This window comes from Geotrypetes seraphini, chromosome 11, assembly GCF_902459505.1.
Source record: "Geotrypetes seraphini chromosome 11, aGeoSer1.1, whole genome shotgun sequence".
Lineage (NCBI taxonomy): Eukaryota > Metazoa > Chordata > Amphibia > Gymnophiona > Dermophiidae > Geotrypetes > Geotrypetes seraphini.
This window is the reverse complement of record NC_047094.1, coordinates 79,844,414-79,916,502: the sequence shown is the minus strand read 5'-3', so window position 1 is coordinate 79,916,502 and position 72,089 is coordinate 79,844,414. Positions and strand designations below refer to the sequence as shown.

General features: G+C 43.4%; 2 protein-coding genes across 5 annotated transcripts in view; one reads left to right on the top strand and one right to left on the bottom strand.

Moving 5' to 3' along the window:
* The first annotated feature begins 13,308 nt into the window (after positions 1–13,308).
* LOC117368853 (free fatty acid receptor 3-like) lies at positions 13,309–41,645 on the top strand. Its single transcript, XM_033962596.1, has 2 exons — positions 13,309–13,370; positions 40,661–41,645. The coding sequence occupies exons 1-2, from the start codon at positions 13,360–13,362 to the stop codon at positions 41,643–41,645; spliced, it is 996 nt and encodes a 331-aa protein (XP_033818487.1). The 5' UTR covers positions 13,309–13,359.
* A 25,819-nt stretch (positions 41,646–67,464) lies between these two features.
* The window catches only part of LOC117345742 (tyrosine-protein phosphatase non-receptor type substrate 1-like), a 118,332-nt gene continuing 113,707 nt past the window's right edge, over positions 67,465–72,089 (bottom strand). For all 4 annotated transcript variants that reach the window (XM_033914832.1, XM_033914830.1, XM_033914833.1 and 1 more), the window contains 2 exons: positions 71,014–71,059; positions 67,465–68,544 (listed from right to left, as the gene is read on the bottom strand). In XM_033914832.1, coding sequence (XP_033770723.1) covers positions 68,457–68,544; positions 71,014–71,059 — 134 coding nt within the window. In that variant the 3' untranslated portion in view covers positions 67,465–68,456. The remainder of the gene's footprint in view (positions 68,545–71,013; positions 71,060–72,089) is intronic.

Genomic DNA, 72,089 nt, shown 5'->3' with positions numbered 1-72,089 from the left:
AATTTTTAAAATAAATATATAAATACAATGATATAGGATAGATATGTGGTTGTTGCAAACAGCCCATCCCTAGTGAATGATGTAAGGAAAAGGATATTTAAGAAAGCTATGCCACTGAATGTATGGGGGTGAGTGATGCAGGTGAAGAGAGATTTTAAGGGATTCAAGCTCCTGAAGCTGTGTTCTGCATCCTTAACCCTATATGTCATGCGTGTCTGTCCAAGTTAGATTGTAAGCTCTTCTGAGCAGGGACCATCTATTAAATGTCAAAATGTACAGCACTACATATGCCTTTCAGCGCTATATAAGTGATAAATAGTAGTAGTAATAAAGGAGACTGCTATGGGGAAAACAGATTTAAGAGGGCAACGCCATCGAAGCCTATAGAAGTACAGTAAAACCTTGGTTTGCGAGCATAATTTGTTCCAGAAGCATGCTTGTAATCCAAAGCACTCATATATCAAAGTGAATTTCCCCATAGGAAATAATGGAAACTCAGACGATTCGTTCCCAAAAACTTTAATACAAAATACTATACGTACTTCTATTGCAAGACCTCACTCATTTAGAACTCCTGAAGCATCAGAAAGAAAGAAGAACCATCGGCTCAGTTGTGATGATGTGACGCGTGTATACTGTATGTACTCGTATTGCAAGGCCTTGCTTGTTTAGAACGGTCACTACACTCCTGCAGTGTCAGAGAGAGAAGGACCATCGGCTCAGTTGTGATATATGTATACTGTATGTACTTGTATTGCAACACATTGCTTGTATATCAAGTTAAAATTTAACAAAATATTTTGATTGTCTTGCAAAGCACTTGCAAACCAAGTTACTTGCAATCCAAGGTTTTACTGTATAGTAAATGCACTGAGGACAAGAATTTAAGAGAGTGAAGTTTATGGGGGAGGGGGAACATAATATGAGCATAAGAAATAGACTGCAGAGGTCATATTAGTAAGTTACCAAGTAAAGAATTATTAAGAAAAGGCAATAGAGGTTGATTATGATTTATTTGCCCACCACTTAGATTGTATTTAAGGTGTAAGTAGTATAGAAAATGTTTTAATAAACATATTGCCAGAACCCCCAACTCTCAAGAGCTTACAAAAGTAAGAATGCAGAATATGAAATATGAGAGTAGGAACACTAATTAAGCAGATGGCTCCCGAAAGTGGTGGGATGGGATTGGGTAATGCTATGGGCTTCAGAAGGGATGCAGAGGGTGTGCTGATGAAAGATCTGATGTACTTATTTTTGAGAGTAATTCCACAAGTGATTTGAGTGTTGATATTGTACATCCTTTTCTGCAATATACACCGAGGGAAGCCAATAAGAGAAACAGGGGCAGGATCAGACCTTATGCTTAAAGTCTTATACAATATGCGTCAAGTCCAGCACATATGCACACGATTAGTACAAGAGTTTTCAGGGAGCATGTGCCACCTTTACAAACCACAGTTAATCAAATAGTTCCTTATCCAGCTACAAGGTATATAAAGAATATTGTATAATAATGAGGGCCTTTTGGTACAATGTGTCTAGTTGATTGCAGAAGGATGAAATTTATATTCTTCAACTCCACCTCCTTCTCCAGTTACTTCAGTGCCCCCTTCAGTTTTTCCTTCTGCAAGCGAGTTAAGGTAGTTAAGGTGTAATTCTGATCTGCTCTGAAAACTTCTTTTTTTGGGGGGGGGGAGGGGTGTCTGACTTTGAGGCTTTTCAGTGCTGGAGAGGTCCCCAGTGACCCTATGGCAGCTCTGCCTGGGAGTAGATGCAGACTCTGGGAAAGAGGTCTGCAGCTGGAAAGGCAACCTTCTCGGTTCCTATCTGACCAGCCTGCAACAGCAGCATTTCTCCTCCTTCTCTCTCTTTCCCTCTCTCTCCCCAGTTGGGCACAGCAGCAGCATTTCTCTTCCCTGGTCTGCCTTCTCCCTCTTTCCCTCTCTCTCCCCAAATGGATGCAACAGCAGCATTTCTCTTCTCCCCCCCCCCTTCCTGGTTTTCCTTCTCCCTCTTTCCCTCTCTCTCCCCAAAAGGGTACTACAGCAGCATTCCCCCGCAGTCTCACACAGACTGACAGCATTTCTCCCCTCCCCTCTCCCCCTGCAGCATACCCCCCGCGATCTCACACAGCTGTCGGCAGCGCAGCATTCACAACTTGCTGCTCCTGCTTGCTTCGGCCCTTCCTCAGTGCCAGGTCCCACCTACTTTCTGTTTCTGTGAAGGCAGGACCCGGCAGCGAGGAAGGCCCAAAGTAAGCAGGAGCAGCGAGTTGAAGCCTCCCTCCCTGCCCTATCTCCTGCTGATGCCGCTGTAGCCAGCAAGCGACTACGCCCATGCTCCGGGGCTCTAACGCTATGCTTACCGGCTTCATTTCTCCTCCCTCCCCCCTCATGATGTAACTTCCGGTTTCGTCGGAGAAGAGTCGGGAAGCCGGCAAGCGCAGCGTTAGAGCTTGCTGGCGTTGGCAGGACATAGGGCAGCTACCCTGCTTGCTCCCCCCTAATGCCGGGCAATTTTTATGGAGGCCATGGCCCCGGTGCCCCCCCCCCCATTCCAACGCCTATGCTATAAGTTACACATGTAAATGTGGGGCCTCCCCCTGGGCACACCCCCTTACATGTGTGCATTAAGCAAGTTGAGCACTAATGTTAAATATCTCTCAATGCCAAACTAGTACCTATGGTGGTGAGCATTTTGCTGACCACCACTGGTATTATTCCTGAATATTCAATGCCAGGCCTTGTCTGGGCTTCAACACTGAATATCCAGTTTATATGGAGCAAGCTAGCAAATACAGTATAGCCTGTTAAGTTGATATTCAGAACTTAAGCGGATTGTGTTTTATGCGGTCCAATGTATGCACTAAGAGGAAAATTCTATACATGGTGCCTAAATTACCTAAGTTCATTGGGAAATGCCATTTGAAACGGCGAGCAACATCAAATTTAAAGCGCCTACTGACACCTAAATAAAAGGCACCAGAATTGCACCTACAACCACTGTAGGCATGGCTAACGCCGAAAGTGATGTTAAGCGCTGTAAAGCGCTAATGTAGGCACGATTCATGGCAAAGATAGGAACAGAAATGTAGGCCTTGAAAACCTCGGTCTACATTTCCGGTGCCTATCTTGTCCAGAGGCACGATTCTCTAAACGGCAACGTTGCGGGATTGACATGCAGTCAATGGCAGCTTTTTAGGCTGACACCATATTTGCACCATTTAGAGAACCCAGGCCTAACTGCTATACATCAATACACAGAAGAGACAGTCCTTGTTCAAAAGAGCTTACAATCTAGTCAAAAGAGACAACTGGACAAGAAAGTGCATCAGTATACTAAAAAGCTGACACTATTAACCCGTTTTTATAAATGTTTAGTGTTATATAATCTTTCCAGGAGGTTTTCCTATAAATCTCTGCTAGCTATGACTTCCTGCCTCTGCTAACACCCTTCTCCACAGCTTTTTTAAACAGCCATGTTAAGTGAAATCAGCCAGAAAAATAAGACAAGCGAGTCCCTGACACCAGCTCAAAACACACTTGTCTTTAGGCACCAATATGTAATTAGCCTATAAGATGTTAATGATGCAGCAGTTTGCTTTTTCCTAGATTTCTCAGCTGCTAAGAGGTAAACCAGATCCCACAATGCACTGCTTTGTATCACTTGGTTGACACTTCTAGCAATAATATTGAACTATATAGAAGGCAGCATTAAGGGAAAGGGATTAGGACTTGTATACTGCCTTTATATAGTTTTACAACCACACTCAAAATGGTTTACATACAGGTGCTTCAAGCATTTTCTCTATCTGTCCTGGTGGGCTCACAGTCTATCTAATATATCTGGAGCAGTGGAGGATTAAGGCCCAAATTCTGCAACCAGCACCTAAGTTAGGCACCTATTTCGCAGGCGTCCAACTAGATAGGCGTCTATCCAAATTGAATAACAAGCTCAATTAAGCTTTTTAATCAGCACTGATTGAAAACTAGGCGCCTATCAAGAAAGCGCGATTCTGTAAGACGGCGCCTCTAAAAATTTAGGCGGCCTTCAAAAAAATGGCATGGCTACGTGTTAGGCACTGTCTTACAGAATCACTGTTCGTAAGCGTGCTTAAGCGCTCTCATGGGCGCCTAACTTTTAGTTGTGTCTAGAGCTGGCCTATTTAATGGGCGCCTCCAAAATAGGTGCCGCTCAGCGTGATTCACTAAACAGCACCCATTTTTACTTCAATCGTGCTGAACAGCGCCTACATCGGCGCCTAACTTTTGGGCGCTTCTTATAGAATTTGCCCTTAAGTGACTTGCTCAGGGTCACAAGGAGCAGCATGGGGTTTAAACTCACAACCTCAGGGTGCTGAGGCTGTAACCACCAGTACAAGCACGATTATTCGCCCATTGCTTCTGATAAAAGTGGTATAAATATTAACGTAAATATCCTGCTAACTCTTGATTAATGAACACAAAGAAACAAGATAAATGGAGTTTCATTGTGACCTTCATTTACTCCTATTATAACTTCCACAATTGTAGCCATTCAGCTCTTGGGGTGAAAGCATAAATAATGGCTAAATAAGTAAATAAATAATGTTTAATAAGCTGAGCCAGGCTATCTCTTTCTCTTTTATTATTGTGCATGTTCCCACAATAGGAACAGAACCAGTACAAGGAGATTCAAGCTAATAATGAAAACTTAGGAACTGAAGTCCAAAGTCCCCCCTCCTATGTTAAGTTAGTTTTCTATTGTGTAGACCAGTGATTCCCAAACCCTATCCTGGGGGACCCCCCAGCCAGTCGGGTTTTCAAGATATCCCTAATGAATAAGCATGAGAGTGATTTGCATACCTGTCACTTCCTTTATATGCAAATCTCTCTCATGCATATTCATTAGGGATATCTTAAAAACCCGACTGGTTGGGGGTCCCCCGGGACAGGGTTTGGGAACCACTGGTGTAGACCTTTTATATGATGGATCCAGGATTCGATTGATATGTTCTCTTAGGTTTCTGCAGATGATATCAGGCTACATCAAGTAATGTTTCAACCGTTAAGCTGTGGCTTTCTTCAGGAGTCCTGAAGAAAGCCACAACATGATGACTGAAATGGTTCAACTTACTATCTCTGAAGAAAGCCACAACACAATGGCTGAAATGTTGGTTCCACTTAGGAACACCAAAGAAAGCCACAGCACGATAGCTGAAATGTTGGTTCCACTTACTAACCCTGAAAAAAGCCACAGCATGATAGCTGAAATGTTGGGTCCACTTACTAACCCTGAAAAAAGCCACAGCACGATGGCTGAAATGTTGGTTCCACTTAGTAACACCAAAGAAAGCCACAGCACGATAACTGAAATGTTGGTTCAACTTACTAACCCTGAAAAAAGCCACAACACAATAGCTGAAATGTTGGTTCCACTTACTAACCCTGAAAAAAGCCACAGCACGATGGCTGAAATGTTGGTTCCACTTAGTAACACCAAAGAAAGCCACAACACAATGGCTGAAATGTTGGTTGCACTTACTAACCTTGAAAAAAGCCACAGCATGATGGCTGAAACATTTCTTCCATATACTCAGATGCAGCTCAACCCTTGACAGCCCATAAGAATTGATTAGTGACCTCTCTACTGTATTCCAATATCTGTTCTTCTGTTTGCCACCAACAAGTGAACTCACCTATACTCCATAAACTGCTAATCCCAGAAGCTACCCAGTAATCTATTGCTTCACTTCATCAACTCAATCCAACAGATTTAAACTTAGTCAGAAAAATCAATCCCACTTTATCATAGTCTAGTCAACAACTGCTGGACTTCACAGCTACCATTTTCATCAACCTCTTCGGGAACTAATACTGCCTGAATAGGTGTTTATAATCACTCTCCTAATGAGTTTCCGTTAGATATCTTTAGCTGTGTTTACTCCCACTCCATCAGTATAATAGATCTGACACTGTCCAGCTTCTACAAAGGATGGCCTATTTATCTCTGTAATTTCCAACTACGGTAAATATATTTCAGAGATTAGACTCCATTTATCATCATCTTTGATAAACCAGCTTTCAAAGGAATACATTGGGCTACTGTATCCTACTGTTACTTTGATATTGTTAAAGGATCCATTAATATTTAAGTTTATTTAAGGTTACCACACCACCTTTCATAGTGAACATATCAAAGCAGTTTAATATCTAAACATAGCAAGAAACAGAACTGTAAAAATATGATAAAACAAGACAAAAAGAAAGAGATGTGGAGGGGCATTTTCGATATGACATCTAAATCTGAGTTTAGACATTTTGCAAAAGACGCACAAAAATCCAGTAGCAACCATGCCCATTTTCAAAACTACAAAACATCTATCTTGGGGTTGTTATGGGGTTTTTTTTCAAAAAATGTGCTCTTTGCATCTATCCTCTGTGTGTCTTTCTTGTGTGTGTCTATCTGTCTGAACCACTTTCGAAAACACATTCAAAACAAAAACACAGAGAACAAGTTATTGGGATTTAGAAGGGACCAGCATTTGTACTAGACTGGCCACATAGACATCCCAGCAGAACAGTGGGGTACCTAGGGGCACTGTAGTGAACTTCACATACACATCTCACCATAACCCCATTATGGTATATGGTGAGCCCTCCATAACCTATTGGACCCAACTGTACACCACACCAATAGCCCTTATACCTGCAGGTGTCACCTATATGTACTGTAGGTACAGTGGGATTTGAGTGGGTTTTGGAAGACTCACATGTTCCACCATAAGTGTAGTGGTTAGAGTGGGATATGGGCCTGAGTCTCCAGAGACCCACTTACTGCTCTACAAGAATTAGCTAAAACATCTGAAGCTATCATACAGGCAGGTATGTACTGTTTCATTTACATCTTTGGAAGGTAGGAAGGGGTCAGTGACCGCTGAGGGAGTGTGTATGTGCCCTACCAGCACCTGAGTTAAGTTGAAAATGCCATTTAAAAAAGAAAAATAAATCCATTTAAAAGCAAAAACATAAGTGCCTAAAAAACGGCACCTGAATCACACCTATGGAGGTGCTTTACGACGTTTTTTGAAGTTTTTTGAAACGGGATATCACGTCAGAGAGGCGTAGCTGCAGAGCAAGTTAAGTATATGCTCTATAAATGCAATGAATAACTTCAGAAAAATTGAAAATATTTAAGAAAAAGTTTTAAGGACAAATTAAATAATTAAGAAGAAACCAACAAAAATATATAGATACTAAAACAAAAAAAAAACACACAAAAAAGGTTTCCATAGTAGAAATACCATTGGGACTAATGAGGAGTCCAGCCAGCCAGAGTCTTATGACCCAGCTGGATTAGACCAATGGTCCATCAAGCCAAGTAGCCCGTTCTCACGGTAGCCAATCCAGGTCACTAGTACCTGGCCAAAACCCAAGGAGTAGCAATATTCCATACTGCCGAAGCTCCCGTGATGTTTACAGAGTTATTTTGAGATCTATCTACATCTCTACATGCACTTTGGTGGTGGTTTATGATTGCTAAGCAACTATTGAGGATAAGATTAGTGGCAACATACTGGACTTTTTTTTAACACCAGAAGTGGCATTAGGCATCATAAAGCGTCTCCATAGATGCGATTCATGTAGAATGTAGGCCTTGAAAACCCTGGCCTATATTTCCAGCGCCTTCCTTTTCCAACGCTGTGATTCTATAAACAACGTCGCTGTGTGATTGACTTTAAATTGGCATCCATTTTTAAGTTTACAAATATATCTTACAAATAAGTAGCTGGGAGTTTGGGAAATCTGGGCTGTTATTTGACTGTTGTATTTAATGTACAGATTTGTCCCAATTCTTTTATTATAATCCACCTTGAGCCTATAGGTAAAGCGGAATATAAATGCTTGTGTTAGATTAGATTAATTCAAAACTGGCTATATGGTGACATTCTGGCCAAGGTAACTTGCACATAAATAGGACTGCATAAAAGTCAGTCCTATCTTTAGGTTAAGTGCTGAATATCGTACTTAACTGGCCATGGTTTAGTTGACTTTGTAAAACCCAGAGCCTTAACATGGCCCAACATTAAAGGGTCCTTTTACAAAGGCGCGGTAGCGGTTTAAAGCGCAGAATACCGTGCGTTAAAACGCCTGCTGCGCTAGTACCTAACGCCTTCATTGACGAGGCGTTGGGATTTTAGGCTGCCACGGGGGTTAGCGCGTGATGAAATGTCCGATGCGCTAACCCCCGTAGCGCGCCTTGATAACAGGAGCCCTAAATTTCCAGGCATTGCCAGCAGTGGTCAGCAAAACACTGAGCACTATTACATGAATATAGACCCCTTTGTGTGATGATTCAAATTCAACATGAAGGGAAGATGGCGACACATTCCACAAGGCTGGTGAAATACAAAAAAAGGCAGGATGCCAAGCATATGATACCATAATTTGTATTCAGATAGTGCTAAATTCTTCCAGCACTACCGGTTCTAAAGCATTAAAAGATTATAATAAAACATACATTAATGCTTTGCTACCTGCAGTCCATTTTTTCTCTTTTGCTCAATTTTCTCTGCTAACAGTTCCATCATGATTACAAATAACAGTGGGGACAAGGAATGCAGCAAACAGAGCAGAATCATCAAAAAGAAATCTTTTCAAACGTACAGCAGCCTTTCGGCAAGCCTATCTACACAGAATTCAGCTTACAAAGCCAGGGAGTATATTCACCTCCAAAGGCAACAAAGAAGGGTAGTACACTTCTCCCTCCGTATTCGCTCGATAGGGGAATAACAGATCCGCGAATAACTTTTTCATATGTTATTCACTGTTTTCTATTAAAAACAATTGTGAATATGGTGAAACCGTGAATAACATGGTGGGAGAACCTGGCCTGTTCCTGGAGAGGCAACACATGGTGAAGAAAGTGCCGTGAATCAGTGATTTTCTCTGTAAACACTTGGAATCAGCGATTTCTCTATGCAAGCTGACGTAATTGGGGGGGGGGGGGGAGCCAGCAAGCTAAAAACTGCAAATAATCGAAATCGCGCTTGCTGAAACCGCCAATACGGAGGGAGAAGTACAGATAACAAACTGTCCCATCCAATCTACCCAGTTATCTTCCTGTCTACCAACCAACTTCCTTAATTCTGAGTGTCATTTTGCTACTGTAGCTGAAAAAAAGTGTTATCTTATTTCATTAAGGGCTCCTTATACTAAGCTGTGATAGCGGTTTTAGCACGCACTTAGCGAATGCAGAATTGCCGTGCGCGCCAGACGCTAACGCCAGCATTGAGCTGACATTAGTTCTAGTCACGTAGTGCGGGCTTAGCATGCGCTAAAATTTTGCATGCGCTAAAAACGCTATCGCAGCCTAGAAAAAGGAGCCCTAAGTGCCAATTTGCAGAAATGAAATTATCCCTCTCTTTTACTAAGGTGCGCTAACCGATAAGCGTGCGCTAATTGAATTAGCACGCGCTAAAAGCTAACACATGCATGTTACTCTATGGATACGTTAGTGTTTAGCTTTTAGCTTTTAGCGTTAGTGTTTAGCTTTTGGCGCGTGCTAATCGATTAGGGCACCTTAGTAAAAGAGGGCCTATATGTTTTATTGATTGAACCATATCCATGTCATTCTCTTAACATAAGAACATAAGAATTGCCACTGCTGGGTCAGACTAGTGGCCTGCCCAGCAGTCCGCTCACGCAGCGGCCCTCTGGTCAAAGACCAGTGCCCTAACAGAGACTAGCTGAGAACTTTTCAGCACCCCCACATATGGCTGAAGAACAATGACTACACTTAAACAAGCTTTCATCCTTTATTATCCATGCTATGCTCATTTCATAATTTCACAATAACTTTTCACCAATGTCCCCCTTATTTCAATAACTTCAAACAACAATCTGATTTGGTCTGTCCCACCTCAACACAATAAACCCCGTCATCCAGGAAAGATCGGAACCAGTCTAAGATTGTCTCAGCCAAACCTAGAGCACATAGTCTCTCCAACAAAATTTGGTGATTAACCTTATCAAAAGCGCCAGAAACATCCAAGAAAACCATAAAATAAGAAGTCCCATGATCTAACTCTTTGCGCACAATGTCAGTAACCGACACCAGCAGGAGTTCAGTCAAATACTTTGATCTCTCATAGCCCAATGCAATTTCAGATCCTTGTCCTGTTTTTGGGATAATACAAGACTGGAAAAGGTTCAAAGAAGAGTGACCAAGATGATAAAGGGGATGGAACTCCTCTCGTATAAGGAAAGACTAAAACGGTTAGGGCTCTTCAGCTTGGAAAAGAGACAGCTGAGGGGAGATATGACTGAAGTCTACAAAATCCTGAGTGGAGTAGAACGGGTACAAGTGGATTGATTTTTCACTCTACAAAGACTAGGGGACACTCGATGAAGTTAAAGGGAAATACTTTTAAAACCAATAGAAGGAAAAAAAATTTCACTCAGAGAATAGGTAAGCTCTAGAACGTGTTGCCAGAGGATATGGTAAGAGCAGATAGCGTAGCTGATTTTAAGGAAGGTTTGGGCAAGTTCCTGGAGGAAAAGTCCATAGTCTGTTATTGAGAAAGACATAGGAGAAGCCACTGCTTGCCTGTATCAGTACCATGAATATTGCTACTCCTTGGGTTTTGGCCAGGTACTATTGATCTGGATTGGCCACCGTGAGAACGGGCTACTGGGCTTTATGGTCCATTGATCCAGTAAGGCTATTCTTATGTTATACGGTAATCATCTGAATTTGTCCTCCAACCACCTACAGGTGCATTTAAAGTTCAGGTGAATGTGCAAAAATTATTTAACCTCTGCAAGTCAACAAAAACAAAAAACTAAATATAAAACTGTTCTGAAAAAAATTTTGATAGTTCAATAACTGTTCAAAAACTCTAAAAGGTTTTATCAATATTTTTCTCATTCGAAAACAGGGGCACTTCTTTCAAATATCCCATCGGGTTCCAGCGCTGGTGCTGCTTATAAAACTCCCGACGTGAGTGAAGTTCGATCTATATGATCTTCATCGGGGAAGCTTTCACCAAATATACCCATCTACAAAACAAACAATCAATTAGATATTCACTATAACTACTGTAAAAATAAAACTCATACGGTAAAAAACACATGTAATAAAAAGACTAACAAACAAACAAGCAACACTTGAGTAACACACTTAGCCCACCCCCTTTTGCAAAACCGTAGTGCGTTTTTTAGCACCAGCCACGGCAGTAACAGCTCCGAAACTCATAGAGTTCCTCTAAACAGCAGAGCTGTTAGTGCTGTGGCTGGCGCTAAAAAACCACACTATGTTTTTGTAAAAGAGGGAGGGGGTTACATATATATTTATTTATTTAATTTTCTATACCATTCTCACATGTATGGTATACATGAATTTATTCAGGAACTCAAGCGTTTTTCCCTAAGAGATTGTTTGCAGCTACTATATCAAGTGGACAAAGATTGAAATGAATGCATTTACAAGACTCAAAGAGCATTTCAGCCAACTGTTTGAGGGCTGCATTAGAGGACTTCAGGGGTCACATGCGGTCCTGGGGCCATGCATTGGAGGCCACTGGCCTAAGACCTAGATGAGTGTAACTGCTTTGTTTATTCATTGACCTGAAGAAAGGATAACTCTCAAAAGCTTGTCAAAGACACATTCAATTAGTCCAATGAACTACAGCCTGGCTCTCTATCCTTAGGTCCATTTTTCATGGAAAGCATTATTAAATTTATTTCACTGAATTTATATTCTGTTTTTCAAGGAACAAATTCAGGTCCAATAAGGATTACAATAGATAGCCACAAACAATCCAAATACATCACTTTGCCCCACAATTGAACTGGATCGAGGACATACGCTACATGTAATTTACTTAGATTTCAGCAAGGCCTTTGACACGGTTCCTCATAGGAGGCTCTTGAACAAACTTGAAGTTATGACCCAAAGTGGAGAACTGGATTAGAAACTGGTTGACAGACAGACGCCAGAGGGTGGTGGTTAATGGAATTTGCTCAAACGTAGAACAAAATCTTTTCCAGAGAAAGGAAAATGGTAAAACCAGAGGACATAATTTGAGGTTGAGGGGTGGTAGATTCAGGGGCAATGTTAGGAAATTCTACTTTACGGAGAGGGTAGTGGATGCCTGGAATGCGCTCCCGAGAGAGGTGGTGGAGAGTAAAACTGTGATTGAGTTCAAAGAAGCGTGGGATGAACACAGAAGATTTAGAATCAGAAAATAATATTAAATATTGAACTAGGCCAGTTACTGGACAGACTTGCACGGTCTGTGTCTGTGTATGGCCATTTGGTGGAGGATGGGCAGGGGAGGGCTTCAATGGCTGGGAGGGTGTAGATGGGCTGGAGTAAGTCTTAACAGAGATTTCGGCAGTTGGAACCCAAGCACAGTACCAGGTGAAGCTTTGGATTCTTGCCCAGAAATAGCTAAGAAAAAAAAAAAAAAAAATTTAAATTGAATCAGGTTGGGCAGACTGGATGGACCATTCGGGTCTTTATCTGCCGTCATCTACTATGTTACTATGTTAAAAAAAAAAAAAAAAAACCACAACCAGTTTTTAGATTGAATCAGGTTGAGCAGACTAGATGGAACATTTGGGTTTTGATCTGCCGTCATCTACTATGTTTACTACAATTAAATGCTATATAAAATACAATCAGCAAATACACTTAACCCAGGGACTATTTCTAATAGTATCCTTGACAGCAGGTGCTATTTCTAGCAGTATCTTTTTCTGGCTCGGATCTTTAAGTGTTCTACAAACATCCTGGTTTTCATTGTTTTGGGCAAATTAAATACTCTTAACTCCAAACTGAGCTTAAAGGAAGTGGGGTCCAAAGAGACAGCTTTACCTGTGAAAGATCTATTGACAATAATTAGCAGCTTCACTTCCTACAGTGATAGCAAGGTTAACAAATAGTCCAGACTGGAATTAAAGGAGTGCAGGAAATGTACCTTCGAATGAGCTGTTTAATGCACTCTCAAGCTTCTAATAAATTTTTTAAAAATATCAAAATGCACCTGACAGCTGATAAGCTACAAGTGAAAAGGCTTAAGCAGCAGGGGAAATGTCCTATTGTTTATGGCTTAGGTTGATTTTAGCTGACATGTTCTGGACAAAACTAGAAGGAGGCAATTCTACAACTGGGAACCTCCATTTGGCTGCTCTGACAATAACTTTTTTATAACTGTATCTAGGTGCTCAGAAGCTCAGAATTGTATTATAACCTGGTATCAGCACCACTCAGGATCTAAAACTAAGCTCCAACTTTCAAATAAGTCCTCATGCTTCACCAAAATACTCCAAAACTCTGATAAGGGCCACTTGTTTCACAAGTAACTACTTCAGGATGTGGAACTGGTAAGTTAAGTTTGGTGCAAGTGTGCATGAACACTATGCTCTGGGAGCTTTGAGGCTTGTATAGCTGATAATTACTTTTGTTATAGAGTAGTTCTCTTGCAGTCCTTTCTAATTAAAATGAGGTGCCAAATCATAGCAATTCCACCATAGTATACAGTATATTTAAGATGATTTATTCTTAGTAGGGAGGTGCATTTGGTTTGTGGTTCCAGTTCAGAAACTTTTATGTGCATAAGGAACAAGCATTTAATTAACTGTGGGACTCATTTTCAAAAAAGAAAACCATCTAAAAAGTGGCATAAAGAGGAAGAAGGGCATTTTTCTCACCAAAACCTTCCAACTCTCTAGTTTCAAAACCAATTTCCTAGATGGATTTCAATGCTGTGGATCTGTAGTTTATCTAAGGGCTCCTTTTACAAAGCTGCGCTAGCGGTTTTATCACTCACACCGGATTAGCACACGCTAGCTGGAAATCTACCGCATGCTCATAAGGAGGCGGTAGCGGCTAGCGGGTGCGGCAATTTAGCGCATGCTTTTCTGCACGTTAAGGCCCTAAAGCGGCTTTGTAAAAGAAGCCCTAAATTTCAAGGGGGCATATTAGAGGTGTGGTATGAGTGGGACTAGGGAGGGTTTATGACTTGGATGTTTCTCTACAATAATCAAACATTTAAGAATATGTCCAGGGCACAATTTGAACATATAGGGTCAGATCTATTTTAATTTATTTATTTGGTTAGTTTTATATCCCGTTTTCCCCAATGAGCTCAGAACGGGTATCAAGGTTAACATACATAATGCATAGACAAACAAATTATGAATTGACATGTGTACAGTATTGGAGTCAAGATTAGCATATAATTTGGTCATTTTAAGTTAACATATAGTTATTTCCGTCTTCAGTTAACAAAGTGGATCTAGTTCAGCATACATTAGAATACATATGGTTGGAAGGGAGTGACTAGATTTATGAGAAGAGGTATATTTTTACTGCTTTCCTGACATTTAGAAGCCCTTTGAGAGATCTGATCTGAAGAGGCAGTTGATTCCAATAGCTTGCTAGGAAGTGGGAGTAGCATCTGGTGGTCTGGAATTGGAGGGCGTGACTAGGAGGTATTTGCAGACGTGTTTCCTCCTGGGAGCAGAGTGGTCTTCTTGTGACGTATGGAGGAAGTTTGGTTGATATGTAGCTGGGTGCCATATTGTGTAGAGACTTGTATGTTATTGCTGGTCCCTTGAAGATACAACGTTTGGTAATGAGTAGCCAGTGGGTTGATGATAGTGCTTCTGAGACAGAGTTGCGGGCATGGAGGTTTTTTTAGGAGTCTTATTGCCACATTTTGTATGCATTGTAGGTGCTGGATTTTTGCTGTCAATCCGTTGAATAGTGCATTACAGTAGTTCATGCGGGACAGGACGAAGGCATAGAGAAGTTGGGTGAAGTCAGTTTTGGAGAAGTAGCTTCTTATTTTCTGGAGCTGTCAAAGATAGTAGAATGAGGAGGAAACTACCTGAGAGATGTGACAAGAGAGTGAAAGGTTTGCGTCGAGAAGTGAAATAGCGCACTTTTATAAACTGAAGTAGTGTATGATGAGTTGCTAGTCAGTTTTCATTAATGTTGCTAAAGATGGAACATTGTATTGTCACAGGCATAGTTTCTTGATGAGTTTGATTATTTTAATGTGTAATAGGATGTTTTTATTTTATTTAGTAAACTGTTATATATATGTTGTTTTTATTATGGATGTTTTCTTGTAATCTGCATAGAATTGTGGGACATGCAAACTACAAATTTTAAAAATATATAAATAAATAAAATAAATTCCCAGGCTGCGTACTTGGTCTTTTGCAGTTAGGGTAGTACTTTCCCAGATAAGAAAGGGATGGGTGTAGGTGCTGTGCTCTTTGCGGATCCAAAGGAGTTCTGTTTTTGAGGTGTTTAGTTGCAGTTTATTTACAGACATCCAGATTTTGATTTCCTTTAGACAGCTGAGGAGTTTTGCAATCTGGGAGTCACGTCCCTTCCCTAAAGGAAGGTATAGCTGGATGTCATCGGTGAAGGAATGGATCCGAATTTGGTGTTTGTGCGGATGGCCACCAGGATGGTCTCGGGGCTAAAGGGTCTCTCGTACGAAGAGAGACTGAACAAATTGCAGCTCTATACTCTCGAGGAGCGTAGGGAGAGGGAAGACATGATTGAGACATTTAAGTACATCACGGGACGGGTCGAGGTGGAAGATGATATCTTTCTTCTCAAAGGACCCTCGAACACAAGAGGACATCCGCTCAAACTCAGGGGAGGGAAGTTTCGTGGAGACGTCAGGAAGTACTTCTTCACGGAACGAGTGATAGAGCATTGGAACAAGCTTCCAGTACAGGTGATCGAGGCCCGCAGTATCCCAGACTTCAAGAACAAATGGGATACCTATGTGGGATCACTGCGGGAGTCATACCAATAAATAGAGTCGCTAGGATATAGACTTAATAGAGCAGGTCAGTAGAGTTAAGGGGGCCAGTAGACTTAAAAGGGGGTCAATGGTATGGGCAGACTTGATGGGCTGTAGCCCTTATCTGCCGTCATCTTTCTATGTTTCTATGTTTCTATCTAGGACGGATTTAAAGTAGAGGTTGAATAAAAGAGGGGAAAGTAGGGCTCCCTGTAGCACCCCAAATTGGATTCAGTACTATGATGGATTATAGAGAAAAATGATACATTACTAACAATAGCTCTGCAAGTTCATTTTTCAATTCTATTAACACTCTGATGTATACCTACCGGTCCAGGCGATTTGCTACTATTCAGTTTATCAAATTGATCCATTACTTTATACAGTGTTACAGAGATTTGTTTGAGTTTCTCTGATTCATCAGAATTGAATACCATTTCTGGCACTGGTAACTCCCCCACACCTTCCTCAGTGAAGAGTGAGGCAAAGAATTAATTTAATCTCTCCACTAGGCCTTGTCTTCCCTGAGAGCCCGTTTTAACCCTCCGTTGTCTAACGGTCCAACCGATTTTCTTCTTAGCTTCTTGCTTTTAATATACCTATAACAGTTTTTACTGTGTATTTTTGCTTCCGGCGCATTCTTCTTTTTAAGGTATCTCTTCATCTCTCTTATTAGTGCCTTGCATTTGACTTGACATTCTTTGTGCTGTTTACAATTATTTTCAGTCAGATCCTTCTTCCACTTTTGGAAGGATTCTCTTTTAGCTCTAATAGCTTCCTTCATCTCACTCGTTAACCATGCCAGCTGCCATTTGTTCTTCCTTCCTCCTTTTTTAGAACTTGGATTATATCTGGTCTGGCTATCAGGATGGTATTTTTTAACAATATTCACGCCTGATGTATATGTTTGACTTTTGCAACTGCATCTCTAAGTTTCTTTTTTACTATTCTCCTCATGTTATCATAATCACCTTTTTTAAAGTTAAGTGCTATTGTATGGATTTCCTGTGCAAACTTATTCCAGGGATTATATCAAATCTGATCATGTTGTGATTACTGTAATCAAGCGACCTCGGCACCATTACTTCTTTTACCATTTCATGCGCTCTACTAAGAACTAGATCTAGAATTGCTTCACCTCTTGTTGGTTCCTGAACTGACTACTCCATAAAGCAGTTCTTGATTTCATCAAGGAATTTTATTTCCCTAGCATGTTACATTCCCTAGCATGTTACATTCACCCAGTCAATGTCAGGGTAGTTGAAATCACCTATTATTATTTGTTAGCCTCCCTAATTTCTGATAACATTTCAACATCTGTTCGTTCATCTTGGTCAGGTAGACAGTAATACACTCCTATCACTATCCGTTTCCCCTGTACACATGGAATTTCTACCCAAAGGGATTCCAAGGTGTGTTTCTGCTCCTGTAGAATTTTCATTCCATTCGATTCAAGGCACTCCTTAACATATAACGTTATGCCTTCACCAATTCGATCCACCCTATCACTACGATATAGCTTGTAACCTAGTATTACAGTGTCCCATTGGTTATCTTCCTTCCACCAGGTCTCAGAGATGCCTATTATATCTATCTTTTCATTTAGTGCAATATATTCCAACTCACCCATCTTGTTTCTTAGGCTTCTGGCATTTGCACACAGACATTTCAAACAACGTTTGTCATATCTATTTACAATTTGCTTAGCAGTTGGCATAGATAATTTGCAATCTTTAAAATCAGCCTGCTCTGTATTTAAGGAAACCTGGTCTACTCTGGCTTGTATTGCAAACTCACTATTGGGATGCTCTGTCTTCCCTTTTATGATGATATCTTTTAAAGATATCTTGTTCCGAACCATGCTTTTTTGAGTGCCTTTCGGCCTTCTCCCAGTTTCTAGTTTAAAAGCTGCTCTATCTACTTTTTAAATGTTGAGGCCAGCAGCTTGGTTCTACCCTGGTTAAGGTGGAGCACATCCTTGCGGAATAGGATCCCCCTTCCCCATTATGTCGCCCAGTTCCTAACAAATATAAAAATCTCCTCCCTGTATTATTGCCTCATCCACACATTGAGGCTCCAGAGTTCTGCCTGTCTTTTGGATCCTGAGCGTGGAACAAGGAGCACTTCTGAAAATGCTACCTTGGAGATTCTGGATTTTAACTTCTTTCCTAAGTCTAAATTAGGCTTCCAGAACCTCCCTACCACATTTCCCTATGTCATTGGTACCTAAATGTACAAGACAGCAGATTCTTCCCCAGCACTGTCTAAAATCTTATCTAGGTGAAGCTTGAGGTCCGCCACCTTCATACCAAGCAAGCAAGTGACCATGTGATATTCACGTCCACCAGCCACCCAGGTATCTATGTGCCTAACGATTGAATCTCCCACTATAATGGCTATCCTAACCCTATCTTCCTGGGCAGAAGCCCCAGGAGACACATCCTCAGTGCAAGAGGATATTGCATCCCCTGGTTGGTAGGTCTTGACTACAGAATTGCCTCCTACTTCACCAGGGTGATGTTCTCCTTTAAGAAGACCTCCCTCTTCCAAGGCAGCACAGAGGATGCCAGACTAGAGGTGGGACTTTTCTACAATGTCCTTGTAGGTATCGCTCCTCAAAGTCTGTTATTCTAGCCTCAAGAGATCAGACCTGTTCCCAGAGTGTTAGGAGCTCTTTGCACCAAGTACATGCATAAGACCTCTCATCAACTGGGAGATAATCAAACATGTGACACTCAATGCAAAGACTGGATATTCCCTATCTTGTTGCTGGACTGCTGCCTACATCTTAATGTAATGCATCCTTCGGGTAGCTCTAGGTCCGGGGCCCAACCTGACTGGAAAAGAGCTACCTATCTACTGGAAAAGAGCTTACCAGGGTAAGTACATAATTTCTTTTTATACCTGAAGTAATGAAGGCTAAAGAGAATTGCGTGTGGTCATGAGTATCGGGAAATTTAACCCCCTGTAGAATGAAATAGACTAGAGAGATCAAGATCCAAGATGGCGGATGGAACTGTTAGTTGAGTGCTTCATCTCAGCACGTCTCATCAAAAGTTTATCTTCGATTACTTACGAGATATTTTCCTGTGAGCCATGCCGAAAAGGAGAGGCCAAAGCGCCGCTGGAGCCTCGTGACACTCAGGACAGCCCTGTCTTGGCACTATTGATGAGCTCCTGCAATGAATGCAGGAAATATCAACGGCATTGTTGCACCTGCTGGAGACGCTCCAGGGAGAGACGGAAGTGATCTCCTTGGGTTTGGAGACCACCTTAAGCCCCGACGCAAGGGCACCCCCCTCCTCCCCAGACTGCCAGCTCCCTGCGTGTAGAGGAGCAACCAGAGAGTGGAATGCATTTCTCCCCAGAGGCCGGTGAGACCAGTGATTGGAACTTGGAGTTGGACTCCCTGGATTTACAGGAGAGCCCCGTGGAGCCTGGGTTTCATCTGCTTCGAGGGTGGATAGCAAACAGAAGAGCCCTGACCAGAAGGAGAAGCCGGTTGGTGAGAATATGAATGTTGAGACTCAAAAGATTTCCTTCACATTGGAGAAACCCCCAGAGGTAACATTGGATTCCATTTGGGATCTCGTGGCAGACCTGGCTAAATCGATTAAGCCCCAGCTGCTCCAGCTTGAGCAAAAAGTCAATATCCAAGAAACTGAAATTAAAGATCTTAAAACTGAGTTACAGGACTTTAAAAATTCTACCGTAGTATCTAAACAAATTACGGAAACTCTAGTAAGACATAATATAAATTTGAGAAGAAAAATTGAATAATCTTAGATTGATTATCTTTTCCAGAGTAGCGACAATACCTCCTAGAGATATGTTAAAACACTACATGATGGAAGTTTTGGAAATATCAGAGGATCTGTTGCCACCTTTTTCTCAGGTGTATTATTTACCTATAAGAAGAGAAAGACAATTAAAATTACAAGATGATCAACAATCACCTAATATTACATCGCTTGTGGAACTTTCGGATAGGGAAGTGACAACAGCGGCAACACTTCTCCTTACAGTAGCTTTAGCTCCAGATAAAAATTGATTACTTAGACTGTTCTTTAAAAACAAGCAAAAGGAATTTCTTGGATTTAAAATACAAATGTTTCCAGATCCGACATGAGACACACAAAAACATAGACGTGAATTTCTGATTATGAAACCGTATGTTATTGCTCTTGGGGCGACTTTTTTCCTCCGTCACCCATGCAAATGTGTGATACAATATCAAATGCAAAAATATGGGTTTTTTGACCCTAGCCAACTGGCAACCTTCTTGTCTGAGGCTCGACTGAAAGCAGGGACAACATGAGTGCTTATCGAAGTTTGACATACTTCCTTAACTAATGGATTTTTCTTATTTCTTATGTTTCTTATTTGTGTTATTAATTGCTCGCTGATCCTAAGCCTTGGATTCTGTTTTGAGGGCTTGACTTAAAGTTAAGCTACTAAATTTCTATTATACTGCTTAAATTTTTATTAATGGTAAAGTATTTTTCTTTTTCTGTTTAATTTTATCTTTCTGTACAAGTGGATACTTGATATGTTAATGAAAACTTGATAAATAAATAAATGCATTTTTTTAAAAATGTAATCCCTGTAAGTCAGGGATAGACTTCATGCTCCAGGGAGCTGGGAATATCTGGTGCATAAATCTCCCTTGACTATGATTTGTGGAGTTATAATGGTTGATAGCAGTCCCCGGGCTTAGGGCTGCCAAAGGTAGTTGGTACGTGAAATCTGATCTGCATTGTTAATGCAGGATAAACAGTCAGGAGGCAGTTGGAAACCTACCCTTGTGGGTTTCATCAACTTCTGAAAAATGTGCAGTGAATAAGATCCAGGCAGTGCTTGGATCTCTCTGAATGGTGGATTCTAAATAAATAAATGAGTGACATCATCAGAGGGGCTCTTTAGCTCCTTCTGTGGGTAGAAGAATTGTCTTTGGGCAGATCTCTTCCATCAGATCACGATCCAGCCAGAATAGAAAATCTTTTTCATGGGAGATTTTTCATTTTAAAATAAGTCAGGATAAACAATGTACATAGTGCCTGTTTTTGGTTGGAACTGTATTGTTTAAGCATACCTCTTGTTCCCATTGGAAGAAGAAGTAAAAGTTAGAATTTGTTTACATAACTACTGGAGTAGTCTGCTTCATTTCAAAGAGAGGGAGACTGTGTGGAGAGTGTTTGCGACAGCCTGCCAGCTTGGTGCTGGTCCCAGCTCATGGCCCTACTAAAAGCAGATATAATTTGTGTGGCCCTTTCCCAACAGCCGGGTTAAAAAAGGGATTACATAAATGACAGGCGCCCAAACAAGAGGGCAAGCAAGAATTTGAGACCACGTCTTTTGAGACTCTAACAAGTGACTTTCCAAAAATTTCACTTAGACGTACAAATATTTCTGACATCTGGTTTCTGGCAGGTGCTGTAACTCTCTGAAGGAAGTGGTCATGGGGACGCATGCACGAACCATGGAGTCCACCAGTGAAGAGCAGTGTGTATTGCAACTTGTGAGTTTGGTGTGTGGTCCAGCGGAATATCTCCTGGTAAAAATTCAGTGCATGAGTAGTTCCATGCCTGGACCCTGGAAGGATTTTTTGTTTTTTTATTTAATTCTTTATTTATCATTTATATATATATATATATATATATATATAACATAAAGTTTTATATATACAAAGAAAAAGAGACTGCCACATTTTATAAATAAGAAACCATAAAACTAGGACATCTAGTCCAATAAGAAAATTAAATTGCTCTGGCTCTAGTATAGCTCACATTTCAGAGGGGAGACAATTCACATTGTCAGAGAGAATGATAACTAAAGGAAAAATAACAGTAATTAATTTGTGGAGTTACATCTTCCAATTTACTTCTCACTAAAGGCACTAGACAGTGTTACTCCATTTGCTTCAAGAAAAAATAGTAACTGAGAGGGCTCAAAAAAAATGGATATCTTATTGGAATTTAGCCCCCAAAGAAAATACAAACTGTTTCAGTTCTAGAATCTTTTCCTCCTGGCCTGCGTTGATTTTGAGAAATCTGGAAATATACTGATCTTACTATCCAGAAAGGTCACCTCCTTAAGCCTAAAGAAAAGCCTTAGAAGTACTTCTTTGTCTTGCTGAGAGACAAATGTCACCAAAAGTGTCGAACAACAGATGACTTCGTCCTCTGAGGTTTCTAGAATTTCTCTCAAATTTAAAGAACTTGGTAATTTAGAAAGAACCTCTGGTGAAGAAGCCTTCTGCTTAGATATTTGCAAAAAGTATATTCTGTGAAGAGGAGGAAGTCCAGTCTCCAGATACTTAAATTTTTCTTTCAAAAATGCATAAAATAAATCTTTAGGAGACATTATTAACACTTTAGGAAAATTGAGGATCCTTAAATTCAACATTTTAGTATAATTTTCAAAATTTTCAACTTTCCTGGACAGCAATAGTCTATCCTACAGCAAAATAGTTTGAGAATACTCAAGAGGGTTCAGAGGAGAGCGACACATCTGATAAAAGGGATGGAAAACCTTTCATATGCTGAGAGATTGGAGAAACTGTGTCTCTTTTCCCTGGAGAAGAGCAGACTTAGAGGGGATATGATAGAGACCTACAAGATCATGAAGGGCATAGAGAGAGTAGAGAGGGCAGATTCTTCAAACTTTCAAAAAATAAAAGAACAAGAGGACATTCGGAAAAGTTGAAAGGGGACAGATTCAAAACAAATGCTAGGAAGTTCTTCTTTACCCAACGTGTGGTGTACACCTGGAATGCGCTTCCAGAGAGCGTAATAGGGCAGTGTACGGTACTGGGGTTCAAGAAAGGATTGGACAATTTCCTGCTGGAAAAGGGGATAGAGGGGTATAGATAGAGGATTACTGCACAGGTCCTGGACCTGTTGGGCCGCCGCGTGAGCGAACTGCTGGGCACGATGGACTTCAGGTCTGACCCAGCGGAGGCATTGCTTATGTTCTTATGTTCTTAGAAGATTGTAAGCCTCAGATTCGGCGAAGCTGGCTCACCCCGAGGTGAAGATGCAAAGAAGCCTGTGATCACCTCCTGCCTCAGCGAGGTAGGTTCTGGCTGTCGGGCTGAGACAGCCACTTGTCCTCTTCTTTTTGGCATATCCAAATTCAGTTACGCCCAAAATCAGGCAGGAAAATAGTAACGGCAGGAGAGAGAGCACTCATCGTCGACACTACACCGCTGCCATCTTGTCTTGATGTCTAGGTTTTGAGCTAGAGGGACTCCATTTGTCTAAGAGAACCCAGAGCACCAATCAGAGGTACTAGACAGAGATATAGGGGGTCATGCAATACACGGGGACCTGAGCTAAAAATAGCCACAAGAGAGGACTATAAACACTGCATCCTGGAGGACCCAAGTGCTTTCGAAGCCAAGTCCGAGCAGTCTGCAAGGCAGAAGCAGAGGGAGCAACTACTCAGTCACTGTTATCAGAAACTGTGATTCTAGCAAATGAGCAGCCCAAAATCAATCCTAAGACAGTTTGTAGGAAAGAGTTGATTTCCTCATCCCTGTTGGGGGATCCACTTGCTGTGAAGAGGACTTTTCCATCACAATATTTAGTGCTAGGTGTAGAAGAAAAAATGACCGACCAAGGAGCATACCATTTCAGAGGAAAAATTGTTCTTGATTTGGAGGGCAAGAGGCTCATTGGCAGAGCCGGTGTTAGGAGAGGGCAAACAGGGCAGCTGCTCTGGGCATCACAGCTCAAGGGGACGCTGTATTCCAGGCGCCTGTTCTCCTTGTTGGCCTCTTGCTCCCCCACCCTTCCCCTCACCTTCACAGTCCCCTCTGACACAACTTCCTGTTTCTGCCAGGACAGGTCGCATCAGAGGAAAAGCTTCAGGCCTGGCAGCCGCCAGCAACTTATTAAAATGTCTGCCACGCCAGGACTCCACTGAAATAGAAAACTGTGATTTGGAAAGGAGACCGTGAAGGTGAGGGGAAGGGGAGGTGAGATGGGCCAACAAAGGGGAGAGGTTGAGTGGTGCTTGAGCTTTATTAAGTGCCATCAGGAGTATGTGGGAAAGCAGCAGCAGCAGTAGTGGGGAGGTGAAGGGGCAGGCTACTGAATGGAATTGGGGTGGAGGGTACTCTATGGAATTGGGGGGACAGAATACCCTATGGAATTGGGGTGATGAAGAGAGAGAGAGGGGGCAAGATACTCGATGGAACTGATGTGGAAGGAGAGAGGGGCAGATGGTGGAAGTGGAGTAAAGGGAGAGAGAGAGAAGACGGCAGACATTGGATGTCAGTGGGGAGGAGAGAGAGGGAGGAGCAATGCTGAATGACAGTGGAGAAAGAGGGCACATACTAGATGGAAGGAGAGGAGAAAAAGGAGAAGATAAAGAAAAAGGGCACATGCTGGATGGGGGAGGAGGATAGAGTTAGTGAGATACTGGAGGGGGTGAAGGAAAGGGGTGGCAAACTGCAGGTAGACACAGTGAAAAGAGGGAAATTGAGGACTGGATAGTAAGAACAAATTTAATTTAGATGGTGATAGAAAATAAATTGAGAAGGAAGACCAGGGAAGAAAAAAAAGGGAAGAAAGAAGAGAGAGAGATATCAGATCTGCGAGGGAGAAAAGGGGGAAGGAGACAGAGATACAAGATCTCAGGGGAAGAAATGAGAAGAAATGTTAAAAACTATGGGGGGGGAAGGGAAAGAGATAGAGACATCAGAGCATGGGAGGTGCAGAGGAAAGAAGATGGATGTCAAACCAGTGGGAAGATGGAGGGAAGAAGATGGATGCCAGACCAGTGGGGAGAGGGAGGGAAGGGAACAGAGATGCCAGACCAATGGGGAGTGGGGGAGACAGTTTCTGGAAGAGGCATAGAAAGAGGGCAGATGCCCTATGGAAGAGGCAGAGAGAGGGCAGAAGTGGATGGAAGGAAGAGAATATGAGGAAAGCAGAAACCAAACAACAAAGGTAGAAAAAACTTTTTTTTTTGGTTTTCTTTAGGATAAAGTACTACCGTATTATAGCTGTGTTTATAAACATTTATAAATAGAAAATGGAAATAAGGTGATGCTTTTATTAGACTAATTTTAATGCATTTTTGACTAACTTTCAGAGACCAAATCCCCTTTGTTCAGGTCAGGACTACAGAGTTGCGTGGGGACAGAAATCCCACCCATTCCCATCCATCCCCACCAGTATATATACTCGAATATAGGATGAGATTTTTGGGCCAAAAAAATGGCCCAAAAGGGGGTCTCGTCCTATATTCAGGTCATCACCCAACCCACTCCCAGACTTGATGCAGGCCTCTGGCAGGCCAGGACAGGAGGGATCCCTCCCGTCCCGGCCGATACTAACAATTTTTTTACCTCCCTCCCCCTGCCCCCACGTACATTTTCTCATATCCCTGGTAATCCAGCGGTGTATGGGCAGGAGCGGACTTTCCACGCTTCTATCCTGCTCCCCTCCTTCCGATCTTGTGCTCTATGGGTACTTAGAGGATGAACCAAAGTCTCCCCTTGTAGATTGTGCCCATCTGCAAAGGGGGAGGAGGGAAAGAATTTCTTCCCCAAAGTTTATCTGCTCCAAATTGGAGTCAATATATCGACCTGGAATCTTTAATTAGACCAAAAAAAAAGTCTACCTAAGCCTACAGCTTATATGACTGCACAGATCATTCCTTCATATTCAAAGAGAAATGACTGATGTCATAGTTTGGACTGCTTAACAGTAAAAAGAGACATCACAGATGAAGACCTGGCAGCAAATCAATTCAAAATAAAAAGACAAAAGCACTGTCAGAATATCATTTGGGATTGCTATAGACTGAAATAGGTGTCAGTACACATTATAACTAAGTGCACGTTGTATGTCCACCCAGAATAGCATTGATTCTCTCTGCTAAATCATTAGGTATCACTCTTACTTTTGTGTCCCAATGTACTTTATTGTTTAAATATTCATACCTTTGTGAATAAATCATGGGCTCTTATGATATATTGACATATTTTCACTTTTAAACTTTCCTTTCAACTCTTTCACTATCTGCACTGTATTCTTGCTTCACATGCATCAGTGTCATACCTTCATGGGGTGGACTGAGGTTTTGATGACAATCAGTACAGTAGTATCCCCTAGTTTATTTAAATGCATGACAGGAGCAATGAGACAGCATGAATTTTTTAAAAGCACTTAAAATACAAGGGCCTCCTTAGAAACAAAAAAAGGGCAGAGTGATAGTAAGGATAGATCATAATCATCAGCTGAACTAGTTCAACATGTAATTAAACTCTGGAATTTGTTGCTGGAGAATGTGGTGAAAGCAATTAGCTTAGCAGAGTTTAAAGAAGGTTTGGTTAATCTAAAACAAAAATCCATAAGCCATTATTGAGATGGCTTTGGTGAAATCCACTGCTTATTCCTAGGATAAACAGCATAAAATCTGTTTTTACTCCTTGGGATTTTGCCAGGTACTTGTGACCAGGGTTGGCTGCTGTTGGAAACAGGATACTGAGCTTGATGGACATTTGGGGGTAAATTCTCTATTACTGCGTTTAACTTAGGCGTGCTTTGGACGTCCGATGTAAGTGAATAATTACGGAGTTAAGGGTCTTAATTAATGTTAATTGGGAAATTAACGACACATAGACGTCCCTATGAGGTAGTTGGGTTTGATAAAATAAACAGCATAATTTTGACTCTGTATTACATTTATTGAACCATACTTAAGAATATGGGTGTTGCATCCGTGACAATGGTGCTTTACACCATTGAGCTACCAGTCTTTTGCCGCAACTGACTGTGATATGATAGCTAAGTAGAGTATACTTTAGCACATCACTAAGGTATGCTATGACAGGGGAACCAGAGACACAGGTGTAGGTCAGTGAGTAAAAGCACTATATCGATCATCTGTAGGTTGTGAGTTCAACTCCCGGCTTGTCTTTTACTTGTGGCATATCTACCTTCCAGGTGCACCTTGATGATGTCACAATGAGATCAGCATTGTGCTGCTTGCTACTTCCTCTTCCTGTGAACTAGAAGCCACATTCAAGTCTAATCTGTGTTTTGATTCTGTTTCTAAGTTGGGCCAGTGTAAGTTATGGGATTTACCTTTGTTCTGAAGAATGAGCTGATTGTTGCAATGTTTTAAGACCAGGAGAGTGTTCTTTCGAGCAAGATATCACTTCTAAACTATCCTCTCTGAAATAATGTCTCTGGGAAATCGAGAGAAAGCTTATTGGATGACTTAGGGTGCCTTTCCTGCCAGTCTTTGTGGAACTTAAACGAAGTTTATATGGTGTTCAAAGTCCTATCCTTTCCACTTCTAATAGGAGGTGAGTATGACATTTCTGTACAGCTTTCTGTGTAGCATACATCTACCGGTTCCCACCTTCCATACTGATAATGTAAGTTCAACACCCACTCGGTACGTTTCATCTTCTAGTTCTCCTTTGAAACATAACATATTTTTTTTCCTTGTATTAATGGTAAACTGTACAATTCTGATATCCTAGAGGAAAAAGATACAACACAGCAGTGTTCTCTGTCTGCCATTCCCTACCTCACTGATATTGCTAGATCAACTAATATATAGTTTACAAAATGGTATACTGTGTTTTAGTTATCTTTTTCATCATCCTATACTTACAATGCTGAATGAGTGATAATAAAGAGTATAAATAAAGTATAATTTTAAAAAAACAAAACCGTACCCACGTCTATCACGGGTCCATTGGAGACGTCTTAATGACGTTTCAGAAACCTGCGTCTATTTTGCGCGAAGAGGTTGTAGGGGCGTCTACCGCACGCCTAAGTACCGTTTGATTGACACTTGCGTTTCCCGGACGTCTAAAGCACGCCTATGTTAGACGTACTAATAGAGAATTTACCCCTTGGTCTGGCCCAGTATGACAACTCTTAGGTTCTTTTTTTTTTTTTTTTCTTGTATTTTCAGTTCAAAGAATACAATACTTTGACAAAGGAAAAAATTATAAACAATTAACGAATACAAAATTCAAAAGAAAAAATAAATGAGAAGGGGAAAAACTATCCCATTCTTCACTAATTATACCATGAATATAGTCCACATTGTGAGAGAAAAACCACACTCAGTCAAGGGAAGTTGAATTAACAGATATAAAATTAAAGAAAATACAGAGATCTTTGGATTAATTAATAGGTGTCATGGTTGGTTCTGGAGTTCTTATGGATGCCTTGCCTTGCCTTGCCTTCCAGGAAGTATTGCAATTGATATGGTTCATAAAAAATATATCTGTTTTTCTGATAAGTAATGCAACATTTACAAGAAACTCTTAGGTTCTTATGTTCTTCAGAATTTTCTGATGACACATTTACTCAGAATTCAGAATTTTCATGACTTCTATAAAGCTTGTTAATGCTCTTCTAATTGCTTTGCCTATAGTGCAACCTGTGATAGTGCAATTGCTGTGGACATTATAATGTTTTTCCCCTTATAATGTTTAACTCCTGTGTTTTTCCTGAGGGGTGCATTGATTAAGATCACCTGACAGTCAATAAAAAAATTGCTCCTGTACTACTGTACACAGGCAGCTTCAAGAGTTTAGTAGTAGCTACAGTGACTAGGGTGTATTTAATACTGTCCTGAAAATGTGCATTAGGAGGGTCATTTTCTTACAGGGTCCCTAGGTTAGAAGGTAGAGAAGGTGCTTATTTTGTACCTGTTTTGTAAAGACACATGGAGGAGCATTTTTAATATGACTCTGAATCCAAGTTTAGACATTTGGGAGAAAACATCCAAATAGCCAAGAGAAAATGGCCATTTTCTTTTTTGCGGAGCAATGTTTTAATTCTTTCATTGCTTTCATTGTGCTTTTTAGCAATTAATAATGAGTTTGTATTGAATATGTAAGTGAATATTTATGTATTTTTGAATATGTATGTATGTATGTATATGTATGTATTTATGTGATCTGTCTAGAACAGTGTTTCCCAGTCACTCCTGGAGTATCCCCTTGCCAGTGAGGTTTTCAGGATATATACAATGAATATGCACAAAACTGATTTGCATACACTGCATCCATTATATGCAAATCTCTTTCATACATATTCATTATGGAATCAGATATCCTGAAAACCTGACTAGCAAGGGGGTACTCCAGAACCAACATGGGAAACACTGGCCCAAAAGGTTTGATGAATGGAATATAAATATTTTAGATAAATAAATAATTAAGGATGGTTAAAAAGAAACATGATGGCAGATAAAAGCCAAATGGCCCATCCAGTGAGCCCATCTGCAGCATCCACTATTTCCTCCTCTCCCTAAGAGATGCAACATGCCTGTCCCACACTTTCTTGAATTCAGACACTTTGGCCCCAGTTCTATAAAGGGCATCTAAGTCCCGCCTAATGCTGAGCATGACTTAGGCATCCAAACTAAGTGGTTAATGAGCCATTTAATGGTCTTAACGAACGATAATTGGCACATGAACATCCAAAGGATATGGACGTCACTTTGTAGGCTCGTCCACAATTTCATGGACGCCCATTGGGAAAACTCATGCCTAACGGCATAGGCGTGGGCATGTAATGGGCATGGTCTGGGCGAGACTTCAATATGGGCACCCGATTCATTTTCATAAGGCTGAGCAACCTAGGGCGTCCATCTTATGCCTCCATTGTAGACAAATGAAAACTAGATCTACTTTTGGGCTTCAGATAGACCTGAGTTCTATGGATGGAACTTAGGCATAGTTTGGACGTTCTTAATGCGATCTGCTAAATAGTTTTCTGGGGTTTTATTTTTGCTTTATTAAGCTAAAAATACATTTAATATGGTACCACATAAACAGGGCACATCAAAACAGATATATTGCATGCAAAACCTTCTATTTTTGTGGACAAACAGCAATGTTATTTGCTAATTAGAGGAAAAAATTGATTAACTGAAGCAGAGTATATGAAAAAAACACAGCTTTAGGTTTCTTGCTAAAAAGCTAACCTTCTTTTCTGACTAAACAGTGCTCCAATCAGCTCATTACTGAAAGCAAGGCAAGCACATGGAAAAAAAAAAATATAGATTGTATGCATAACTTCATTTGCAAAAGCTTAAAAACTGAATAAAACAGATACAGACCTTAGCATGGCTTCTAGTTCATTGCAAACGGAGATGGGCAGCTGCCCAATGCTGACCTCACTGTGAGATCATCAAGGACTGTCCAGATGTCTGGACGGTTTTCTAAAACCTAGCATTTTGTCCAGGTTTTGGATTCTCTGAGTCCAGCCTAATTATTTTTTTAAGAACATGAGTTGTCGCTGCTGGGTCAGACCAGTGGTCCATCATGCCCAGCAGTCCGCTCACGCGGCGGCCCTTTTAGTCAAAGATCAGCGCCCTAACTGAGACTAGCCCTACCAGCGTACATCCTTGTTCAGTAGGAACTTGTCTAACTTTATCTTAAATCCCTGGAGGGTGTTTTCCCCTATGACAGCCTCCGGGAGAGCATTCCAGTTTTCCACCACTCTCTGGGAGAAGAAGAACTTCCTTACGTTTGTACAGAATCTATCCCCTTTCAATTTTAGAGAGTGTCCTCTCGTTCTCCCTACCTTGGAGAGGGTAAACAACCAGTCCTTATCTACTAAGTCTATTCCCTTCAGTACTTTGAATGTTTCGATCATGTCCCCTCTCATTCTCCTTTGTTCAAGGGAGAAGAAGCCCAGTTTCTCTAATCCAGTGTTTTTCAACCTTTTTACACCTATGGACCGGCAGAAATAAAAGAATTATTCTGTGGACCGGCATCGGTCTGTGGACCGGCGGTTGATGAACACGGGGCTAAGTCGCAGGCCAGACCCTGACCATTTCTACCCAATCTCCACCCCAGACCCCGCCCCCATAATAGTACTAATTGCACATTGCACATCCCGTGCCTCATCTGGAAGCCTTTCCTCTGACATTGCAACATCAGAGAGAAGGCTTCCGGTTCAGGTGCAGGATGCCCGTAGGAGCTGGCTCGAAGATAACGCCACATTGATCGCACCGTGGACCGGCAGTTGAAGAACACTGTTTTGGGCCTGATGCACGTGCTGGCCCTGTGGACCGGCAGGAAATTTCTGTGGACCGGCACTGGTCCGTGGACCGGTGGTTGAAGAACTCTGCTCTAATCTTTCGTGGTACGGCAGCTCCTCCAACCCCTTAACCATCTTAGTTGCTCTTCTCTGGACCCTCTCAAGTAGTACTGTGTCTTTCTTTATGTACGGTGACCAGTGCTGTACGCAGTACTCCAGGTGAGGGTGCACCATGGCCCGGTACAGCGGCATGATAACCTTCTCCGATCTGTTCATGAACCCCTTCTTTATCATTCCTAGCATTCTGTTTGCCCTTTTCGCCGCCGCCGCACAATGTGTAGACGGCTTCATCGACTTGTCTATCAGAATTCCCAAGTCCCTTTCCTGGGAGGTCTCTCCAAGTACCGCCCCAGACATCCTGTACTCGTGCTTGAGATTTTTGATACCGACATGCATCACTTTACACATCCACGTTGAACCTCATCTACCATGTCGATTCCCATTCCTCAAGCCTGATTAACCTTTGGGGAGGGAGGTGGGAGGACAAGATGGAATAAGGAGGCAAGGTGGTCACCTGTGGGTAGGAGCCTCATCAATTGCGTTCCCACTGCAGGTACTGGTGGTCCAGTCGCAAGGTGGTCCAGTTGCCAGGGCCTTTTCTGTCACCCCCAGCCAGCACCAAATGAGCCTCCAGCGGCTCACAACAGGAGCTCTTGTCCCTGGACCACCGGTTCCCACAGTGGGACCGCAATTGGCGTGGCTCCCACATGCAGGTGACCCCCGCTGCCACAAGAAAGGTACCCATCCTGTGGGGGAGGGGAGAGGAGAGAGGGGAGGAGAGGAGAGGAGACCAGGTAGCTCAGTTTGTATGGGGGTAGAGCCATGTGTCCTTTTTTTATGTTCAGAAATATGGTAACTCTGCTTTGAGGTTTGTTCTGCTCTCCTCCAAGTTGCTGCTTCTAGGTTTCCTGTTTCCTTTAGGACTGATCCCCACTTCAGACAGCCACATTGAGGAAGGAGGAAGGAAAAGAATATTGCTGTGGGAGGGAGAGGTGAAGGAAAGAGAGAAAGATAAACTCAGACATGAATCAGTAGCTCACATAAACAAGGCAGCAAATGAAGGAATGCAACCAAGGTGGAGGCTCGTGCTCATCCATCACACAGAGGACAGGAACATCTCAACATTCTTTTGTGCCCTATACACAAAACCCACACATCTGGGAGATGTCACATTACACAACTCCTCAAAAAGGCACTGAATATCCTCGAGTGTGTTATAACAGCACAAAGATGGAGAGAGCTTACTTTCAGGTTTCTCATTCACCTTATTAGATTTTAGGAGTATCATCCTCTTAATTATATGTTTACTACATGATTCATGTCCTTAATTTTGATTGCCATCACTCAGATATCTTACTGATTAAGAGAAGAAGTTATCATAGTAACATAGGAAATGACAGCAGATGAAGACCTGAATGATCCATCCAGTCTGCCCAATAGTTAAACCCATTATAAATTCATGATTAAATTAAATTGTCATTTTTCTTTTATATTTCTGGGCCTTAGACCACAGAGGTTTTCCCGGTACTATCCTTAGGTTCCAACTGCCATTGAAACTCACTAAAGCCTATCCACACCATCTCATCATTTGCGGGATACAGACTGTAAAAGTCTGCTCACCACTGTCCTCGTGTTCCAAACCACTGGAGCTCCTGTCGAAGCCCTCTCCAGCCCATCCTAAACCGAATTGCCATATACATAATGTGACCATATGTCCCGTTTTTAGCTCGCCTGTCCCATTGTTCCCACGCATAACCTTGGCACACTGAAATGTCCCGTTTTCAGAAGGAGCGGTACAGGTGAGTTAAAAACGGGCTGCTGCCTATTTCTTCAAGCCGCCGCCGCACTAAAATCATCTTTGTGCAGTGAATGCACAAGCCTTCTACCTACCCACCCCGCCCATGTCAATTATGATGTCAGAGAGGAAGTTCTGAGCCAGCCAATCGTTGCCTGGTTGGCCTGGAATTTCCTCTCTGACATCAGAATTGACATCGGTGGGGGGTAGGAAGGCTTTGCTGTCGCTGCACGAAGATAATGTTAGTGTGGCCCCTAGAGGCGCGAATCCTGTTTAAGTTCTCTTGTATGTGTTATAAATCAATATTTGGTCTGGCCCCCACTTACCTAGTTTCCCATTTTAATCTGGCAAGTTCTTTTAGGCCCACACGAAGAATACATCTGTTCACCTATCCGACAATAAAAGCCTGCCACTACAAAAGATTCTTGGACAGAACTCTTGCCTTCCAGGCAGGCAAATGGAACGGTTGGCTTAGTAACGTTACCATGCTCTCCTCATCCTACTTCAGTTTTAGAAAACTGGTAAAAACGAGTTTGTTCAATCGATTTGTAAACTAAGATTCTATACTGCTCTGCTTATTCAACCAGTAACCCTAAGAACTATATAGTTTTCCAATTCTTTCATTATGTAAGATTGTATTGTTGACTTTGATTGTCCAGCGCTTCTTGCTATAAACCACCTTGAACTTCCATGGCTTTGGCAGTATATAAGAATAAAATTATTATTATTATTCAGCATCACTTCCATTATTTTTCAAATAACTGAAGTGAGGCTTACTGGCCTGTAGTTCCCGCTTCATCTCTGTGACCACTTCTGTGAAGAGGGACCACATCCGTTCTTCTCCAAACCCACGGAACCTCTCCTAATTTCCAAGGATTTCTTGAACAAATCTTTAAGACTCACCAGATCCTCTCTGAGTTCCCTCAATATTCTGGGATGGATCTCATCCAATCCCATGGCTTTGTCCATCTTAAATTTTTCAAGTTGTTCATAAACACTTTCTTCTGTGAACGGTGCAATATTCATTCCATTCTCTTAATTTTGGCAGCCAAACACAGTCTTAAGAACAACATAAGAACATAAGCAATGCCTCTGCTGGGTCAGACCTGAGGTCCATCGTGCCCAGCAGCCCGCTCATGCGGCAGCCCAACAGGTCCAGGACCTGTGCAGTGATCCTCTATGTATACCCTTCTATCCCTCTTTCCAGCAGGAAATTGTCCAATCCTTTCTTAAACCCCAATACTGTACACTGCCCTATTATGTCCTCTGGAAGCGCATTCCAGGTGTCCACCACACGCTGGGAAAAGAAGAACTTCCTAGCATTGGTTTTGAATCTGTCCCCTTTCAGTTTTTCCAAATGCCCTCTTGTTCTTTTATTTTTTGAAAGTTTGAAGAATCTGTCCCTCTCCACTCTCTCTATGCCCTTCATTTGTTTAGCATTTTTGCTTTTTCCTCGTCGCTCTCCACATAGCGATTCATAGCTTCTTTCAGTCTCACAATTCCATTTTTTTGTCTTCCTTCTTTCACTAATATACCTGAAAAAAATTGTGTCTCTCTTTTTTACATTTCTAGACATTTGCTCTTCCGCTTGCACTTTCGCCAGTGTATCTCTCTCTTGGCTTCTTTCAGTTTCATCTGGTATTCCTTTCTGTACTGCTTGAGTTTTTTGTATTTTACGAACACCAACTTTTTTGCCTTTATTTTCTCCACCATTAGTTTGGAGAACCATATTAGATTCCTTTTTCTTTTGGTTTTATTTTCCTCAAATAAAGGTTGATAACTATGTTCCTTTCAGCTTGGACCACTGTTTTCACTTAGAAACATAGAAACATGATAGCAGATAAAGGCCAAATGGCCCATCTAGTCTGCCCATCCGCAGTAACCATTATCTCTTCCTCTCTCTGAGAGATCCTACATGCCTATCCCAGGCTCTCTTGAATTCAGACACAGTCTCTCTCTACACCACCTCTTCCTTTCTGTAAAATAGTATTTCCTTAGATTACTCCGAAGCCTATCACCTCTTAACTTCATCCTATGCCCTCTCAATGCAGAGTTTCCTTCTCTTATGTCCTCCCATCCTCTTTCTTCAGATGCTCCTTCATTTTACTAGAGTTCACATATTTGAAATCTAGGACTTTAAGTTTTGTGTGGCTGCCCTCCACTGGACATGACAAGTCATTTTCAATGGCACTTAACCAGTTAGCGTCAAACTGCAAACTGGCTATTTGGGTGCATTCCAGGGACGGAGTCAGCATGTGACTTAGAACATAAGAATTGCCGCTGCTGGGTCAGACCAGTGGTCCATTGTGCCCAGCAGTCCACTCCCGCAGCGGCCCCCAGGTCAAAGACCACTGCCCTAACTGAGACCAGTCCTTGCTGCATACGCTCCGGTTAAATGCCAATATTCATTACATAACTGGCCAGGTTAATCGCTTTAAATGGAATTGCATAAAAGTCAATATGTGGTGCCCCAAGTCACTTCAGTGCTGAATATTGGACTTAACCGGCTATATGTAAACTGGCTCTGCAAAAGCAGTTAATCAGTGCTGAAGGCCAGTCATAGCCCAGCATTGAAAATCCGGGAATAACCCTGGCATCGCAAAGGGGCATCGGCAAGAGGTAGACAAACAACGTGAGCAACAGGAACTACAGCAGGAAAGGACTAAAGGACCAGTTCAGGATGTTAGGAGGGAAGTTGAAGACCAGAATGCCGAGTGTAGTGTTCTCGGAGATCCTGCCGGTACCCAGAGCCGACAAGAAGAGGCAGACGGAGCTGCAAGCAGTCAACGCATTGATGAGGCGCTGGTGTGAGGAAGAAAGATTCTACTTCATGCACAACTGGACAAAGTTCTGGGGGAAGAGTAAGCTATTCAGGAAGGATGGACTCCACCTCAGTGGAGACGGAACGAGGCTACTTGCAAGCAACATCAAGACAGAAATTGAGAAGTTTTTAAACTAGGAAGAAGGGGAAAGCCAACTGTCGACCAAGAGTCGATGGTTCGGGAACCGGTATACCCAGAGGATACTGTGCAGGAAGATAGCGGGGAAGACTCACTGGATCATAGGCAAAGCATAAATCCTGACAGATCGAAAGTGACATAAGAGGGAAGGAAATGCAAGAAAGTAACAGGCCGCAAACTCAAGTGTATGTACATTAATGCAAGGAGCCTAAAGAATAAGATGGAGGAATTGGAAGCTATGGCATAACTTAGAACTAGTATGTTCACAACTTGGAACTGACAAATTTGACATCCTTAGTGAGCATCAATCAGGATTCAGAAAAGGATACAGCATGGAAACAGTTATAGCCTCTATCCTAAACCACCTATACGATCTTTTCAGCAAGGGAAAAAATGCACTGATTTTACAACTTGACCTCAGTAGTGCGCTCGATCTAGTAGACCATGAAATTATGCTACTATGCTTAGATGCAATGGGACTCTTGGGAAAGGTAAAGAAATAGTTCCAGGAATTCCTAACCAATAGATCATACCGAGTAGCCAGCGAAGGGAACTACTCTAAACCATGGAAAAATCCCTCGGGAGTTCCACAAGGCTCCCCACTATCGCCCACACTATTCAACATCTACATCTCGTTTCTAGGCCACCTATTAAAAAAGTTAAGCCTAAACCATTATATTTATGCAGATGACATATCTATCCTAATCCCCTTAAATGACATAACAAGCGAAATAATTGATAACCTTTCTCACATAATGACCAAAATCGAAAAATGGACAACCAACTTCAAACTGAAACTAAACACAGAAAAGACAAAAGTCTTCTTGGCAAGCCCCAAAGACAAAATCTCCAGTACAACAATACAATTAAACGGCCACAATTACCAAATCTCCAAAACCATAAAAATGCTAGGTATCACACTGGACACACACCTAATCATGGCAGACCACACAAACCTAGTGATGAAGAAATGTTTTTGTACAACTGGAAACTAAGGACCATCAAAAAATACTTTGACGCTACCTCCTTTAGACTACTGGTACAGTCTATGATCCTATCAACACTGAACTACTGCAACATCGTTTATCTAGATATCCCAAAAATAAAGTACAAAAATTAAAGAATAGTGCAAAACACGGCAGTCTGTCTAATCTTCAGACTGAGAAAAAACGACCACATTAGCCCTTACTACAAAAGGTTGCACTGGTTACCAATGGAGGCGCAAATTCTGTTCAAATTTGCTTGTATTTGTTTCAAGCAGGCCTGGGGTTTTGCACCTTCCTACCTACAACCTCACTTCATTTTACACAACCCCACAAGACCAACCAGAAATCAAAACATCTTTTCATATCCAAAGATCTCAGGTTGCAAATACAAATCCTTTTTGGACAGCACCTTCAAGTTCCAAGCAGGCAGACAACAATCCTGGCTGAATAACTACATAAATAACACCAATCTGACTTATGGCGCATTCCGAAAATCAATTAAAACCACTCTGTTTGACAAATTCATCTCCTAAACAGAAGCCTCTCCACTCTCAAGGATTTATTCCCTATCTTTCACGATGCAATTTAATATCCTCTTTCTATTTCTTATGTAACCCTCATTCTTGCCACCTGTAATTCGCTGATTGTCCAGCCTTCTTTGAATGTAAACCGCCTAGAAGTCTCTCGACTATGGCGGTATAGAAGAATAAAGTTATTATTATTATTATTATCATCGGCATCACGAAAATATGGTGGTCACAGAGATGAAGCGGGAACTACAGGCCAGTAAGCCTCACTTCAGTTATTTGAAAAATAATGGAAGTGATGCTGAAGGAAAGGATAATGAATTTTCTAGAATCCAATGGGTTACAAGTTCTGAGGTAATATGGCTTTACTAAAGGTAAATTGTGCTACTGGGACAACAAGCTATACCACAGAGACAGAGTAGGTAAAAAAGGTTGGGGTATTGCCCTATACGTCAAAGAGGGAATTGAGGCTACCAGAGAGAACACGCTGGAAACAAAAAATAAAGTAGAGCCTCTATGGGTCAAAATTCCTGGAACAAATGGAACGGAAATGAAGATCATCATCTACTACTGACCCCCAGGGCAGTCCGAAGAAATAGATGCAGAAATGACGGACGAGATTAAACGCAACTGCAAGGGAGGTAACGCAATTATCATGGGTGATTTCAATTATCTGGGGATAGACTGGAACCTAGGCATCTTCGGCTGCAGTAGGGTGACCAAGTTCCTGGATGCTGTAGATGATTGTTTCATGGAACAACTTGTCAAGGAAAATACGAGAGGAAATGCAAATCTAGACTTAATTCTAAATGGACTACGAGGCAGATTGATAGGCATAAAAATGATAAATCCCTGGGACCAGATGGCATCCATCCAAGGGTAATCAAGGAACTGAAAGGGGCTATAGCTGAACTGCTTCAACTAATAGCCAATCTGTTGATCAAATCAGGAAGGATTCCGGAAGATTGGAAAGTGGCAAATGTTACATCGATCTTTAAGAAAGGTTCAAGGGGAGATCCCGGAAACTATATACCGGTGAGTCTGACCTCGGTACTGGGAAAGATGGCATAGGTGCTGATAAAGGACCGCATCATTGATCACTTTGATGGACATAATCTGATGAGGACCAGCCAGCACGGCTTCAGCAAAGGAAGATCTTGCTTGATGAACTTGCTGCACTTCTTCGAGGGCGTAAACAGGCAGATAGACAATAGTGACCCAGTCGACATTATATATCTGGATTTTCAGAAGGCGTTCGACAAGGTTCCACATGCAAGACTTCTCAGGAAATTACAAGGCCATGGAATAGAGGGAGATATACTAAGATGGATAGGCAAATGGCTAGAGAACAGAAAACAGAGAGTGGGCATAAATGGGAAGTTCTCAGAATGGGAAAAAGTGACCCCAGGGCTCAGTACTTAGACCCATCTTATTTAATATTTTCATAAATGACCTGGAAGAAGGAACATCCAATGAAATAATCAAGTTTGCAGACGACACAAAGCTATGCCAGGCAATCAGATCGCAGAAGGACAGCGAGGAACTCCAGAGTGACTTGAATCAATTGGGCAGATAAATGGCAGATGAATTTTAATGTGGAAAAATGCAAAGTGATGCATTTAGGCAGAAAAAATAAAGATCACATGTATAGTATGTCAGGTGTAACTCTGGGAAAGACCAAACAGGAAAAGGACCTGGGTGTATTGATAGATGGGACCCTGAAACCGTTGGCGTAATGTGCGGCAGCAGCGAAGAAAGCAAATAGAATACTAGGCATGATAAAGAAGGGAATTACAAGTAGATCAGAGAAAGTTATAATACCGCTCTACAAACCGCACCTGAAATACTGCATCCAGCATTGGTCTCCATACCTAAAGAAGGATATAAAACTACTAGAGAGGGTGCAGAGACAAGCAACGAAGCTAGTGAAAGGTATGGAGAACCTGGACTACGAGGAACAACTTAGGAGACTGGGGTTGTTCTCCCTTGAGAAGAGGAGACTGTGAGGGGATCTGATCGAGACTTTCAAAATACTGAAAGGATTCATAGAAACATAGAAACTGACGGCAGAATGGAGCAGGGAAAGCAGTTATTTACAATGTCCAGTGTGACACGGACAAGAGGACATAGACTGAAGCTGAGGGGGGACAGATCCAGGATGAATATCAGGAAGTTCTGTTTCATGCAGCGAGTGGTGGACACCTGGAATGCTCTCCCAGAGGAAGTAATTGCAGAATCCACCGTTCTAAGATTTAAGGGTAAACTAGATGCACATCTCCCTTGAGAAGCATACAGTGATATGGGGGACTACAACTATGCCGGGGTACACCTGGCGGGGCCTCCATGTGTGCGGATTATCGGACTTGATGAACCTAGGGTCTGATCCGGAGATGGCAATTCTTATGTAATGATTACGAAGGGGATCACGAACAGATTGGAGAAGGTTATCATGCCGCTGTACTGGGCCAGGGTATGCCCTCACCTGGAATACTGTGTCCAGCACTGGTCACCGTACATGAAAAAGGACACAGTACTACTCGAAAAAGTCCAGAGAAGTGCGACTAAAATGGTTAAGGGGCTGGAGGAGTTGCCGTACAGTGAGAGATTAGAGAAACTGGGCCTCTTCTCCCTTGAAAAGAGGAGATTGAGAGGGGACATGATTGAAACATCCAAGATAATGAAGGGAATAGACTTAGTAGATAAAGACAGGTTGTTCACCCTCTCCAAGGTAGAGAGAACGAGAGGGCACGCTCTAAAGTTAAAAGGGGATAGATTCCGTACAAACGTAAGGAAGTTCTTCTTCACCCAGAGAGTGGTAGAAAACTGGAACACTCTTACGCAGGCTGTTATAGGGGAAGACACCATCCAGGGATTCAAGACAAAGTTAGACAAGTTCCTGCTGAACCAAAACATACGCAGGTAAGGCTAGTCTCAGTTAGGGCACTGGTCTTTGACCTAAGAGCTACCTCGTGAGAGGACTGCTGAGAACGATGGACCACTGGTCTGATCCAGCAGCAGCAATTCTTATGTTCTTATGAGTGCTGCTGGCTGAATATCGACCCCTTAGTGTTCATCACTAAACATATAAACTCTTTTGAACATCAGGCCGATACCTTTCAAATCTGTGCATGCCATAAGTATATATACGTATGTAAGCAGTGGCTTTTATAATCACTACATATGGAGGTTTAACCATTTACATACGTATACAAATCAGCTCTTTACACATGTGAATTGCACTCATTTTTCTAAAATGACCTCCATAATCTCATTCATTTGTGACTCAGCAGGTTGAGTAGGATGATATAGAAGTTATTCAAAGTAAAAGAAGTAATCAGCTTGAACAACATTAGGTAGGTGTTTCTGTAGTACCTAACTCACTGTTGATTTTTGGCATTTGATGTAATAGTGCTATAAATAAACATACTTTACTGGTGCTATGTGAAGTATAAATTCCAGTAACAGTCTTTTTGCTCTTATTTCTAGGAGAAATGAATCCAACATGGTTCCGAAGCCAGAGTGCAAAGCGCTGTACCTGGCCATCTATATCATTACCATGATCACTGGCTTTCCCAGCAACTTGTTGGCACTCCATGCCTTGATACACAAATTGCGATCCAAGCCTACCCCCAATGCCATTCTCCTCTTCAACTTGACCATCTCAGATCTCTCTTTCCTGGCTTTCTTGCCCTTCAAAGTTGCTGAGGTCCTAGAGGGCCAATGGTCCTTGCCCTCATTCCTCTGCCCTCTCAGTGGCCTCTTCTACTTCAGCACTATCTACTCCAGTACTCTGTTTCTGACTGCTGTCAGTGTGGAGCGCTATCTGGGTGTGGCATTCCCAATCAAGTACAAGATGTACCGGAAGCCTGGCTATGCCATGGCTGTTAGTTGCTTTCTATGGCTCTGCTCCTTTGCCCACTGCAGCATAGTGTATATCACAGAGTACCAGAATGGGGAGACTACCAGCCAGAGATCCCTCTGCTATGACAACTTCACCCAAGATCAACTGGATATCCTCCTTCCCGTCCGCCTGGAACTTGGGATCACACTCTTCTGCATTCCATTCTTGGTGACCACCTTCTGCTATTGCAGCTTTGTGAAGATTCTCATCTCCTCACCTCACATCCACCGTGAGAAGAAGCAGAGAGCAGTGGGCTTGGTCTTGGCCACTGTTGTAGTTTTCATCATCTGCTTTGCACCATACAACATCTCTCATGTAGTGGGTTATATTCAGCAGGAGAGCCTCGACTGGAGGGATCAGGCACTCCTGTTAAGTACTTTCAATGCCTGCTTGGACCCTGTAATCTTCTACTTCTCCTCCTCTGCCGTCCAGTACTCCTGCAAAAAGTGCTTGCGAAGGCTGTACACGTGCAACTCCTTTTTGGGTCTCTGTCAATTTTCCAAACAGCAGGCTGCAAAAGAAAACCAGCATCAAACAGATAGCAGCCAAATACACATTTCTAGACTGTGACTCTTTTTGGTGAACAGGAATTGCCATTCATTTGTTTGGTGGTCACCAGACCCACTGGGAACACAGCAAAAGCCTGAAGGAAATTAAATTTTTTGCAGGCTGTAATGTTGTATTAGGCCACCATAAAAATTATCCAGACATGCAGATGGGCACTCTATTTTGAAAAGGACATAGAAGTTGGAATTGAGTCTGTTCTAAAATACAGGAGAAATGGAAGTTTATATGCTGAATAAGTGGACCATAGACAACCATTTTAGACAGGTTGAAAATCAACATATACGTACATGTTTATCACAGCCAGTGTATTTTCCTGATACTGTAAGACATTGGCAACCCTGGCAAGTTTGGATTTTTTTGGGTGGAGGACAAAAGCCACTGGGGGATTAAGAGTCAGCCTCCCTTAATCCCACCAGTGCAGTGCTTCTAAATCAGAGCAGTTTGCCTAAACCTAAACATGCTTGGTAGCAGTGTAAAAAATCCTGACATCAACATTTATTCCCCTTTTGAAATGGGAAACAAACGTGTTATCTTCTAAGCATGCCCTAGTCCAACCCAAAACATGCTCTGACCACACCCCCTTGCCATTTGCACACCCTTGGGCTTTTGTTGTACTTATCCTGGATTTCTAAAATAGAAACTTAGATGTTTATGTACGATAAACATTTAAGTACCGGTTTGTGCATGACTCACATGCCAATAGCCCTTCTAAAATGTCCGCTATAGTGAATGAGTCTGAGAGCTTCTTCTTCCATCTTGGTATTTAATTGAACCTGATTCTGGTAAGTCTTTGAATGAGGTCTAAGTCTGTCTGTTTCTTCACAGCTGGAGTGACAGCTTCACTGGTGGCTACCTTGGCATCAGAACAGTGGCGAAGTGAGGGTGGGGAAGGCACCTGGGGTGGTGGTGCCCCTCCCCCACCATCTTCTCCACCCCACCTCCGCTTCTTCCCCGCTCACCTGCCACGCATGCACCCCTTCCCTAACCCATACCTCTTTTAACTTCCCTGGTGCGAGCAGCATCACCAACTAGCTGCCCGCATCAGCTCTCCCTCAGACGTCACTTCCTATGCGCAGGAACCAAAAGTGATGTCAGAGGGAGAGCCAGTGTTTGCGTGAGCAGCAGGTTGGATTTACTGCTAGCACCAGTGAAGAAACAGAGGTGGGGGGGGGAGTGAACCACACGAGGGTGGGGGAAGGAGGAGGGGTGCCGGAACCCTCACCAAGACAGCACCCAGGATGGACCACCCCCCCTTACTATGCCATTGTGTCAGAATAAGCTTAACCTAATAAAGAAAGAAAACAATTCTCAAAAGGAACGTTACTGGATAGATAGGAAACGCAGCTAGATCCCTAGGGATGGGCATTTCACCCTTCAGTTTAGTTCATTTGATATACTGCAAATATAAAACAAAGTTAAATCAAAGCAGTTAAGAAAGTAAAACCAGGGAGGAGGGGACACACGAAATACATAAAGCAAAACATATAGCATTACAGGACTTACAGAAATAAAAGAAAAGGAGGGGCAAGAGAAGTTACAATATGTATTTTAGTGCAATAGGTGTGTCATTTTGGACGGACATGTAATATCCCCATGCTTGCATGGCATGCAGAAGGAATCCATTTCAGCTTTTGAACCCTTCCTCTTTCACTAGAGGGCTCTGCTGCCCCCTTCAGTTTTTCCTTGTGCATGCGATCTGGAATAAGTCTTTCAGATCTGCTGGCCTACAAGAAATAGGTATTGGGAGATCCAGGTGGGCTTGGGGCATGATGGGGTGGGGGCTGATTTTTTGTTGGTGTCCAGCAGGAGGGAGTGAGCATCCCTCCTGCTGTTGATCTGGGGGGTGGGGTGTTTCCAGCAGGAGGGACTTGGCATCCCTCCTGCTGTTGATCTTTGATGGGGTCAGGCAGGAGGGGCTGGGCATCCCTCCTGCCATTGATCTTTGGGGGAGGGGGTTCTGGCAGGACTGGGTATCCCTCTTGCTGGTGACCTTCAGGGAATGGTGTCAGGAGGAATAGGGCACTCCTCCTTCCATAGGGGAGGGGCTTTGGGGGTTCCAGCAGGAGGTTCTTGGCATCCCTCCTGTTGGCTGACTTCATAGCTGGGGGGGGGGGGGGTTCCTGCTGTGGCTGTTGAGTTGATCACAGCAAGGAGATTCCCTTGGGGTTCCTGAGGAAGGGACCCAGAGACTCCGAAACCGGGCTTGGTAGAACCTGCCTACATGGTGGTGGACTTTTGCCCCGCCATTGATTCCAGTCTCACGGACATTGCTCTCATGCTAAGTCTAATTTTTTTTACCTAGGAGCTGGCTGGGGAGACTCTCAGAGTAACCTGCCCTGTCTTTACTTTGTCACCTTAAATACTAGTGATTTATTTATATCACTGTGATTATATTGCTTATTTAGCACTTTCTTTATTATTTGAGCACATGGAGGGGTCCAGTGATGGTGTGCAGGTGAGAGGTCATTGTATCTTCACCACTTGATGTAAAGCACTGGAGAATTTCTCCCCTCGCTTATCTTTTCACACTGAGGACCCTTCCATATACAAATTATATTAGATTATTTGGTGCACAAGACAGGTTGGGCCGTTCTGAGAGTCTATTAGACTATTTACTGCTTTTTGTTGTAGCGATTTGCTCAGTGGCAACATGATTCTCTAACTGGTGCCTGTGACATGGATACCAGTTAGAGACTCAGGGTGGTTAGGTAGGGTCATGGACAGACGCGATTCTATATAGAACGCCCATGTGTGATTCTCAAAAGCCGCTTAGGCAATTGCTGAGACTGGGCTTCCTATACAGAATCTAGCCCTAAGGGTATAAAGACTAATCTATTGCTATACGATTGCATTGGGGTAATACTTGAGCTCCATAAATGTTTCTGTTTGGCATGATTGTTTTGATGTTTCGCCAGTTCAATGGCAATGTTCAACATGTTTGTTATATTTTCAGAGCAGAACAGAGATGTAGTTCAGGGAGTTTTATCTGTACCCCTCCTTCACCAGTGTTTCGATATTGGGCTATTACCTGCTTTGGTATAAACTGAAGGGGACAGCATAGCTTTAGAGTGAAGGAGGAGGGATTCAAAAGCTGGAGTGAATTCCTTCTGCATAGCTCAAGAGTATGGAGATATTACCAATCAATCCAGAATGACACACCTTTCTACTAAAAAAAAGATATTAGCAAGGTAAGAACCTAATCTTTTTTAAGGACAATAAGGGAAGGAAAATTGCAAAAGGGAGATGTCAAAGGTAACAAGATGGAGAGAAATCAAGTCTGGAGAAAGTAATGAGATGTAGGTCAAAGGAAGTCTATAAGTTAAAAGCTAATAAGAAATAATAAGTTTTTAGTTGAGATTTGAATTTTGCAAGAGTGTTATGTCCTGAGATAAAGAGGGCGGAAGTTTCACAGCATGGGGGTCATGATGACTGAACAATAAGAGTTTCTATGAATATCCAAAAATAGATGCCTGAAAGAGGGGATCATCAGAAGACATTGCTGGGAAGAATGAAGTGCCCTCTGGGGAGAATATCAAACCAGGAGGCTGGCCAAGAAAGAAGGTAGGCCCAAAGATTGCATCTGTAATGAAAGAATGTTATATTTGAAAGAAATTCTGTAAGATATTGGAAGAAGATATTCAGATTTGAGAAGTGGTCAAACTTAGAGCAATGGTATAGTAGTCGAACTGCAGTATTTTGGATGACCTGAAGTCTATGGAGTTGATAGCTTGGGAGACCAATGAGAACTTGAGAAGAAAGTTGCAATAATCAAATTTTGAAAAAATACAAAGAGTGCAAAAGAATATGAATAGTGCAGATGCATGAAAGGGTGAGAAAAGAGGAGGAAACTATATTGGAAATATGAGAATGAAAGAATAAAGAATTATCCAGAATGACACTGAGAATTTTAGTTGGTATGGAGTATGAAAGTATAGTACCCTTCGTGGTGAAACATGGTGGGTTGGAGGAAGGTGGCTCAGAGGAGAAAATCAGCACAGCAGTTTTCTGGGAATTAATTTTTAGCCTGTTTGCTGATAACCAGTCAACCACTAGATCCAAATTGACAGAAAAGTGAGAATTGAAAGGAAGAAGGAGTTGAATATCATCTGCATAGATAAAGAAAGTTAACCCAAAAGACGGTAGCAGAAAGATGAGGGGAGCAAAGAAGATGGGCCCAGGACAGATTCTTGAGAAACCCCAGAGTGAAGCAGTTTTGGGGCAGAGGAAAAGCCAGAATGGTAAATTGCATAGGACCACCCTGTCAGGTAAGAGTGGAACCACTGAAGAGCTGTTCCTGTAATATTTAGGTCACTTAGGCAGTTCAAAACAATAGTCTAATAATTTAATCTTCCATTTGTGAGTTGCACAAACCTATACAAGCTCAAGGCGACAGATCAAAGAGGAAGTGGGAAATTAGAGGGGGGATATGGAGAAGCAAGGGGAGGGGCCTAGAAGTAGGGGGGTGCATCAAATCAAAGTAGGGGGGTCCATCAAATAAAAGATGGCAAGCCAGTGGTGTAGTAAGGGGGGGAAGGGGGTGGCCCGCCCCAAGTGCCATGTTGGTGAGGGCACCGACACCCCTCCTCCTCTCCACCCCCGCCTCTTTCCATTCATCACCTCCATGCATGCGCCCCCCTTTCCCTTCCCCCATACCTCTAGTTGAAGAAGTTGTTTGTGGCAGTCAACAACATGCTTTTTGCATTCCCGTCTGCTCTCCCATTGACATCACTTCCAGATGCCACGTATACAAAGTGACACAGAGGGAGAGCCGATGGGATCACGAGGAGCACGTTGTTGACCGCTGCGAACAACTTCAACTAGAGGTACGGGGGAAGAGAAGGAGGTACGTGCAGCAGGTGGGATCAGGGTAGGAACGAGGGGCACGGGGCCGGTGGGATTGGGGAAGGAACTGGGGGGGCAGAGATGAGGGCAGTGGAGGGGCCCCTGGCACCATTCTCCTCCGCTACACCGCTGTGGCAAGCTTGTCCGAGGAAAAAAGCACAACATCCCGGTTGCTATCAAGGATAAACTTTATGTAGTTTGTGAGGCCCAAGAGAGTGTGTTTGGTGGAATGCTAGGAACGGAAGCCTCTTTGGCAAGGGTGAAGTGCATTCATACACTGAAGAAAATCAGAGAGCTGTAGTCGGTCACCATGCCAGGGTCAGATTTAGAGTGACTCAAATACATATGGACATTCACAATACACGTACCTTACGGCAGATCCAAAAAAGGGGATCAAATGACATTCATGCAATTCCATTTTCAAATTATCATGCATTGTTTCACCCATGTTCTGTATGGGCAAAGTGTGGGGCATTTATAGGCATGTACCTATTACTGACTTTTCAGAGGGAAACTGGGCCATTTCCCCTTCCAAATTCTCTACATGCCACACACATTTACACTGCTGCAAGATAGTTTTGTGAAAATCACCATCCATAATGTAGAGTTTTAAAATAACAAGATTATTGTAAAAAAAAAATCTAGTGACTGTGAAAAACATTGAGAAGATTGGTAGTTCTACTGAGTGTATTTTCCATTTCACAAGAGACAGCAGTCTTTAAACAGGAAAATCTCAACATACTGTATGTCCCTTGCCTTCCTGTCTTACTCCCTACTCCATCCCCTCTTTCTTTCCCCATTTCCCCTGACCCTGAACAGCTCATCTATCACCCATATGACTTGCCCTCCTACAGCTGAGCCTGTTCCAGAGCAACTCAGAGCTCTATTTCTACTGAAAGCATGTTTAAATCTCACAGGCCAAAACTTCCTGGTGCTTATCTCCAAAGATTAGATTAGCAGCAGGAAATGCAGGAGATTTGCAGAGAAGAGAGAGTGATGACTGCCATGCTCTGATGCTCCTCTACTCTGTTTTCCAAGTCTGTTGTGTTAGGTGGGAGTTTCCATTCTTGCATAGAAGAACAAGAGATGGACTTCCAAAGCAGGAGCCTCCTGCATAGTGATGGAGACTTAACAGGTCTGACTTCCCTTATGGTCATGCCTGTACAGAGTTGTGAATTGCTCCTGGCTTTCCCCATTGCACTGAAATACCTCTAGTTTAGGAAGGTCTAGAATGGGAGAAAAGATTTCTTGACAGAACGCTAGCCTTCCAAGCAAGTCAACAGAATGGCTGGCTAGGCAACATCATCAAACACTCCTCTTTCTATCTTAACTTCAGAAAACTAGTTAAAACCAACCTGTTTAACCGATTTGTAACCAAGACCTCTTAAACCTTCCCCGGTACGGTTGTCACATGTACTTGATTTCCCTACATTGTGACTTTATGTAACCAAAGTCTTCATTGTTATTTTTTTTTCACTGACTGTCCAGTTCTTGTTGTAAACCGCCTCAAACTACTATATCTTTGGCGGTATATAAAAATAAAATTATTAGTATTATCTGCGTGCATTTTGGTTCAGCAGGAACTTGTCTAACTTTGTCTTGAATCCCCCCTGGAGGGTGTTTATCCCTAAAACAGCCTCCAGAAGAGCATTACAGTTTTCTACCACTCTCTGGGTGAAGAAGAACTTCCTTACGTTTGTAAGGAATCTATCCCCTTTTAACCTTGGATAGTGCCCTCTCGTTCTCACTACCTTGGAGAGGGTGAACAGCCTGTCTTTATTTACTAAGTCTATTCTCTTCATTATCTTGAATGTTTTGATCATGTCCCCTCTCAGTCTCTTCTTTTCAAGGAAGAAGAGGCCCAGTTTCTCTAATCTCTCACTGTACGGCAACTCCTCCAGACCCTTAACCATTTTAGTCGTTCTTCTCTGGACCCTTTCAAATAGTAACGTGTTCTTCTTCATGTACGGCGACCAGTGCTGGTTGCAGTACTCCAGGTGAGGGTGCACCATGGCCCGGTACAGCGGCATGATAACCTTCTCCGATCTATTCTTGATCCCCTTCTTAATCTTTTGTAAGCCGCATTGAACTCCATGGTTATGCGGTATAGAAATCTAATTTTATGTTATATCATGTCCAAGGCTCCTACCAGAAAGTGGGTATGGTTAGGCCAAGAAAACCCTGGCATAAATAAGGGGTGTCTAAAGTTTTGATGCCTATTAATGCTTAAGTCCAATTGAGGCACCACTAGGAGAGATTCACTAAACGGCACCTAACTCATGATTGAGAGGCGCTCTGCACCGCATTGCATGGCGTCTATGTTTTAGGTGCCATTTATAGAATCAGGGTGCACAAGGTAACCCTGCCCAAAGCTTTTTTAGAGATCACTGCATACCATATTTAAATCCATGGAAATGGAATTAATTAACTATTCCACACCAATGCAGAAATGAGCACAGAAGACTAAAAAGCCTGAGGGCAATGATTTGGGCTATAATATCTTGGGTTGAAGGTCATCTGAGATGAAGTGTGACACACAATCTCTTATGATCCAAAATCCCTAATGGTCTAGTCTAGTGGATCCCTTCTCTCTCCCTCAACACAAATTCCTAGTAATCTAGTGGACCCCCTTCCTTGGGTTACCTGCCCCAGCCCTACCTCATCCTACCTCCAGCCCTACCCCCATCCTCGTCTCTTTATTCCTGACCTCTGGGCCACGTCTGAGGGCCTCTGAGCATGCCCAGACATATATGACATCATCCACACATGCTCAAAGGATCTCCAGATGCATTCAGAGCTTTCCAAAACCGAGACAAACTGCTGGGTTTTGGAAAATCCATTCGAGCATCCGGACAGTCCTCTAAAAAAGGACATGTCTGGGTTTTCCTAGGCTTCTGGTAACCCTACCCCTTCCTTCCACTGAATCCAACATACAAAAAATAAAAAGTATGAGACAATATACTGCCTCCTATGTGGTTACATTTTAGACAGGTACTTATCTTGCCTGGGGTAATGAAGTATTAAATGACTTGCCCAGAATCACAAGGAGCTGCAGTGGGAATCAAACTCACAACCTCAGGGGGCTGAGGTAGCAGTTCTAACCACTAGACCACTCCCTGGTAGCATAGTGAAAAGCAGAAGAGTGGCCTAATGGTTAGAGCAGCAGGCTGGGAACCAGAGAGCCCAGATTCAAATTTCATTGTGGCTCCTTATGGCCTCAACATCCTGGGATGGCAATGGCAACCTCACCCCACCAAGGGCTTGCCAGTGAAACCATCACATGTGACAGCCCCCATGAGCCATTCTCACTTCATTAATTGTAGGCAGCAGGGAAAAGAGACCAATTAAAAAAAAAAAATCTCTGCTAGTCTAGTGGATCCCTGAACCCTGTGCAACCCACCTCCAAGAGCTGCAAGACAGGGGCATTGCCTACTCACTCCTGCCTCCAGCACCACCATCATTCAAAATGGTAGCACCTAACCCCTAGAAATGTGTTCCAACTATCCTAGAGGACTTATGTGACAGGGACAGAAAGGTCTGCTATACCCCCAGGGATTTATTTATAGGGTTTCAGCAAGAGAAGGGACATGGAGTCTGGCAGACTGTTTTTTGGTTTGTTTGATGTTTTTGTCTCCCAGTCAGTCTCCCGGTCACAGTGGCAGAAATGGAGGCATTTGCCACAAGCAGCTGCATATTACTGTGGTGGTACATACTGTTTTTTTACTGGCAGCACACAGTTTTTAATGCAGCAGTCATTTGCACGCTGTTTGCTTATTACATGAGGGAGCTAAACTTTTGCATTAGGCTTACACAGCTCTAACACAAGCTTACTGCATTGGCCCTCTGAGGACTATACCTAGTCTACCTGAATGTACCCTGCTTTGAGCTACTACTGAAAAGAGTGAGCTCAGTCCACAGTCTCCCTCCTCTGTGCGGTTCAGCACAGTACATTATTTACTTTGCAGGTAAAAATGCATCTTGTTTTTCAAGTTTTTATTAAAATTTGATTTGATTGCTTATCTTGTTTTACTAAGTGAAATACGATTTATAAAAAAAAAATAGCATATACCTGGAAAGGCGTACAATTACAATTTCAGAACTGAACATAAAATAAGGTAAAACTAAACAGACAGACAAACAAACTAGTACAAAAGGGTAGAATTACCATCTGGTTTTTAAAGGCCAAAGAAGAAACATGTATGGAAAGCACGATAAGGTAGGGGTGGGAAAGAGGAAGAAAAGAAAAGAAAAAAAAAAAAAACTGAAAAAGGATGAAGAAAAATCTATTTTAAAAGAAAATTAAAGACTGAAAGCATCTTTAAATAAGAAACTTTTCAAGTAATTTATGAAGTGTGTCAGATTATCTTCCTCTCTTAAATGTGCAGGTTTGGAAGCACTGTTGTTCAAAAGGCTCAGTTCCATTCCAGGCAGCTCCTGTTGGGCCCTGGAGCATTAAGAGTGATTGCTCAGCCACCCTGGTAAATATCATAGTGCAGAAGGAATATTGATTCCGAAATAACATTAAAAGAATCTCATTGTGGGCCCACCGGTAACTGCTTGAGTACCTGAATAAATTCATGTATACCATTCCGAGCTCTCCTAGGAGAATGGCATAGAAAATTGAATAAATAAATTAGCTCCCAATCTTTCTCAGGAGGGCAGTATCTCTAAATAGGTTCGGCAAGCCCACACCATGGTGTTAAGTATCTCACTCATGCAATGCACATCATATCACCAAGAGATCAATTGTTTTATTTATGAAGCAAGTCTCCACTCTGGAAGCTGTTTTTGTGTTTGACCTTTTCTTTCTTTCTATCTTTTTTTTTTTTTTGTACACATGACTATAGAAAATTCAGAAGAAAGTCTTTAGCATATATCATGGCCATACATCTGTCAATCAGCAACCTCCTATCACAAACATACACAATGGCTGTTAGTTTTGTACTTTACTACTAACTTTGCAAGACTGAGAGCATTCTCCATAAGGCTTGAGGTTTAGGAGGGAGGATCATTACCGTATATAGCTTAGCTTTCAGACTTTTAAATTAGTTGCTTTGTGAAACTAGTCTCGTATTGTTGTCTCTGAATACTATGGTTGCACATAGTTTTAACAGAACTAACTCCGCAGGAAGTATTTCAATCCCCCAGAGTAACCCGCTCAACTCTGTAACTCTTCTGGAAATGTCCAGATAACCTCTTATGTAATCCGCTTTGAACCACAAGGTAATGGCGGAATGCAAGTCACTAATGTAATGTTTGGTGTTTATTTAAGTTGTCTTGACATTTGCCTTCTGTGATAGGTGTCTTATGCTGTACTGTATATATTGGTTAATTGATTTAGATGAAATCTCACAACTATTTATATAAAGAATCACTTTTATATTACAGATGTTCTTATATTCACCCTTATAACATCACTAAGATTTGCAATACACACCTCTGTGGTTAAAATAGCCTGTATTCTTGTGAACATGCTTCAAGTTTGTACCTTTAAAGGTTCCAATAAAAAACATGGAGTTATTAGAAAAAAACAAAAATCAAAAAAAGCTTGAGGTTTAGGAGGAAGGATCATTACCATCACAGTATGCACAAACCTAACCAGTTTCAACCCTATGAATCAATAACCACATCATGCCAAAAAATACCAGGGGGCTGCCAACAATCTCCAGGTGAGGAAAAGAGGGAAGAGCTGGTGAGATGGCACTCTGGAACCAAAGCAGAGGTAAGGGGGACTGTAAGCATATGGTCAATATTTAAACTCCATGACTGGTTTTTCACGGTTCACAATGTTTAAACATATACACTTCTCCCTCCGTATTCGCTGTGATAGGGGATTAACAGAACTGCAAATGCAGAAAAACCGCAAATAAATTTTTCATATGTTATTCGCTGTTTTCTATTAAAAACCATTGTGAATATGATGAAACCGCGAACAACATGGTGGAAGACCTGGCCTGTTCCTGAAGGAGAGGCAAAACACGGTGAAGAAAGTGCTGGGAATCAGCAATTTTCTCTGTAAATGTTTGGAAACAGCAATTTCTCTATGCAAGCTGATGTAATTTAGGGGGAGGAGCCAGCAAGCTAAAAACCATGAATAATCGAAACCGCAAATGCTGAAACCACGAATATGGAGGGAGAAGTGTACATGGAATTTCAGAGCTGGTAGTTATCTGCATATTGGCACTCAATGCTGTAGCAGCGACTGGATGGGTCCCCTGTACCACCATTGCTCCTTAGATAATGGGGACCAGGGTGGTGAGGAGGATGAACATTTCCTAAAGTTGATATATTATAATTAATATATCCAGGAAAAAAATATGTTCTTCTTCCTTTGTTGTTGGAATATTGCTTTGGTTCTAGTGCCTGTCTTCTGCTTTTTTTCTGTTTTGTTTTCTTAACTCTCCAGGGTCTTCTGACTTTTTGTCATTTCTTTGTTCTCTCTGTCTCTATGTTTTCTGTGTATTCCTATCTGTCTTGAACAGTGTCTCTCTACCCATTGTGATGTGCAAGGTGTGCCTGCTAGGACTATCCCTAGCATAAAGCCCATTGCCAGAGCAGATGGTTCCCAAGCTGTTCAGCTAAAATCCCAGGGTAACCTTTTGCCTGACATTACTCCTGTAGCCAGTAGAGGGAGTCCTAGTGCCAGACTGCAAGTTTCCCTTCCCCCACTTAATCTGGGAAGGAGAAACAGGATATCCAGCACACCTGAGCGTTTGGGGCGTGGTTCTCAGCTCCTAAACCTGAGGTCTGCCCTGCTGGAAAGGGAGAAGGAAAACTGGAGTGAAGCTAGGCAGTCGCAAAGCTCAGGGCTGGGAGCTCTGCCAAGCTGTTCGGTTCCTGAATATATGGAACTAGTTGAGGCTGGAGCAGAGTCACCTGCAGGCCCTTTGGAAGAGTTCCAGGGCATGGAACTGGATTTGGAGCCGGAGCCACTCACAGAGTTACCTTCCAGCGTGCAGCCCATGGAAGTCAGCTAATCCAAGGCAAGTGTTCATTACCAATTGTGGATTACAAATATCCAGGTTTTCCTGGAGGGACTATTTTTGGCAGTACAGACTGTTTTCTATTCAAGGTATGGGGGGGTTAGCCCCATGTTAAATGTGGAGGGATAGAGGGCCATATTTTGGCAATATTCCATCACGTGGAGCACACCACCTTATCCAACATTACTGCGGCTGGAGGAATCAGTGCTAGGGCACTGATTCAGGCACAAGTCTTTTTGTGGAAAGTAAGAACTTATGCTGGGACTATTTTTGATGTGCCATGAAACCTTATTGTTTGGAACTCTTGCTTACAGAAAGAATCCATTTTAGTTTGAAGTTTAAGGTTTCTGGTTTTGGGTTTAAAACCCCCTCTTTTTGGGACATGTTTATACCTCAATAGAACTATTAAGTTTTCCTAAATCGGATGTTCAGGGACTTAACTATTGGCGGCTATTGCCTGACAGAGTTTATGTTTGGATTTTGTTTTGAGGGCTGGTTTAAAAAAAAACCCATAAGACTAAAACAACTGTTTGATTTTTTTGTTCTGAAAATTAAATCCAGTCCAGGTTTTGATTTTTACCTACCTGATTCAAGTGTGTTTTCTTCTACTGAACCTGCCATACTTTTCCTTGTGTCGCTCGCTGCAGCACACAAGAGCATTTTCCTTGTCCCAGCGGCTCAGGACCCATTGCCCTGACCCCGTTGGTGACACCATGTCCCTGTCCCTATGACCCTCTCTTTTTTTTTGTCCCTATCTTACTCTATCCAGCATCCCCCTCTTGTATTCCTATCCCTCTCCTTGTATCCAGCATTGCCCTTCTATATCCCTGTCTCTATGTTCCCTCCTGAACCAGCATCTCTTCTGTGTCCTTACCCCTCCCCATATGCAGCTTCTCTCTTCCCTTCTTTTTGCTTCTCCCAATCCCACCCTCCATGGTTTAGCATCTCTCCCTCTCTTTCCCCTGGTCCACTCTCTCTATCTCTTCTCTCTGCTCTGCTCCCCTACCCAGTCCAGCATCTATCACCTCTTCCCCTTCCTCTTTGTTCCAAGTCTCTCTCTCTCTCTCTTCCCTCTGCTGCCCCCTAATTCCAGCATTTCTCCCCCTCTACCTTCCTCCAGACATTAGGCATCTCTCCATTCCTTTTCCCACCTCCATTTGCCTGTGGGTCCAGGCTCATTTCAACTTTCCCACCCCCAACCTGCTGACAGTCACCCTCGTGCTGCTTCAGTTGCAGCAGAGGTAGTGCTGAAAGCTGACTCTCTGGCCAGCAGGACCTTTCCCTTATTATGTCATACCTCCCTGATGTAGCTTCCTGTGGGCAGGATGCCACAGAGGAAATGCCCTGCCAACCAGAAAGACATTTTTCAGCATTGCCTCTGCCATGACCACAGCAGTGTGTAGAGGATTAGTGACAAGGCATGGATGAGAAAGTTGGAAAGAGGCCCATTCTATGGGGGCATAGGGGTGTCCAATTTCAGGTGGCCCCTACCACTTGGCACACCTGGGCATTTTGCCAGGCTAGCTACGCCCCTGTTGGCACTGAATATTGGGATATGCCACTGACTGATGCAGTTTTCTGGATAACACTGCTTAATAACTGCCACTGTCTGGATACTTTGTGAATCCTCCTTAGCACTATCTGAACAGCACTGTAGCAGGCTCAAATGATTTTCAGTGCTATTACCCAGATAATGCCACTGAAAATCAATGGTTGATCCCAATTGGCAGGTACTGCTATCCAAATAAATACATTTAAATGCCAAGCTGGGTACATTTCCATCTGCTGTTGCCTTCTCCAGATCCTATGGCAGTTGCCTATGGTGCCAAATTTGCTATTACAGAATGCAAATCCCACCAGCAGGGAACCCAGCTGGTGCCTTGACCAAAATAGAAAGAAGATTGGCATAGGTTCTAACCTTAAATCAGAACAACCAAGGGAGCCTAATTTTTGAAGGATCCCAGTTTCAGCAGAAGCCTTCTTCGGGGGACTAGTAAAGGTACTGGTAAAACAATAAAGCCCAGGACTAATAAGCCTGTACAAGCACTTATGCTCAGGACAAATTAACCATCACACTGTGACAATGATAAAACAAAACTGAGCTAGCTGAAGAAAGCTTCTGTCAAAACTGGGATCCTATAGAAGAGAGGTGTTCTCTTCTTTGGACATTTTTATGGACTAATAAATACATTTCCATGGTTTGGTTTTAGACATTTTGCTTACTTCTTTATGTGTATATACAGGTCTGTAAGCAGTCAGAAAAAATTACGTTTGAACTTCTGTTACTTTTTTACTTTTTTCACATAAAAGAATGGAGTTTGGACTGTTGTAATTGTTTGCTCCAACAGAATTCAGGAAAACCAGGGCTGAATTTCAATTAATATTTTTTAATTGGACAATTAAAGGTATGTTATATCTATTTATTTCCCACTACAGGCTCCTTGTGATTCTGGGCAAGTCACTTAACCTTTCATTATCTCAGGTACAAATTAAATGTGCATGAGGCCAATCTCTTTCATTTGAAAGGAAGCTCCAGAATGAGAGGGCAAGAAGTTAAGAAGTGATAGGCTCAGGAGCAATCTAAGGAAATACTTTTTTTACAAATATTGTGGAATATTGTCTCCCGGTAGAGATGGTGGAAACACAGACTGTCTGAATTCAATAAAGTGTGGGATAGGCATGTGGGATCTCTTAGGGAGAGGAAGAGATAACGGATACTGCGAGTAAGCAGACTGGATGGGCCATTTGACCTTCATCTGCCTTCATGTTTCTATGCTTCTATATAATATGTAAACCACTTTGCTTGTAACCACAGAAAGGTGGTATATCAAATCCCATCCCTCTTCGCTTTCCTAAAGGACTAATAATTACCCTCCCTCCCACACCCAGATCCAACATCTCCTCATTTGTCTTCCTTCGCTCACCTACTCTTTTTCAGGACCATTTTCTCTCTTTCTTTCCTGGGGTCCATTATGTCTCTCTCTCTCGCTTTCGTTATTCCCATTGTCCCACACCTCTCCCTCCCTCCCCTCTATCCCCATGAGCAGGATAAAGATCTACTGGCTGCTGGAGCTCACCACCTTGGCCATATTTTTCATTAGTGGTCCCTCCAGTTCTGCTTGTGGGTCTGTAGCTCACCAAACCAGGCACCTTCTTCCCTCCCCCTCCTCCACCAGTCTATCTTAAAGGTGGTCTGCTACTGATCCCTGGTAGCAGCAGCAGCAGCAGCAGCAGTGTTGCATACATGCAACCTGCAATCTGTTTCAAAGCTTTCCCTTTGGCCTATACCACCTCTTCGACATCACTTCCTGTTTCTGCATGGGTGGGATGGGACAGAGGGAAAGTTTTGGAAAAGGCACAGGCAGTATATGTCAAACACAGCCACTACTAGGGATAAACAGAACACCACCTTTATTGTAGACCGGCATACAGGGATAATGTTGAGTTATGGGTGTGGCGAAAGATGCAGGATCAGTCTGCTGTCCATTTGCCATTTCTCCTCTCTATTCCTCCTATCTTCATCCATTCCTCTCTAACACTGAATTTTCCCTTTCAGCTTTTTCTTCTATTTCTTTCTTTTCTGCCTAGTCACTTGAAATTCATTCTCTTCACTCTCCAGTCCTCAATCACACTTTTTATGCCTTTCACTTGTCAATCTTTTGTTTCCTCCCCTCCAGCTCATATCCCCACTCTTACCATCTCTTTTGTCCTCCCATACCCCATCTCACTCTTTCCTCAGTCTTGTTTCCTTTTTCCCACATTTCCACCTTCTGTTCTCACTCTTTCCCAGTTCTCATCTACTTATCTCTGTCTCTCATCCTCTCACCAACCCCAGCTCCTTTCCCTGTCAGTCTGTGTTCACTGTCTCTTAGCCTCACCCAGTTTCCAACTGCCCCCCTTTTACCACCTTCCTATGGCCTCTTCCATATTGGTCCACTATGTCCAGTATCTCTCTCCTTTCCCCCCCTCCACAGTCCAGTATCTCCTCTTCTGTAACCTGTCACTATAATCATCTGTAGTACCAGAAAATCAGAGGGTGACAAATTGCAGACTGGAAAAACCTGATTATCGGATAGAAAACAAAGGGTAGGGTTAAAGGGTCATTCTTCTCAATGGAGGAGAGTAAACAGTAGAGTACTGCAGGGATCTGTACAGGGACCGGTGCTATTTAACTTATTTATGGGGGAGGAAGTGACGTCACCGATGCGAACGGGAGCTTGATCTCAGAGCTCCGTTTGGGCCCGGTGCTAAATTGTTAAATTTGCTGCGAAAAAGCGTTAAAATATACCTTCAAGCAGGGGGGTGAAGAGCGCAGGGAGTGGGGACCCCATGGCAACGCGCAAAAAACTTCCGACGGAGAAAACCGGCCAGCGCACGCTGGAACAAGCGCTGAGCCGGACAGCACGTGGCAGCGTGGGCCTGGAGACCGGCGGAGGTGAGGCGGCGCATTCGAGTGGGGCTCTAGTGGAGGTGGTGCACCGGTTGCCGCGTTGGCCCCTGAGTGCTCCCCTGCGGACCCCCTTACCAAGCAAGATATGCAGCGCTGGATCTCTGAGGTGAAAGCTGAAATTTCGGCGGTGGTGGTGCAGGTCCGGGAGGTGGTGCAGGAGCTGCGCACGGACCTCGTGGAGGTGGGCAACCGCGTAAAAGTGGTGGAAATGCGCATGGATAGCTGCGAGGACTCAGTGACCGGGATGCAGCGCTCCTTGGAGAGTGCCGCCGCGGAACATCAGCTTCTGCTAGACAAGGTGGAGGATCTGGAGAACCGTACCAGGCGAAATAACCTGCGGGTGAGGGGCTTACCCGAATTGCCGGAATATAAAGATGTCAGTGCTACCACTACTACTTTGCTTCGCTGGCTGTTGCAGAATGACACGTTGGATCCAGGTCTGGAGCGTGCTCACAGAGCTATGGGGCCCCGCACATCGGATCAGCCTAAGGACATTGTGCTGTGTCTAAGGAGCTTTGTGCTTAAAGAACAGATCTTCCGCAGAGCTCGAGAAATGGGCACAGTGACCTGGGAGGGTCATCGGCTGGAATTCTATCAAGATCTGGCAGCGAGTACACTACAGAAGCGCAGGGCATTCCGAGAAGTGACGAAGGCTCTGCAGCGTGGCAATCTGCGCTACCGTTGGACTTATCCCTTTGGAGTGGTCATTACTATCAATGGAGTGCACACCAGAGTTACTACGGTTCGTGAGGCCCGAGCCCTGCTGCAACAAGCTGGCATCGAGATTCCAGAGGAACCTGCTTCGGCTGTGGGGGCAGGGCCCAGTAGCGTGTGGCTTCCAACGGCCTTGAGATGGCAGCGTGTGGATCGGGGGTCGCGAGGGGGGAGGGGAGGCCGAGGCGGTGGCCCCTCGCCTCAGAATACTGCTCCCGCCTGATGTGCTCTCCATTGCTGGAGGACCGCTAATTTTGCCTGGCTGTTCCTTCCCCCTTGCGCTGCCAGGGGGCTGTTCCTCCAGTAGGGGGGCAATCTGCCCTGGGTGACTGTGCTCCTCTGTTCAAGTTATGGGGCGGTGCTCTTGGAGGGACATTGCTGTACTGGACATGTTGTGGAGGGGTGGGAGAGTGGGGCGCTGAGGGACCGTTGGGAGGGATAGTGAGCGGGAGGGGGGGAGTGGATTATGGAGGGTGGATGGGCGGTTGTGTTTGTTGGGGTGGACGTTGTTTGTTATTTGACAATTTTGTCTGGTTGTGGGGTGGTGTGACAGGGGCTTCGGAGATTGTTACATTCCTTATATGTTGGTGGGAGATCTGTGGACTCTCACGTGGGGGAGTGGGGGGTGGAGGGGAGGGGAGGTGGGGGGGAGGAGGTTAGGTGGGGGGAGGAGGTTGCTGGGGAGACAGGGGCTGGGTAGGATTTCTCTTTTCTTTTCTCTTCTTTCTGGTACTCTACGTACTATGGGGGAGCTTCTTCCTGTGGGGGAGGGGGGGTGGGGGGGAGGGATGGGGGGGAGAAGGGGACATATATGTTGGGGTTGGGTTTGCATTTTCTCTATACTTATTTGAACTATGGGGGTGTTTAAATTAGTTTCTTATAACATTAGGGGTCTTAATTCCCCTAACAAGAGAAGAGCCTTCTATCGGGAATTGCTGCGTTTGAGGGCTGATGTTTGCTTTGTCCAGGAAACTCATTTACTGCAGTCCCATGAATCCTTGGTTGGGGATCACAGGTTCCCGCAGGCCTTTTGGGCTTCCCGGGTGGGCACTTCTAAGAGGTGCGGGGTGGGTATTCTTATCCGTAAGGGGATCCGCTGCGAGGTGCATAGGGTGGTGAGGGATCCTCAGGGCAGATACATCATGTTGGAGGCTATGATTGAGGGGATCTTGTACTCCCTGGTAAATGTTTATGCCCCTAATGAGGGACAGGGGATCTTCTTCCGTGAGTTGGTCCCTCGGATCCTCAAGTTTAAGGGGGGGGCCCTGGTGCTCGGTGGGGATTTCAATCTTACAGTGACCCCTTACTTGGATAATTCGGGGAGGGCGGATCATTATGGGAGAAGGGATCGGAAATTGTTGCGTGAGGCATTGGCTGGGTTGAATGTGGTGGATTGCTGGAGGTGGCTCCATCCTTCGGTGAAGGACTTTACCTACTTTTCGGGTATACACTCCTCTTATTCCAGAATTGATTATGTTTTTGTGGAGAGGGGACTTCTCCAGAGGGTGGAGTCTGCAGGGATTGAGTCCCTTACGTGGTCGGATCATGCCCTGGTGTGGTTGCGCTTCCAGGGGGCGGGAGGGGGGGTAGGATGGAAATTTTGGCGTTTTAATGATAGTCTTTTAGATGACCCAGAGGTGGAAACGCAAATTGAAGGGTGGATACAAGAATATCTAGATGTGAATGTGGAGTGTGGAGCCTCGTTGGAGGCGGTTTTGGAGGGGTTAAAGGCTACATTTAGGGGCAGGCTGATAGCCCTGTCATCGGCTCGGCAACGAAAAAGGCGGGAGGAGGCAGCTGGCCTGTTGATTGTTATTGTTAGGTTGGAAAGTTTACATAAGCGTTCCCCTTGGAATGTGGTGTTGCGGGAGCGCTTATTTCAGGCCCGTAGGGATCTCCAGGCTTTGGACTTGGATAGATTACACCATAATTTACAGCTCCTCCAGCAGAGATACTTTGAGTTTTCCAATAAAGCTAGTCGCCTGGTTGCACATCATCTTAAGGTGAGACAGACGCGAAATCAGATCCTGTCACTCCGGGCGGCCTCTGGGGAAGTGTTACAGACTGAGGAAGCTATACGCGCACGGTTTGTGGAATATTATTCACAACTCTATACCCCGGAAGCTCCAGGGCCCTTACAGGACCAGGTTGCTTATTTGAATTCAGCAGGGTTGCCCCAGATTGCACAGGGTGATGCGGCACGGTTGGACCGTCCTCTCACATTGATTGAGGCTCGTAGTGCGTTGCGTTCTATGAAACTTGGTAAGTCCCCTGGATTGGACGGTTTTACCGTTCGGTATTACAAACGTTTCCAAGATCTGCTGCTGCCCCCCTTGTTGCGTTTTCTTAACTCATTGCAAGGGAATAGTGCCCTCCCCTTCTTTATGCGCTTGGCGGGGGTGACAGTGTTGGCCAAGGAGGGGAAGGATCCCCTCTAATGTGCTTCCTATAGGCCGATATCTCTATTGGGGGTGGATACTAAAATCTTCACGCGCATTCTGGCGGACCGATTGATGAGTTGGATCCCTCGGCTGATCCATCCGGATCAGTCGGGATTTGTGGTGGGCAGACAGGTGGGTGATAACACGCGTAGGGTCTATAATCTGTATGACAGGGCCAGGGGGGGGGGTGAGAGAAACGGTGTTTTTGTCCATCGATACTGAGAAGGCGTTCGATAGAGTTTCTTGGCCTTTCTTATTTCGGGTCTTGGAGTCGGTGGGTCTGGGCCCGAGAATGCGGGACTGGATTCGGGTCCTATATAGTGGACCTTTGAGTTGCATCAAGGTGAATGGTAGTTATTCGGAGACTTTTTCTCTAGCACGGGGAACACGTCAGGGGTGTCCCCTTTCTCCGCTTCTTTTTGCTTTGACCGTGGAACCTCTGGCGCAGCGTGTGCGAATGAATCCGGATATTAAGGGGGTCACGGTACCGGGAGGGGATTTTAAGTTGGCTTTGTTTGCGGATGATATTTTGTTTACGGTGGAGGACCCGGCAGCTTCCTTGCCGGCTATATTGCGGGAGTTGGAGATTTATGGGGAGGTGTCAGGATTTCGGGTCAATGTTGGTAAATCGGAGCTCCTCAATGTTAACTTGCCGGCTGACCGGGTTTCCTATCTTCGAGATCGGTATCCGTTTCGGTGGGTTTCCCATTCATTGCGCTATCTAGGGGTTTATTTTGGACCGCCGGGAGTGGAGTTATATGACCTCAACTTCCCACCGCTCTTTCGTCGCATTCGCCAAGATTTACTTAATTAGAAAGGTCTGTATTTCTCTTGGCTGGGCCGGGTGGCCATCGTGAAGATGATGATTCTGCCTCGCTTGTTGTTCTTATTCCAGGTATTGCCTCTTTGGGTGGATAGGAAAATCTTGGAGGGGGTGCAGAGGCATATCTTTAATTTTATCTGGGCTGGTAGACGGCCGAGGGTGAGTAGGAAGGTTATGTGCATGGGGAGAGGGGAAGGAGGGTTGGGGGTCCCGGATGTGGTGAAATATTATCAGGCTGCTCAGCTGCGCGCCCTCTTGGAATGGCAGACGCAGACACCGAAACTGTGGGTGGAAATTGAGCAACGGTTAAGTGAGGGGGTACCTTTGTTACATCGGCCGTGGGTGCCTGGTAGGGCGAGCCTGGTAGGGGGGGTGTTCTCGGTGGTGACTTCCTTGAGGGTATGGAACCAGACCAAAGCTTGTTTACTGGGGAGTAAGCGACACTCCTGGTATACTCCGTTGAGATATAACCCTGGCTTCCCACCGGGAGGGGATGGGGGAGTGTTTGCAGCTTGGGAGTCACGGGGCTTAGTTTGTGTGGGGCAGCTGTGGGACCCGGTTTTGGGAGGGGTTAGACCCTTTATGGAACTTAGGGGCAAGTATGGGCTTGGGATACGGGATTTGTTCCCCTACCTGCAGGTGCTCCATTATATTAGGTCCTCGGGTCTTCTGGATGACTTGAGGGGTGGTAAGACGCCCTTTGAGCTATTATTGGGCCCAGTGCTTCGGAGGGGAGCTCTCTCCGCGATATATAGGTGTCTTGATGGTCGGGGGGCTCCCCTTCCGTACATGAAGGCCTGGGAGGATGATTGTGGTTCTGTTATTTCCTGGGACACTTGGGGAGACATATGGTCGGAGATCTCCTCGGCGGGTATAGCCGCTTTGCTGATTGAAAACGGATATAAGGTACTTTTCCGTTGGTATTATACCCCTCAGACTGTGGCTCGCTGGCAGGGGGGTGCGAGTGTGCTTTGCTGGAGGGGCTGTGGGGAGGTAGGTACCTACTTTCATATGTGGTGGCAGTGTGGGCGGATGTGTGGATTCTGGACTGAGGTCTTTGCTCGGGTGTCCCAGATCCTGGATGTCCAGATTCTGGCCGATTGGCGACACGCCTTGTTGTTTTGGCATCAATTAGACCTGGCTCGGGGGGACTCTCTGTTCTGTAAACTAGCATTCACTGCTGCTCGATTGGCCATTGCCTCTCGGTGGAATCAGGTGCCTTCTCCCACGTGGGCCCTGGTGGAGCAACGTCTGCTCACTTGGCAGAATCTATATCACTTAACGGCTTTGAGGCATGGTAAACTACATGGCTATGCTCATGTGTGGCGTCAATTTCGGGCTTCTGTGGGGGTTTGTGGTAGGGGTGGTCGAGGGCCTTGAGCTGCCCTTGAACTTGGACTGGGTAGGTGAAGCTTGGGGGGATCCCATTTCCATATTCCTTTCCAATATTTGGTCTATGGTTGGTATAGATTATTCACAATCTTATTGAAAGTAGTGGGTATTGTGCTTTGTCCCTGGGGGGTGGGAGGGAGGGTATTGGTTGTGTCTGGGTGGGTATTATAGTTTGTTATTTCGTTTGCAGGGTTGCACATGTCTATATTGCTGATTGTAGCTCTGTGAGCTAATTTGGAGTGTGATATTTTGCTCTTTTGCATTTCATGTGCACTTGCTATGTACTGTTTGGAGTGTTTTTTCAATAAAAGCTTTTCAATTTAAAAAAAACAAAAAAAAAAAAAACAACTTATTTATAAATGATCTGGAAATTGGAATGACAAGTGAGGTGATTAAATTTGTAGATGACACTAAACTGTTCAAAGTTGTTAAACGCATACGGATTGTGAAAAATTGCAGGCAGACCTTAGGAAATTGGAAGACTGAGCATCCAAATGGGAGATGAAATTTAATGTGGACAAATGCAAAGTGATGCACATTGGGAAGAATAACCTGAACCACCTTGGGGATTAGCGCACAAGAAAAGTATCTGGGTGTCATCATAGACAATACGATGAAGCCTTCCACCCAATGTGTGGCGGCGGCCAAAAAAGTAAACAGGATGCTAGGAGTTCTTTAAAAAGGGATGGTTAACAAGACTAAGAATGTTATAATGCCCCTGTATCGCTCCATGGTGCGACCTCATCTGGAGTATTGCATTCAGTTCTGGTCGCCTTATCTCAAGAAAGATATAATGGTGCTAGAAAAGGTTCAAAGAAGAGTGACCAAGATGATAAAGGGGATGGAACTCCTCTCGTATGAAGAAAGACTAAAATGGTTAGGGCTCTTCAGCTTGGAAAACAGATGGCTGAAGGGAGATATTACTGAAGTCTACAAAATCCTGAGTGGAGTAGAACGGGTACAAGTGGATCAATTTTTCAGTCCATCAAAAATTACAAAGACTAGGGGGGGTGGGGGGACACTCAATGAAGTTACAAGGAAATACTTTTAAAACCAATAGGAGGAAATTTTTTTTCAATCGGAGAATTGTTAAGCTCTGGAACACATTATTGCCAAAAGTTGTGGTAACAGCAGATAGCATGGCTGGTTTTAAGAGAGGTTTGGATAATTTTCTGGAGGAAAAGTCCATAGTCTGTTGTTGAGAAAGACATGGGGGAAACCACTGCTTGCCCTGGATTGGTAGTATGGAATGTTGCTACTCCTTGAATTTTGGCCAGGTACTAGGGACCTGGATTGGCCACTGTGAGAACGGGCTACTGGGCTTGATGGACCATGGGTCTGACCCAGTAAGGCTATTCTTATGTTCATAAAACAGATGGCTGTGGGGATATTGGGCTAGATGGATCATTGATCTGACCCAGTAAGGCTATTCTTATGTTCTTATGTTTCTCTCCTCCCAACACTCCAGCACTCATAGTCCAAAATCTTCTCTCTCTCTTTCCCCCTTGCAATTCAACATCTCTTTAACTCTTCTCTCCCCCCACACAGTCCAGCATCTCCCCTTTCTTTCCCTCTCCCCATAGTCCATCTCCCCTTCACTTTTCCCTTGCAATCCAGTATCTCTCTCAATCCTTCTCCCTCCATAGTCCAGCATCTCCCCTTTCTTTCCCCCTTCTCATAGTCCATCTCACCTCGCTTCCCTTCCCTACAATCCAACATCTCTCCTCACTCCCTCCCACCTCCCCCACTTTCCCCACCCCCATAGTTTAGCATCTACCCCCATAGTTCAGCATCTCCCTTGTCAGTAATGGTACAAACCCTTTTTCTATTTGGGCTTCTTCACCAGGTGGCAGCATGTGATATGTATTAAAGATTTATTTTAGAGTTCATAAGGGAAGTCTCAAAACAAAACCTGTCCACTAAAATACAGCAAAATGGAAAGAAAAGCCCAGGTTTGCCTCATCCCTTTTCCACACTACCCACAGGCATTGCTTTGCACCTTGAGTTCTCAAGCAAGGTCCTTGGCATCATTATTGATTCTTCTCTCTCCCTCAACGACCACCTCAACTCCTTGGCAAAATCATGCTTTTTCAGCCTCCACATGCTGAGGAAAGTAAGATCCTACTTTCGCCAAAAACATTTCGCAGTCCTCGTCCAATCCATCATCCTCTCCAAATTTGACTACTTATGCCTAACAAAAAAAAGCCTTCAAAGACTCCAGCTTATCCAGAATACTGCAGCCAAGTTAATCATTGCAAAATGCAAATCTGACCATGTCTCCCCACTCCTGGCCAATCTTCACTGGCTCCCAGTGATTTCCAGAATCCATTTCAAATGCTCCTGCCTGGCTTTTAAGATCATTCACGGCATCCTTCCTTCCCTAATCCCACTATCCTTTAACTCCTCATGCCCTGACTCCACCAGACCCGCCCAAAGATATAAACTTTCCTTCCCCTCCCTACACGGTATTCTCTATGCAGGTAAACTGGGAAAATCACTTCTCTTCAAAATCACAGGTCTTTGGAAAGACTTTACTATCCCGCTGCAGAACCTGGGCTCCCTCCATTTATTCCGCAAGCAACTGAAAACTTGGCTCTTCTCTAACATGTAATTCTATTTTCCCCTTTACTCTTCCATTCCATATATAAGCTCATGTAAACCTTTTCCTTTCCCTTCTTATATTTAAGTTCTTGTAAACCGTGCCGAGCTCTACTTCCATGGAGAGGATGCGGTATATAAACTTAAGGTTTAGTTTAGTTTAGTATATTAAATACTATTTTCCTGTATTTAGTAGCATGGGGGGGGGGGAAGGAGAAGGGTATACCAGCCACCCTAAATATACTTTTATTTAATTAAGATGACGTTGATAAGGGAAATTTATTTGTGGTCCCAGCCTTGTGTCAAGGGCTAAAATAAAATCCTGTTTCTCCCTGGGACATGATCATCTCCTTCCCCTGGAATACTTGGGAATATTTCTGAGTTTGGTCCCTCTCTCTTCACTAGTTATACTTTGAGCTCCAGCCCCCCAAATATCACCATTCAAGTTCCACAAAAAAGAGAAAGCAACATTAAAAAAAAAAAACCACCAAAGACCCCCCTGGTCATGATCAAAGGAACTCCCCATCAATGTTAAAATGGAATATTCTGACAGCAGATGTAGGACTTTGAGTACTGTAGTTGAAAGAAACTATGAAAACTGAACCCACACATACACTCACAGACACCAGCCTGACAAAAACACAAATTTGCATTACTTTATGGGTAAAAGACAGCTTTACATGTGTTTCCCAAAATAATACATTTACTGGTAGAGAAAGGGCAGAAAAAAAATAATTTGCAAGTTATAGAAACAACAGTAACATTAAGCTATGTAGAGAGAGGTCAGTTTAAAAACAATTTCTAGGTTCTAGTTTTCTCTGTCAGATCTGGGAAATTTGTGCTTCTGATATCTTGGTGTTTTGCATGCTGTAATAGGAATTACAAATCTTCCTCCTCTCTTTATCTCTCTTCCCCTTCCATACAATGTCTCTTTGCTGCTCTACTGTTCCCCCAGCTTTTGCTACTGCTTCTTCAGACCAGCAGTGGCAAATCAACCTAAAGCAGTCATCACGGCCAGTTTCCTGCCCTGAAACAGGGGGGGTGGTCATTGGGGGGGTTGTGTCGAGAGCAGGAGGGCCTGGGATCCCTCCTGCCCGTATTGTAGTGGGAGGTAGGGGGGTCCACCTGGGCAGGAGGGGTTGGGCTCCCTCCTGCCCGATCATGTATGGGAGTGGGGGGGCGAGAGGCCAGGAGGGCTTGGGCTCCCTCCTGGCCTGATCATAATCGGGGGGGGGGGAGGGAGGGGTGCCACAGGTGCCCGGGGCAAGAGGGCTTGGGCTCCCTCTTGCCCCGGTGTCGGGGGGGGGGGGGGCGCGGCGGCGCGTTGGTGTGGATTCTGTAACCGGTGTTTTTGACAGACACCAGTTACAGAATCCAGCTTTTAGGCAAAGGACTGGCTCCTCCTTCGCCTAACAGCCCTTGTGTTGGACGTTTGTGCTTAGGTGTTTTTTGGTTCATTATGGGGTATAAGTGTAGACGTAGTGGTGGTCTGGGCGTTTAAACAGCTGAATGTAGAGGCAGGCCATTATAAAAAAAAAACCTCCATTTGGACGTTTTTTTTTTTTTTATTATGGACATTTTCCCTGCTTCTACTTTCAACGTTTAAGGCCTTAGGCCAAAAGGGGACTTAGACTTTTTTTTATTATGCCCCTCCACCTGTTCTATTTTGTATCTCAAGGATAATCTTACTTTCCCTATCATTATCTTAAGTGAGGTCACAAGTGAGGTCATCCAGTCATCTGGATAAAATTTGGGCAGAGTTCAGATGATGGTATCTTTGAACCATTATCGATGGAAAGATATTAAGTACTATCCATGCGTTTGTCAGACCTCAACTGTAATGTATTCATTTTCAGCAAGTATGACACCTGTATCATGATTTTGATTTTGTGCTTTTTATTCATAGAGACCTTCGAATTTGTCAGAAGGAATTTACAGTGCTCTTGAAGTGGGTTCTCTGAGGCAGCAAAGACTAACTTTTTAATCACAAGTTAAGTGAGACTTTGCTTCTGTTTACAGTTATAACTAAAAGTGTGGAAACACATAAGAAAATACCTTTTAACACCACCTTATAAGCACTTTATAAGCATTACGGTATAAACTAGAAATGTAATAGTGGTGTCTATCATTACTAGTCTTTCTTATACCAAGATTCATTTGGCACCAGAGGGAAACTAATTCTCCTGAATTATTTGGGTATCTTTCATTGTAAAGTACACATGAAAGACACAGTGACAGCTTGTTTCAAGATAAATTAGCATTCTGTTTTTATTGGCTATTGAAGCATTCCAGGAAAAAGAAGCTGAATGTGAATTAGCACAAAGCTTGTTTTGGAGAACTGCAAGCATATGGTGGACTCCACATCTCAGTAATTCAACCTCTGCTGAACTCCAGCATGCCTCTCTGTATTGATCTTGTTGACCTACAGATTTTGAGAAAGCTGTTATGATCCCGAATGATCACAATCTCCAAGTGAAGATGAAGGAGAAAAGGTAGACACAAGCAGGAGCTGAGATTCACGACTTCTCCCCAGTAATAGGCACTCCGGTTCTGACTTCTCCCTGTGGTGAGTTATGGGATGCTAAACTCCTTCCCTGCAATGTAAGCTGAACTGCTGGTCTTCTTCCCATGGTGGATGCAGAAGTGCTGGACTTCACCCCTGGAACAGGAACTGAAATGCTGACTTCTCTCTGCTACAAGAGATCCTGAACATTTCTATATATACATTACAAAGGTCTGCAATTTTATACCCTGTGTCTAATGAATTCAGTGTTGAGGGTCAGAGGAAAAGAGGGAGCTTTTCATACATCAGACACAATCATTTACCTCAGTACTTTGGAAAGGCCACTTAGAGGAAATTTGTTATGAGCCTGGCTGCTGGCCAGCTGCTGAAAGGCACTGTGTGCTCCCTGTCCCTCTTTCATTTTATCTTATCGATAACACCTAATGAGAATTTTATTAAGATCTGCCGGCCTTATTGCTTAATGGGGAGACAGGATGCTGGGGGCGGAATGAGCAAATAACAAGACATGCTGATAATGGAGATGTTTTTGAAGATTACATAAAGGTTTCTGAGTGTTCCACATTACATCAAGACATTTGAAATGAAGCACTGCGACACATATGTGTATTAATGGCCTATTTATGGTGGTCATTCAGGGACGGGAACATGGTTGTGAATAAACAGATCACTTTCAGACATCACACTCTAGCCAGCCTGCCTGCCAGTAAGGTCAACAGTGTTAATAAAATAAATATTAATTTAGCATACTGGCCAAACTAGAAGTAATAGTGACTGTTACAAGAAATCAAGTGTACAAAAGGTGGCTTTGATGAGGTTTTTTAACAGCGCTTAATTGGTTCAATCAAAAATAACAGCCAACATATGAGGAAGTATCCCTACAATCGTGATCAATCCCCAAAGCAAACAACCCTCTTGTAATGACTTCATCAAATCTGTCCCTAGATTCCATTCTTGGAGCTATCGCTGTACCATCACTGGGGAGTATTTTTATTTATTTAGTTATTTATATATTGCCTAAGGTTATCTAAGCAGTTTACAATCAGGTACTCAAGCATTTTCCCTATCTGTCCCAGTGGGCTCACAATCTATGTAATATATCTGAGGCAATGGAGGATTGAGTGATTTGCCCAGGGTCACAAGGGGTAGCATGGGATTTAAACCCACACCCTCAGGTTGCTGAGGCTGTAGCTCTAACCACTAGGCCACTCCTTCCTAAGAGATAAGTGATGAGAGACGTCACATTGTCCACTATTTCCTGCACCTGGGGGACAATATTTATTTAACAGAGGTGTATTCATACACAGATTGATCATATGGCTCTAGATCACTAAAGGAAAGACTGAGTCATCATGTTCTACCCACTGCATGCGTAGATATGTTTTCTGACTTCTCAAGTCTATGTGAGCAGCCAGCGTAAAACCAGGACTGGCTCAGCCTCTCCCTACTGACATGGCTTTGTGAGATATTCCTGTTTTATTGCTACTGACTTAAAGGGCCTTAGTTTAGTGAATGTCAGGTCATATAATTCTGCTGAACTCACGAAGACATCAGTTTTTTTTTTTTTAAAGGGTTATTTCTTCTTTGTGGAGGGCAGGTTTCAAAAACCTTTTACTAGTGCTATCCGATTTGCGAGTCAAATCAATCCACCTATTTGTTTTGGGCGAATTGATTCATTTGGAGAAATTTCAGGACTTTTCCCACTACTCACCATAGGGACAGAGTCAGCAATTGCACAGACTACTAGCACTGCTCTGGAATAGGAAGTGACATCCAAGGGGTTGGGATCGGTAGCCGTACCAATGGAGAATCTGGTCCTGTAGTAAGTAGTTCTTTTGTCGCCACCGCTGCTGCTCTAAATCAGTGGTTCCCAACCCTGTCCTGGAGGAACACCAGGCCAATTGGGTTTTCAGGCTAGCCCTAATGAATATGCATGAAGCAAATTTGCATGCCTATCACTTCCATCATATGCAAATCTCTCTCATGCATATTCATTAGGGCTAGCCTGAAAACCCAATTGGCCTGGTGTTCCTCCAGGACAGGGTTGGGAATCACTGCTCTAAATAATCTGGTTTTAGAGCATTACACAGCACTGAAACTGCATTAATCTCTCTTTAAAGGTCAAAATGCTCTCGTTTTGCAACTAGATTTGAGTAGTACATTTGATCTAGTGGATCACGAGATTTTGCTACATTGTTTAGACTCTTTAGGTCTCTCAGCAAAGGTTCTTTCTTGGTTTAGGGGATTTTTACAACTTTGCACTTATCAAGTTAAAATTGGGAAAGTACTGACTGAAATATGTAGTTTTGTATTTTTAAGAGCAAGGACTCTGCTTTAATCAGAAAAAAAGCACATACAAGAGATTGTTTTCCTTAGGAAATATGCAAGTACAGTACTACCCCTTTGAACACTGGTGGAAAGACCACAACAACAAGTACCCAAAGCACAATGGAGGTGGTTTGAAAATTGTTCTCGTTGTGCAGAAAAAGGTTTTAACATGTTTTAATATTCTCCAGCTTAAGTAAGAATTCCTCCTTAGGAAGACAGACAAAAAATGCAATGGAAATGTAGCAGGACCAGTTTCATCTCAGGTTGGCATAGATTTACCTGAACACTGACTCCTCCTCTTCTTCTTTGCAGCCTTCCATTATTGCTATAAGGAGAAAATACTAATAAAATGGTGGCTCGCTGGGTTTGTACAGTGCACAGTATAGTCCTATAAAATGCTCTAAAAACTAGTATAACAGCATCAGAAGATATCCATTATCACTTCACACTGATCCCAGGCTCAGAGAGCAGGTCTCCTTTATCACTGTGCACTCTGACTCCAATCTAAGGGAATAGCAGTTCTGTTTTATCACACACTAATTTCAACCTCTGAAAAAGAAGATCTCCATCACTGGTCACACCAATTCCAGTCTAAGGTAATGGAGGCCTCCTTTATCATTACATACCACACACTAATCCCAGCTGAGATAAAAACAGGTCTCCTTTATCACTATGCACAATGACTCCAGTCTAAAGGAATAACAGGTTTGCTTTATCACTACACACCATACAGTAATCCCAGCCTGAATGAAAAGCAGGCCTCCTTTGTCACTGTACACACTGACTTTGGTCTAGAGCAGGAATCGGCAACCTTTTTACAGCAAAGAGCCAATTTATCCAAAATGTTTGACCCATGACTTACAAAGAGTCACAAGGTATAGCTTCTCTCCCCTCCAACCCCTCACAGGTCTCTGCACCTCTCATCCCTCCTTCCCTTGCCCCTCTCCCAACCCATAACCAAGGTTCTTTCTCCAGGCTCGACACTTTAATCTCCTTCCCAACCCCATGATTCCTACCCCCACCCCCTGGGCCTACTGAGATACCTGGTGGTCCAAAAGGGGTCTTTGTGGCAGGAGCACAACCCTTTCGCTCCTGCCTCCTCATGGCTACTTTCTCAAATGGCTGCTGCAACCTCTCACGGCAGCTCGCAGCACTACAGGAAATTCCACGAGCAGCTGTGAGAGGTCATAGCAACCATTTTAGGAGGAAGGATTGAGAGGGCCATGCTCCTGCCATAAAGACCCCCGCTGAACCACCAGGTACCTCGGTAGGCTGGAGGGGGAGTAATCATGGAGTTGGGAGGGAGATTAAAGGGTCAGGGCCTAGACAGCTGCAGCCACATGCAAGAAGGTTGC